Source organism: Mustelus asterias, chromosome 9 (assembly GCF_964213995.1).
Source record: "Mustelus asterias chromosome 9, sMusAst1.hap1.1, whole genome shotgun sequence".
NCBI classification, from domain to species: Eukaryota; Metazoa; Chordata; class Chondrichthyes; order Carcharhiniformes; family Triakidae; genus Mustelus; species Mustelus asterias.
Window position 1 is genome coordinate 24335917 of NC_135809.1, and position 72089 is coordinate 24408005.

The window sequence follows — 72089 nt, forward strand, 5'->3', positions numbered from 1 at the left end:
TGACAAAGGATCATGCTGACTTTAAGGGGAGATGATGGCCTGGTGTTATTATCGCTGGACTATTAATCCAGAAACCCGACTGATGTTCTGGGGACCTGGATTCAAATCCCACCACGGGAGGTGGTGGAATTTGAATTCAGTAAAAAATATCTGGAATTAAGAATCTACCGATGACCAACAAACCATTGTTGGAAAAATCCATCTGGTTCACTAATGTCCTTTAGGGAAAGAAATCTGCCATCCTTACCCAGTCTGGCTTACATATGACTCCAGAGCCATAGTAATGTGGTTGAATCTCAACTACCCTCGGGCAACCAGGAATGGGCAATAAATGCTGGCCAGCCAGTGAAACTCATGCCCCATGAATGAATAAAAAAAAACATTGGCTGTATTCCCTCTCCACAGATGCTGTCAGACCTGGTGAGTTTCTCCAACATTTTCTGTTTCTGTTGTTGTAAAAGGCTTCACCTTCATGATAAATGTATACGTTGGTAGTACAAATATGAAGTTATGAGGATCACCATTTCAATTTATCTACTAGTCCATTTCCATGAATCAGCTTGTTCCTTGACTGCCTTGATGAAGGCTGCTTTTTAAAAATGACGATCCACTGATCAAATTTATAACATCGCCTAATTCAAGGATAAAACAACATATAATTGAAGTCAGGAAGCTTGCTTCCGAGATCTATTCCAAGCCGGTGAAAGTTTTGCCGTCGACCCCTGAGGTGGCAAATGATATTAACAGATGTATTCGCAGACTCTACAATGCATCTCTTTCACAGTCTTTTGTTCTTCGTGATACTCTGTAACGCCCACATAGAGCCGGCTAATTGCTCAGAAGCTGTTCGTCATGGGTGTTAAGAACTTCAAAGACCATGGCATCCAACAGAAAAGCAATTGTGAAGAATTAAGCACCACTCCAGATGCATCCCACCATTATTAGGTGACTCCCTGGCTACAGGGAAGCCTGTTTTGTGGCCACTTAATCATTCATCTGGCACCTAGTTTTGCTTTACAAAGTGTCATCCAATTTTCGAAGGCTATCGTTTACTTAGGAAATCATCTTCACTATGCTATCATTCTAAAAATATCACTATAGGCACCAGTCCAGAAGAATTATGTGGCAGGCTTGTTGTCTGACACTTCCACATATGTTCACTGAGACGCTTTTGGTTGCAAAGCCAAATTGCCACCCATAAAATATGATGAAGAAATGAAACTTCATATAATGCAATAAGAAAGCAACTTAGCTACTCCTATTTGGCTTAAAATATTTGTTCAAAATGATTCTAAACACCAAAATCAGGTTTCCTGGGTTTCAAACCTTTACAGCTGTTGTATTTACCTAATGATAAATGCAGTATGTCAGCATATTCTGATTACAAACAAGCATGGTGGCACAGTGGTTAGCACTGCTGCCTCACAGCACCAGGGACCCGGGTTTGATTCCCAGCTTGGGTTACTGTTTGTGCCAAGTCTGCATGTTCTCCCCGTGTCTGTGTGGGTTCGAAAGACGTGCTGGTTAGGTGCATCGGCCTTGCTAAATTCTCCCTCAGTGTACCTGAACAGGTGCCGGAGTGTGACGACTATGGGATTTACACAGTAACTTCATTGCAGTATTAATGTAAGCCTACTTGAGATAGTAATAAATAAATAAATCCAAGTTAACGCATTGCAAAAGCCAGGCATCGTTCTATAGAAGATGGAAATAAGTTGATTAAAAGTGGGTGATGTGTGAACGACTATGTATGTTGAACTCATCTTTCATTTTTCCATGTATCTTGCTTGGTGGTCCTGTATATCACTTCTCCTGATGTTTTTATTTTGTTGAGACTGCCATGTGTTACTTGCGGTGATGCTGGTAAGAAACCAAAGACTGCAACTTTGCTGTAGACCAAAAGGAGAAAACTTTTCCTGGAAGGCTGCTGTGCTTCAACCCTCTCAAAGTGGGGAGTTCCAGCTGAGATGTGCTAAGTTTAAAATTGTTTCATAAGGTATCTATCGAAGAATTTACTGGAAGTGACATTATATCATCGGATCTACATCTGGAAGTTTATTAGCTTCAAGTTTAGAGTCTCAGAATCACAGAATACTGCGGTACAGAAAAGGCCCTTCAGCCCATCGAGTCTGTACCGACACATGAAATGCCTTGACCTGCCCACCTAATCCCACTTGCCAGCACTTGGCCCATAGCCTTGAATGTTGTGGCGTGCCAAGTACTCATCCAAGTACTGTGTAAAGGATGTGAGACGTCCCGCCTCCACCACCCTGGTTGCCTGAGCTCTCTATATTAACTAGCTGTGAAAATGTGACAGCAATTGTTTTACTTTTTTGCAGAGTTCCTAGTTAAAAACGCTTCCTAAGTTTGAATTGCAATTGTTGTGTTTTTGTTCTCAGACGTTTCTTCTTGTGTTCCTGATAAACTGATTATCCATTGAGTAGGTTTGTTTTGTTATGAGGTAAAGCAGAAAATTGAAGAGCTCAGAAATGTGGGAATCAGAAAATGTTCAGTTCTTTCACATCCACCTTCCACTCCTCCCACTTCCCTTCATCATCCGCAACTCCCAATCCTTTGCAGCTGTAATAAAGGGAAGCATTCTTGGCATGGTGGTCCATTGGAACGACATATGATTATAATAAAAAAGAGTTCCGATTAAGGGCACGCACCCAAAATAGAAATTTGGAAATCCTTGGAGTCAGTGTAAAATGAAAACCAGTTTGAACATGAAACAGGCAGCAGCAGTGAAGTCCAATGGATTCCTCAGTTCCCAACATTTCATGTTGTTCCATTTCCATCTGTCGTAACCTACTTTGAGCAACGGCATCTTGCCTTTTTATCACTTTTTTAACTTAGTGAGACATCCAAAGACATTTCACAGGAGAATTATTAAATAAAATTCTTTAGGCATATTAGCAACATTTAAGAAGCATCTGGATGGGTGCATGAATAGGGAGGGAATAGAGGGATATGGACTGAGTGAGGGCAGAAGATGTGGGTTCAATCCCTGTACCAGGTGTGGTTGTTCATGAATGCTAGCCTCCTTGCCTTTCCCCATGCCATGCAGAGTAATGCCCCTCAAGCTCTAATATCACTTACCTCTCTTTAACAGAGAAGGATGTCTAAGTTCCCTTGTGAACCGTGGCTAATTACCAATGTTGGGTTTGCCCTGCTCAATATAGCTATTGAACAATGTTAAGCTAAGTTTATTATTAGTGTCACAAGTAGGCTTACATTAACACTGCAATGAAGTTACTGTGAAAATCCCCTAGTTGCCACACTCCGGCGCCTGTTTGGGTACACTGACGGAGAATTTAGCATGGCCAATGCACCTAACCAGCACGTCTTTCAGACTATGGGAGGAAACCGGAGCACCCGGAGGAAACCCACGCAGACATGGGGAGAACGTGCAGACTCTGCTCAGACAGTGACCCAAGCTGGGAATTGAACCCAGGTCCCTGGTGCTGTGAAGTAGCAGTGCTAACCATCGTGCCAGCGTGCCGCCCCTGTGCGCTTCATTCCCCAGACAGGGTGGGCAGGATTGTACAACCTCGCTCATCCCAAAACCATAAAATCCCGTCCAAGGTCAATGGATCTTTCCCTGGTCCACCCCTCGCCTGCTCCAATTCCCGTGATGGACGGGGCGGTAAAATTCTGGCTGGTACCTTCTGAAGTGTTGGCAATCAGATAGCATCATACGACTGTAAAATTGAAGTGTTTGACCATGTACCACAGTCCTATTCACATTGTGCAGTAACTATTTTGTTACTGAATGAAGAAGTGTTGTTGAGATTAATAGTGTGAAGTGGTTTATCACTTACAAGATACAAAAAAGGGTAATTGCAACAGAGAAACTAGAAGCAGGAGTAGGCCGTTGGGCCCTTTGAGGCTTCTCTGCCGTTCATTATGATCATGGCTGATCATCAAATTCAGTACCCTGATTTCCCCCCTCTTTCCCTTGATCCCTTTAACCCCAAGAGTTGTAGAAACATAGTTTGAATATATCTGCTATGTTATTATTTTGGCTTAACATTGTTCAATAGCTATATTGAGCAGGGCAAACCCAACATTGGTAATTAGCCATGGTTCACAAGGGAACTTAGACATCCTTCTCTGTTAAAGGGAGGCAAGTGATATTAGAGCTTGAGGGGCACTGGACAGGGCTGGTACTACAAGCAGACCCGGAGTCCAGGATGAGGTAAGTTTTAGGAGCCTCCGGAGAGGGGTGGGGGTGTTAGTGAAGGCTGGGAAATTAGGCAGGAATTTGTGGGGTTGTTGATGGAGAGGCCAGGGTGGCAGGAGCATCGACAGGGGCAAATCATTTTGGAAGGTTGTGCTCAATGTTGATAGGAAGCTGCTAAGGGGGACGCCTCACTCCCTTCTCACCCAAAACATGGGCAAGGTGATAATTTTAGCTTCCACTCTGTCCCTGACTTCCTCCAGTCAACCTGATATTGAGGCTGGGTAGGAAATGGCATTTAAGTGGTCATTAATTGGTCACTTCAGGGCCTCAAGTGGGGCAAGAGGTTGGGGGAGGGGAAACAGTGAGGGGGTTGTGGGCCTAAGCCTCGTCCATATAACTGTAAAATTGCAGACAGGGCAGGGTGGGTGGCAACCTGATGAAAAAGCCACATGAGGAAGTTTGTGGCTCCCCTGCTGGTGAGGAACATAAAATTCTGCCAAGGAGATAGTAAGGCAGATGACCAAAGGCTCGCTTAAAAATGGTGTTTTCATAAGGAAGAAAAGAGAAGTAGGGAGGCAGTGAAGTGGGAGGGAGCTTCAGAGCCTAGAGTCTGGCAGCTGAAGACACAGCCGCTAACTGGGGGTGCTCAAGAGGCCGGACTCAGAGAAACACAAATACCTTGGAGGGTTGTGGGAGCTGAAGGAGATTACAGAGTTAAGGAGAGGTGAGGGATTTGAAAACGAGGATGAGAATTTTAAATGTGTCACTTAATCAGAAGACAGTAGGTTATTAGACACAGCTATGATAGGTGAACAGGGTCTGGTGTAAGTGAGACACTGGGAACAGAGTTTTGGATGACCTCAAGTTACAGGCGAGGCACACATATATTCCACAGTTGCTTTGTAGTAGTGTAACGGATTGGCTATCATGCAGTGCACATCTCTCCATGCAGAGTGTAAATTTTCTCCACACAGGGAGGTGGTAGCATGGTGGTATTGTCACTGGACTAGTAATCCAGAAACCCAGCATCTGTTCTGGGGACCCAGGTTTGATTCTCACCATGGCAAATGTTGAAATTTGAATTCAATAAAAAAAGTCTGGCATTAAAAGTTTAATGATGACCATGAAACCATTGTCGATTGTTATAAAAACCCATCTGGTCCATTAGGAAAGGAAATCTGCCGTCCTTACCTGGTCTGGCCTACATGATAGGGCTGGGTGGGATTGTTGTCAGTGCAGGCAGGATGGGCCAAATGGCCTCATTCTGCACTGTAGGGATTCTATGATTCTATGTGACTCCAGATCCACAGCAATGTAGTTGACTCTTAAAATGCCACTCAGTTCGAGGGCAATAAGGGATTGGTAACAACTGTTGGCCTTGCCAGCAACACCCACATCCCATGAAATAATTAAAAACAATACACCAAGACTGTTTGAGTTCTGGTATTTGGTGTGACCTTTTAAAAAAAAATTCTTTGTTTTTCTTTAGTAGATAGCCCATCCCTATTGGTTGGATTATGAAAGGTTATTTGTAAAGATTAAGATCACCTTAATCTCTTTTGACATCCTGAGGCACTATAATCAGTGTTAAAGACAGAACAGATTGATTCACTAGGTGTCCAAATACTCTGAGCGTTGGGAGCGTATGGCACTATTTAAAAGTTGAGCAAGACCCAAGCCTTTCCCAGTGAATCAGAATGCGCTCTAAATGTATTGCCAGTACAGTAGAAGCAGATAGGCATGTGTATGCAGCTCCCTGCTGTGTATTAATTGAACGTGAAGGAGGTCTGTCCCAAACAACAGCTTAACGATTAGTGCCATCAAAAATGGATTTGCTCAGCCTGTGAGATAGGTATTTTCACGTAGTTTAATACTCTGGGTAGAATACTGGAGGCAGGAGATTAATTATGAATGCATGTTATGTTTCTGATGTATAAAAGACATGGAACTCTTCTTTCAATCATCCTGCTCTGCATTATGGAAAGGTGCATGAGGAACACTGCAGCTTTTGTTTCTGGCATTTGCTAAAGTAAAGTTGTGTTTCACTGGATTAAACTCCTGGTACTCCCTCCCCAGTGGCCCTGTGGAAAAGTCTTCACGACACTGCAATCTTTCAAGAAGATGGCTCGCCATCACCTTTTTAGATGGTCAAGAAATGCTGGCATTGCCAGCAAAACGCAAAGAACAAAACAAAGAAACAGCTACCAGATCGGAAGAACTACCAACGACATTGGCTGCTCTGACTAAAATTGCTTTATTTTGATTTGATTTTGATTTATTGTCACACGTATTAGTATACAGTGAAAAGTATTGCTTCTTACATGTTATACAAAGCATACCGTTCATGGAGAAGGAAAGGAGAGAGTGCAGAATGTAATGTTCCAGTCATAGCTACGGTGTAAAGAAAGATCAACTTAGTGCGAGGTAGGTCCATTCAAAAGTCTGGCAGCAGCAGGAAAGAAGCTGTTCTTGAGTCGGTTGGTACGTGACTTCAGACTTTTGTATCTTTTTCCTGATGGAAGAAGTGGAAGAGAGTATGTCCGGAGTGCGCAGGGTCCTTAATTATGCTTTTCCGAGGCAGCAGGAAGTGTAGGCGAAGTCAATGGATGGGAGGCTGGGCAGCTGGGCAATGCAATAGCAATTGGAGTGTGGCATGTCCAAAGATGTGCAGGTTAGGCGATTGGTCATGCTTAGTGTCGGGGGACTCGCAGAGTAAATTTGTGGGTTTACGGGGATAGGGTTTATGTGGGATAGTTGTCGGTACAGGCTTGATGGGCCAAATGGCCTTCTGCCACTGTAGGGATTCCATGATTCTATGTTATATCCGGAATATTTCTTCAGGGCTATACAGCGTGGCAGTTAGTCAGACCATTGCATAAATCTATGTTCAGATGCTAACTGTTACAGACAGGAGGGAGTTTAATCTAAACCACGGCTCTACGATTGCCCGACTCCCAGGGCATTTCCTACCCTCCGCTCTCGTGGGCCCATGATACTTAGCTGAAATGCTGTCTTGGGACCTAACCTCAAGCATGGCACTGTTGTACCTCTTCCAGCCACTGCGGTGCTGTACCTGGAGGGGCTAGAGAACTGTCAGCCAATCTGATTGGCCAACAGCTCTCCTACGCGGGACTTCCAACCACTACAGAGGGAAATCCTGTCTGCCGCATTTCCCACCGACTCTCAGGATGATGGGCACCCAGCATTCACCATGTTGAAAATTCAGGCCATAGTGTGAGGCCTTAGCTCTGGGACATACCTGACATAACCTAGTTAAAGAGTTGGAGCTCCTGCATACATGATTTACTCACCTCAGTAAGGTCTGGTCACATCTCCCTTGAGGTTTAGGTTTGCAGTTGACCACGGTTGGCCACATGTCATGTTAGATATCCAACCCACCCAGTATCCTTTCTGTGGACCATAGTTTCCTCCAAGTTCTCCACAAAGGGAGAATTCTCCATCAGGAAACTCCGATAACAGGAAATAATGGCCACATAAGAGTCAAAGTGCCAGGAGGTGTTATGATCCTAGTTGTTGTTATGGATGGCTGGGAGGATCCCAGAATGGAACCCTGGACCATGGCCGCGATTTTACCAGCTCGCCCTATCCACCAATGGTAAAATTGCCGGTAAAATCAATCCCAATTTCCCTCACCCCCAGCCTCGAGCTGCACCTGTATGCATCCCTATCATTCTCCCTGGTGCTCTTTGTGTATTGGACTGCCCGAGAATAATGGCTGCCTGAGTGCTGACCTCCAATATCTCCCTCAGAGGTGACAGCGCCAGTTCACGCTTGTGTAAACTCGGGCGCCAGCTGAATATTCGGTCCGGTCTCAATGTTCCGCGCGAGTGCTCGCTCATGATATGTGCTGATGCATTCAAATTAGGTTCGCTTCCTTTCCCGCGCCAATCCACCGGCGAGTTCAATTCAAAATTGGAAAACATGCTCTGCCGGCGGGAATCATGCTTTTCCGAACTCTCTGCATTTTGAGCCCGCCGGCATCTCCCCACAATCAACCCTGACATCTCATTTAGCATTTTGATCAAAAAATGCCTAGCTTGGTCTTATTTTCATCTTGTGTTTTTAGGTAAATATTCACACATTTTTCAGGATCTCCACAACCATTGATCTAAATGATGTAGCTGGCTGTGATTGGATGGTACAAAATTAACTTGAAATTAACTTGGGTGCTGCAAATTTAATCACAACTACAAAATGTGAGTGCATTAAATGAAAATATACCTGGCACAGTTTTAATCTCATCATTAATCATTTATGTGCAAATATTTTGTTAGGAATATTAAATTGCAGTGAATGTGTGCTTACTTGAATTGTGCACGATTGTAGTAATATACAACGCAGTTGCTTTGTTTACTGACTTAGCAATATTAAGAAATGAAGGAATTTCCAGAACATTAGTGATTTTTGCTGGTGTGCATTTCGACAATGCTATGCTAAAATGGTACGTTACATGCCTGAGAATATCAAGAGTGAAATTCTAGTCTAGTCTTTGGGTCCAACGATAAAATGTTGACATTTATTTCGAATAGAAGCTCTTTGCCTCGTCATCCTAATTTTCCAGGAACGGTGGAAATTATTTTAGTGCTTTTTTTTAGTTTACTTATTAGTGTCACAAGTAAGCTTACATTGACGCTGCAATGAAGTTACTGTGAAAATTCCCCAGTTGCCACACTTGCTTGGATACACTGAGGGAGAATGGCCAATGCATCTAACCAGCACGCCTTTCGAACTGTGGGAGGAAACTAGATCACCTGGTGGAAAATCACACAGACACGGGGAGAAGGTGCAGACTCTGCACAGACACTGAACAAGCAGGAATTGAACCTGGGTCCCTGGCGTTGTGAGGCAGCAGTGCTAACCACTGTGCCACTGTTGTTTGTTAATATGTCTGATTTTTCTGTTTTCCTAACAGTTGATAGTGCTAACCACTATGCCACCATGCCACCCACATTATTTCCCCTATATTAGAAGCCCTTCATTCTTTAGTATTCTTCATGTACATAGTTGAATGTTTGACCCTAGTGGGATGATACTGCCATATTCAAGCTGGAGCAAAAGTCAGGCAGGGGATGCATCCTTGATCAAGTCTGTCACCATTTCAGCTGACCTTTTTACTGGTGTAATGAATTCCCTTCTAACGAGGAATATTTGTTTCAAACAGTAATGCCGTGCCAAAGCATCTGCAATTGAGTTCATAATCAGCACTTGACACATTCTATTATCTTTAGTGTCTGAATATATAATGGCAATTTCGTTTGCAAAGAGATAGATAACTGAACTCAGCATAACCTTTACCTGCTACTGACAATATCTTGAAGCTGCAATAAAGGAAATCAGTTCATCTGAATAATCACAAATGAGAATTCTTAGTTCAAATGCAATTTTTGCTTCGAGTTATCTCGGTTGCCTCCAGGTCGCTCTGCCTACTGTTAGTTTATCAAAAATTTCCAACTGTGTTTATTGCTGCTCTAAGCAATGGAAACTGGCATAATGAGGCATTGGAAGGTGGAAAAGACAATTGGGATTGTCTCTCTCTCCCTGTGATGCAATTTATTAGCCTATTGTGGAAAATATGATCCTATCTGATTCTCAGAACTGGTCGTACTTTTGTTTACTTCTCTGAAAACTGAACAGACATTTCAGCACCAAAGTTAAAAATATAAGCACTCAGAACGAGTTCAGTTCAAAATACAGACATTTAGATTTATTCTAGAAAATTATCATTTCCCTCCACTTAAAGTTATTGAGATTTGAGGTGACTTGTCCCTTTAAGAGGATGATTTACATTTTAAGTTTTATTTTCTCATTTTGCATTTTGGACCTGATAATTAAAAAATAAAATGTATGCATTTTAATTTTTAGAATTACAGAACCATAGAATTTCTACAGTACAGAAGGAGGCCATTCAGCCCACCGAGCCTGCACCAATAGCTGTCCCATCAGGCCCCATCCCTGTAATCCCACCTGCTAATCCCCCTGATACCAAGGGGCAATTTAATGTAGCCAATTAACCAAACCCGCACATCTTTGGAGCGTGGGAGGAATCTGGAGCACCCAGAAGAAACCCACGCAGACACGGGGAGAACGTGCAAACTTCAGAAGACAGTGACCCAAGGCTGGAATTGAACCCAGGTCCCTGGCGCTGTCAGGCAGCAGTGCTAACCACTGTGCCACCATTGTTTGTTAATGTCCGTCCAATTATTTTGCTTTCCTGATAGCTGATTGATTATCTCCCATGCATCCGGTTCTGATACACCAGGAGGTTATCTCACAATTGTGGCCATTTGCTGTAATTGTCCACTGCGCCCACCCCACCTTTGACAAAAATGATATGTTTTTATTTAAATTTAACATACAATTGGCTTTATTAATTCCAACCAGATTTGCCACTGTTTATTTGTAATATCGTAATTTAAAGTTTATTTATTAGTGTCACAAACAGGTTTACATTAACACTGCAATGAAGTTACTGCGAAAACCCCCTAGTCACCACACTCCAGCACCTATTCGGGTACACTGAGGGAGAATTTAGCATGGCCAATGCACCTAACCAGCACGTCTTTCGGACTGTGGGAGGAAACCGGAGCATCCAGAGGAAACCCACGCAGACACGGGGAGAATGTGCAAACTCTGCACAGACAGTGACCTAAGCCAGGAATCGAACCCATGTCCCTGGCGCTGTGAAGCACTAGTACTAACCACTATGCCACCATGCCGTAGTTACAAAGTGTAGCTATTATGTCATAGCCAGGTGTTGAATACTTCATTTCATACAAAGCTATCTTGTACTATTGACTTAAATTATGTTTAAATGGCAGTTCCTTACTAAGCTCCGCAGACAAAAGCTGCATCTTCTGCTGCTCCGATATGATTTTTCTTTTCCATTTTCAGCATTCTGTGAGCGAGATAGCCAATTTAGTATCCAGTAGTGCCAATCGCATAGTTATGATTATGAAACTCTTCTCACAGCAAGGATTCTGCCTTTGTACAGTAACCTGTTTTGCAGCAGTGCTTAGTACGACAGCAAATGAGGACAGCATGAACATTTTCCATCCATTTTCATAATTGTGGGATCAAATAATTGCCGTATCAATTCCTTTTCTTGGGAAAATTACATTTGATTTTAAGTGGCGTTCCTATAAATTTGATGCAGGGCAGCATGGCCAATTGACATTCCGAGGGTTGAAATTTTGTCGAGTTGAGGAAGTGCCCTCTGGAGGCGGGCATGCCAGCAAGTTCATGCCACTGGTTGGCGTGTCTCTGCCAGCATATTCTACTCTCTGACATATTCTGGAAACCTGGGTACAACTCCTGCCATGGCAGATGGTGGAATTTGAATTCAATAAACGTATCTGGAGTTGAGAATCATGAAAGCATTGTCGATGGTCAAAAAAAACCCATCCAGTTGACTAATGTCCTTTCGGGAAGGAAATCTGCCTTACCTGGACTGGCCTGCATGTGACTCCAGAGCCACAGCAATGTGGTTGACTCTCAACTGCCCTCAGGCAACTAGGGATGGGCAATAAATGTTGGCAAGCCAGCAACACCCATGTTCCACAAATGAATAAAAGAATATGTATTTTCATGGGTGATTGGGTAAGAATGGTGGATGGTGCTACCTGCCTGCCAGAGGTGGGTGACCATTTAAAGTGCCTAATGACGACAGTCATCAAATGCCACTTAGAATTTTCTAGAAGGCAGATGGCCTCCCCATGTTGAGGGTGAAGCCCAACTGATGGATGGGGGAAGGTTCCTGTCAGCAGATCAGGCGGGCTAGCAGTCATGATTAGTAGAGGGCCGTAGGTGTGGCCACAGGATCCTCCCCGCCACAGTGTTGGCTTACGAGCTGTGACCGCCATTTATTTTTAAATGTTGACAAAGCTTCAGAGGGCCCTTCCATCTGGAGGCACCCTCACACGCCCACCTACTTAAGCAGCACCTACCTATGATAGTGGGCTTGCTGATTTCCCATTAATGAAAGGTCTCCTTATGGCCCTGCAGACCTAAGAACCCCTTCCCTTAATCGGATGGGGCTCCTAGCAAGAGCCACTCAATCCACCGGCGCTTCCAAAGTCTCCCTCTGGATCCTGCTGGTGGCATTTGCTGCTTACATTAAAGTTTATTTATTAGTCACAAGTAGGCTTACATTAACACTGCAATGAAGTTACTGTGAAAATCCTCTAGTTGCCACACTCCGGCGCCTATTCGGGTACACTGAGGGAGAAATTAGCATGGCCAATGCACCTAACCAGCATGTCTTTCATATTGTGGGAGGAAACTGGAGCACCCAGAGGAAACCCGCGCAGACACGGGGAGAACGTGCAAACTCCGCACAGACAGTGACCCAAGCCGGGAATCGAACCCGGGCACTGTGAAGCAGCAGTGCTAACCACCGTGCCATCCTGACATCCCACTGGCGCAATCAGGCCGCGGGAATGAAAATCCTGTCATGTCTGAAGCACTGCCGTCATCCACGTTTAAACATATACAACTTCTACAATAATCATCCATTTGCTGTAATCCAGTTGTGCTTATGTCCTGATGCTGGTGTAATTTCCATTCTCCTCAACAGCAATCAACAAATAATTTTACTGAATCTCTTTTAATGTGGGTGCTTCATTAAAAATGCTGCTGCGCGCTAAAAGAAAATGTTGAATACATTCATCGATCAAAAAAGAATGAGGGAGCAATTACCACAAGTGGTGTGCAGCTTGCATTGTAGTACCTAAGTGAAGAAGCAAATTTTAAAACGACATTAGTTTTTAGCTGTGTGCTAGTGAATTGGCATGTTTGAGAGGACAGCAAAGGTTCAATGCAAATCGTGACTCGGGGAAGCTGCAGTAATTCATTACCTGACTTCAACAGAAATTGAAGCCACTTTTACAATGAGCTTTGACCATATCTCTCAGGCCTGCCACACTTGACTGTCTAATGAAAGTAAAGCTGTCACATTTGTAAGACTGGCTTCTAGAATTGTATATTTTTCAATGAATCTTAAGGAATGTCACACGTTACCTATATGCCTCATACAGGTCTAGCACCCACTCACTATATAATAATACCATTTGATAGTGTCACATATCTTGCTAATATTGAAATAGTCAATGTCATCGATTCGATTTGATTTGATTTATTATTGTCACATGTATTGGGATACAGTGAAAAATATTGTTTCTTCCACGCTTATAAAGACAAAATATACTGTTCACCGAGTACATAGGGGAGAAGGAAAGGAGAGGGTGCAGAATATAATACAGTCATAGCTAGGGTGTAGAGAAAGAACAACTTAATATATGGTAGATCCATTCAAAAGTCTGATGGCAGCAGGGATGAAGCTGTTCTTGAGTCAGTTGGTCCGTGATCTCAGTCTATTGTATCTTTTTCCTGACGGAAGAAAGAAATCATAGAAAGATGGTGGAAGAGAGAGAATGTCCGGGGCGCGTGGGGTCCTTGATTATGCCTTCGGCTTTCCCGAGGCAGCGGGAAGTGTAGACGGAGTCAATGGATGATTATATGGGATGGGCAATAAATGCTGGCATGAACAGCGAAGCCAACATCCCTTGAACTATTTTTTTTTTTTTAATTGCGCTGCTAATCTACAGTAATCAACTTTTGCCACAACCACAGTGCGCATGTTCATCCACTTTGCCAGCTGGTAATTTAGACTGCTCTCTTAGACCAATCTATCTTGGCAGCCTTCCATCTTGTAAGACAATGGCTTGTGCTGTGATGGTCACGCCTATGTTAAATATGCCTGCTGTGGCTCAGGAGCCTCATTCTGGCACAGCAGTCTCGCCCATTTGCTGCAAAGGAAAACAGTGGGTAGAGAAGACATACTACTGGTCTCTGCTTTCTCTGGGCCCTCTTCTCGGCCCGCTGAGCTTTTCATTTCTGCTCACTTGTTCCAATTCCCTTCCAAATGGGCAGCCTCCAGAGGTCACGACCTTCAGCGTTTGTCTCCCAGTTGTTGCCGTCTGCCATATTCATATCTCGCAATTGCAAGTGAACTTGTCGTGGAGTTGTGGACGCCCAGCTGGTCATGGCCCCAGAAACCCAGGCTTATGAAATAAAAAGGCCTGTTAAAACTTTTATGGCTCATACTAATCACTTCACTGAACTCTGTCTTTTAAATAATCATCAATAATTCAATGTCAGCTCATTAGAAAAATTCTTCCGACTTTCTGCTGTCTATTTGTGAGCTGGTTTGAATGTGAATGAGAAAATCAGTTACAATTGTTTTTGACTTTCTGGCCAGATTTTCCTATTGGATGCGGGAAATCCGACGGCACGGTGGCACAGTGGTTAGCAATGCTGCCTCACAGCGCCGGGGACCCGGGTTCAATTCTGACCTCGGGTCTCCATCTGTGTGGTGTTTGCACACTCTCTTCGTGGGTTTCCTCCAGGTGCTCCGGTTTCCTCCCACACTCCAAAAATGTGAAAGGAAGTCGATTGGCCATGCTAAATTGCCCCTGAGGGCAGGGGGATTAGCAGAGTAAATACATGGGGTTATGGAGATAGGATCTGGGTGGGATTGTGGTCAGTGCAGACTTGATGGGCCGAATGGCCTCCTTCACTGTAGGGATTCTATGATTCTCGTCTATGAAGTAGCTCTGAAAGTGATCAGAGGAGAAATTGATACCTAGTAATTTAACCCAAGTAAATTATAACTCGTGAAAAGCTGTGGGAATTTAAGAACTGTCGGAAAATTAGATTTTAATGTTAGAATTGAAGTTAAAAAAAGCTCTGACGCTTAAAATTCATCGTGCAATGGTGTGTTTAAAATCTCTTTGCTGGCATGCTGGTTTCAAAAGATCATTTTTGTCATGTATATATTTGCCTCCATGAAAATTCTGTTTGCAACTATAGGACAAACAATACCACAAATATAATCCCTATGAATTAAAATTAAAACATACTGGAATGGATCGAAGGAAGTCCCTCATAACTTGACTAATTAGATGTGATTGGTCTGTTTATGATTACAAACATTCCACAGAGATGGAAGCCACATAATTTTATTTTCAGTTATGCGGAGCAGCTCAGCCCCCTACTATGTTCCTTATACACCTATGACTGTGTGGCCAAATTCCCCGCCAATTCGATTTTCAAGTTTGCTGATGACACCACCGTAGTGGGTCGGATTTCAAACAATGACGAGACAAAATACAGGAATGAGATAGAGAATCTGATGAACTGGTGCGGCAATAATAATCTCTCCCTCAACGTCAACAAAACGAAGGAGATTGCCATCGACTTCAGGAAGTGTAAAGGAGAACATGCCCCTGTCTACATCAATGGAGACGAAGTAGAAAGGGTCGACAGCTTCAGGTTTTTAAGTGTCCAGATCACCAACAACCTGTCCTGGCCCCCCCATGCCGATACTATAGTTAAGAAAGCCCACCAATGCCTCTACTTTTTCAGAAGACTAAGGAAATTTGGCATGTCAGCTACGACTCTCCCCAACTTTTACAGATGCACCATAGAAAGCATTCTTTCTGGTTGTATCACAGCTTGGTATGGCTTCTACTTTGCCCAAGACCGCAAGAAACTACAACAGGTCATGAATGTAGCCCAATCCATCACGCAAACTAGCCTCCCATCCATTGACTCTGTTTACACTTCCCGCTGCCTCGTCAAAGCAGCCAGCATAATAAAGGACCCCACGCACCCCGGAAATTCTCTCTCCTACCTTCTTCCGTTGGGAAAAAGATACAAAAGTCTGAGGTCACGTACCAACCAACTCAAGAACAGCTTCTTCCCTGCTGCTGTCAGACTTTTGAATGGACTTACCTTGCATTAAGTTGATCTTTCTCTACACCCTAGCTATGACTGTAACACTACATTCTGCACTCTCTCGTTTCCTTCTCTATGAACGGTATGATTTGTCTGTATAGTGTGCAAGAAACAATACTTTTCACTGTATGCTAATACATGTGACAATAATAAATCAAATCAAATATCAAAGTCTGCTGCAATGGAATCCTTTTGTTTTGCTTCACTTTTCTCCATTTGGCTTGAACTTATTGATCCAGAGGGAAGCTCTGCAAGTTTAAAGGGAATATTAGGGGGGGCTTCTTCACACAGAGAGTGGTGGGAGTGTGGAATGAGCTGCCGGATAAAGTGGTAAATGCGGGGTCACTTTTAACATTTAAGAAAAACTTGGACGGGTTCATGGATGAGAGGGGTGTGGAGGGATATGGTCCAAGTGCAGGACAGTGGGACTAGACAAAAAATGGTTCGGCACAGACAAGAAGGGCCAAAAGGCCTGTTTCTGAGCTGTAATTTTCTATGGTTCTATGGTTCTAATTGGAAATCATTAAGTGGAAAAGAATGGCTGGCATTGGAAGCGATGGTCTAGAGGTATTATCGCTCGACTATTAATCCAGAAACTCAGCTGATGTTCTGGGGACTCGGGTTCAAATCCCACCATGGTAGATGATGGAATTTGAATTTAATAACAGATATCTGGAATTAAGATGTGAGGGTGTGTAAGTGTGCGTGGTGATGTCCCTTGATGTGATAGTGAATGAGATTATTGTGGATGTGTGCTGGCTGTAAATACTGTTATGTAGGAGTAATTCTTTGAAATATTTTACATGGTACAGTATTGTATTTCCTAGGTATTTAACAATATATTTTAATCTGCAAGTTACTTTAGCTAGGAATGCACAGTGCTGTACGTGTATGGTATAGTATTTCAACCAGCACATTTCAGGCGAGAGATGTCTGATTGAGCCAAACACTAGTTTTAACATTGATTCCTATGGGCATGGTTTCATATAGGAATCAGTGATCACTTAAAGTCATGACTTTGAATCGCACTGTGGGCGGGGCTCATCGCGCCCGGAACGTTGCAGCTCCGATTGGAGCTTTGAACTGCGCATGCGCAGTGAAAAACAAATTTGAAAAACGCGCCCCTGTTACGTTGCTCCCAGGCTGCAAAAAGTGGATAAAGCGGCCCGGGAGCGATGGCCCCCACAGACATCGCCCCATCCCCACAACAGAACTGTCCCCCTTGTTAGCATGTGGGTTGAGAGTGATGAGGTGATTGACTTACCCTGGTGGAAAGGTAGGAGATCATTCATCCTCTTCCTGCTCTGGGTGGCCGGCATCTTCTGCAGGCCATTGGCACTGGCCAGCACTGCGAACCCCTCCCAAGCCCGACTGGTCACCTTGTTGGAATTCCTCCGGCTAGAGCTGGGGTAGAGGACATCGTAGCTGGCGTCAACTACGACCAAGAGGTGTTCCAGCATGGCATCACTAACTTGGGCATAACATGCTTTCTTCCATTGATGCCATATTGTGTGGAGCTGCCCTGAGCGGCAGAGAGTGTGAAGGCTGTGCAGGGGCACCGTTTAAAGATGCCACCCGGAGTTAAGGAGAGTTTGGTTGAGAGGACGAAGCAGAGGCCGCACACCTGCAATACAGCGTGTTCCCCTTGCATGAATATTTATTGCACTCTGAAGTGACAAAGATGATTGATGAGGGTAGGGGAGTGAATGTTGTCTACATAGACTTCACTAAGGCCTTTGACAAGGTCCCTCATGGCAGACTGGTGCGGGAGGTGAAGTCACATGGGATCAGAGGTGAGCTGGCAAGATGGATACAGAACTGGCTCGGTCATAGAAGACAGAGGTAGCAATGGAAGGGTGCATTTCTGAATGGAGGGCTGTGACTAACAGCATTCCTCAGGGATCAGTGCTGGGACCTTTGCTGTTTGTAATATGTATGAATGATTTGGAGGAAAATGTAACTGGTTTGATTAGTAAGTTTGCGGATGACACAAAACTTGGTGGATTTGCGGATAGTGAGAAGGACCATCGGAGGATACAGCAGGATATAGATCAGTTGGAGACTTGTGCGGAGAGATGGCAGATGGAAAATATGAGGTAATGCATTTTGGAAGGTCTAATATAGATAGGCAATGTACAGTAAATGGCAGAACCCATAAGAGCATTGATAGGCAGAGGGATCTGGGTGTACCGGTACACAGGTCACTAAAAGTGGCAACGCAAGTGGAGAAGGTAGTTAAAAAGGCATATGGCATGCTTTCCTTCATTGGCTGGGGCATTGAGTTTAAAAATTGGCACGTCATGTTGCACCTTATAGTACTTTAGTTAGGCCGCACTTGGAATATAGTGTTCAATTCTGGTCGCCACACTACCAGAAGGATGTGGAGGCTTTGGAGAGGGTACAGAAAAGATTTACCAGGATGTCGCCTGGTATGGAGGGTATTAGCTATGAGGAGAGGCTGGAGAAACTTGGTTTGTTCTCACTGGAACGACAGAAGTTGAGGGGTGACCTGATAGAAGTCTACAAGATTATGAGAGGCATGGACAGAATGCATAGCCAGAAGCTTTTTCCCAGGTGGAAGAGTCAATTACTAGGGGGCATAGGTTTAAGGTACGAGGGGCAAGGTTTAAAGGAGACGTACGAGGCAGGCCTTTTACACAGAGGGTGGTGGGTGCCTGGAACTCGCTGTCGGGGGAGGTAGTGGAAGCAGATACGATAATGATTTTAAGGGGCATCTGGACAAATACATGAATAGGATGGGAATAGAGGGGTTTGGTCCCCAGAAGTGTAGGGGGTTTTAGTTCACACGGGTAGCATGGTCGGTGCAGGCTTGGACGGCCGAAGGGCCTGTTCCTGGGCTGTAATTTTCTTTGTTATGGCACAGAAACAGGCCATTACAGCCAGTAGAACCCGTTTACACCCGTTATCACACGTTACATTTTTCTGGAAAATTCTGCTTTGGTACAATGAAAAGAGTGTGAGAAATAAACTAGGAGAATAAACAACAGGTGTTGATGTAACAGATTGAATCTTAAATGCCCTCTGAAATAGCCTAGCAAGCCACTCAGTTCAAGGGCAGTTAGGGATGGGTAATAAATGCTGATGTGGAGATGCTGGCGTTGGACTGGGGTAAACACAGTAAGAAGTTTAACAACACCAGGTTAAAGTCCAACAGGTTTATTTGGTAGCAAAAGCCACACAAGCTTTCGGACCCTTAAGCCGCTTCTTCGGGTGAGTCACCTGAAGAAGGGGCTTAAGGCTCCGAAAGCTTGTGTGGCTTTTGCTACCAAATAAACCTGTTGGACTTTAACCTGGTGTTGTTAAACTTCTTACTGTAATAAATGCTGGCCAGCCAGCTGCGCCCCAATCCCTGAAATGAATTAAAGAAATTAAAAACAAATTCAGAATTACTTAAATTCTCAACTTTCTTTTATTCTACCACCTCATTGTATATCTATGGACATTAAGCATCTTCTTTGGAAGTGGATAACAAAGTTGATTTTAAGAAACATAGGGCTCAATTTTACCATTTTAATTCTAAGTGCTGAATCTGGGTGCAATTCAGATCCGACTTGGAAATCTGCTTTCAGGCGCCCCCCATACGCACTCAGACTGAAAAAAAAATCGTGAGTCTGAATCACACTGTGGGCGGGGCTCATCGCGCCCGGAACGTTGCAGCTCCGATCGGAGCTTTGAACAGCGCATGTGCAGTGAAAAACAAATTTGAAAAACGCGCCCCTGTCACGTTGCTCCCAGGCTGCAAAAAGCGGATAAAGCGGCCCGGGAGCAATGGCCCCCACAGACATCGCCCCACCCCCACAACAGAACTGTCCCCCTTATCCACCCATCCTCCCCCGCTACCCAGACCGATTGCGAACCTCTGCCCCACTTCCCCCCACCGATTGCCCACAAAGTGGCAGTGGTCCCTCCTGCCCCTGCCCCCCATCCCACCACCAGAGATCCATCTGGCCTCCCTTCCCCCCCACCCTCCCACCAGAAAATGATTGGGCCTACATGCCCCCCCCCCCCCCCACCAGAGATACATCTAACCTGCCTCCCTCCTCCCTCCCTTCTCCACCCCCCACCAGAGAATGATCTGGCCTGCCTCTACCCCCACCACTGATCTGAGTTAGAGAATCGGAAGCTCTGAACTTACCTCTTCAGAAGCTGGAGCGCTCGAAATAGACTTTTGCCGAGCATGTCTGTTTCGCACTGAATCTGGACGGGCGAACGTGATGATAAAGGGGGAAGTGCTGTTAAAGTTGGGAGGGCAGCCCATTAATTCAATTTAAATGCATGCAAATACATTTAAATCACTGTTGCGCCCGTTTTGGGCGCGGTTTGGATCATGGCCATTTTTAGGTCTTGGTAAAGTGGGCATCTGCGCGGACGTGGGCACGGATCGCGCTAATTGCCTCATGTCCGACTTTACCAAGTTTCAGACATGATGCAATGGTAAAATCGGGCTCATAAAGTAGTTTTTTGATGACTCGTTCCAAGTGTAGAATATTGAGGGTATTTTCCAGTGGCTAATTTTTGCTTTCACATCTCTCATAGTTGTGCCTCATCTCATGAGGTGACCTATTGCATTTGTGTTACTAGGAACAGGGCGGCACGGTGGTACAGTGGTTAGCACTGCTGCCTCACAGTGCCAGGGACCTGGGTTCAATTCTGGCCTTGGGTCACTGTCTGTGTGGAGTTTGTACATTCTCCCCATGTCAGCGTAGGTTTTCTCCGGGTGCTCCAGTTTCTTCCCACAGTCTGAAAGATGTGCGGATTAGGTGAATTGGCCATGCTAAATTATCCTTAGTGTCAGGGGGACTAGCTAGAGTAAATACATGGGGTTATGGGGATAGGGTCTGGGTGGGATTATGGTGGATGTAGACTCGATGGGCGTAATAGCCTCCTTCTGCGCTGTATGATTCTATATTGTGATCTATCACTACACATGCCATATATATGCCCTTACCCATGAGGAAATGTGAATCAAAGGGCTGGCAGCTTTCTACTGTACACCTGCTTGACGTAACAACTCCTGAGAATACCAGTAATGGCTCCACAATGTACTTGTTCCATTAATTAAACCTGGTGTCCAAAATAAACTTTAGATGTTTGTTTATTTGTTAAAAGCTTCTACTGGGAGTCCTCACTTAAAGTGGTAGTTGTGTTCCTGAAAGTCATGACTTTAAGTGGTCAATGATTCCCATATGAAACCATGCCCATAGGAATCAATGTTAAAACTAGGCTCTTTCAGCCATCTCTCGCCTGAAAAAGACAATGTGCTGGTTGAAATACTATACCATACACATACAGCACTGCATTCCTAGCTAAAATAACTTGCAGATTAAAATATATTGTTAAATACCTAGGAAATACAATACTGTACCATGTAAAATATTTCAAAGAATTATTCCACACTCACCTACATAACAGTATTTACAGATTGACCAGGCTCCATCTAGTAGCAGAAAGTGTTCAGTCCAGGTAGCATCTGAAGTCCTGACTGCTTGCACGGAGCAATCTCTGCCTCTAGATGGAGCCCAGGACATCAGCATGAGTTCAGCAGCGGGAGCCAGAAGCAAAGCAGGAAACGGAAGTGGACCAGCAAGAACAGGCCCTACGGACTAAAGAATAATGGCTGGGAGGCAATGCTGGGAAGTGAGGCAGGGAGACAAGGCTGGCAGTGGGGGGAAGAGGGACTGACAACGAGAGCGAAAATGTTGAGGGAAAGGTCATTTGAGCAGGCTGGCCACATCAGAAGTTTGTGGCAAATGTCATTAAAATGAAACTAGCAATGTTAAATGGAAATACTGACACTACTTCATGGACAATGTTAAAGTGAAACAATGTTAAGTGAATCAACATTAAGCGAGGACTTACTGAACTTTACACTGTCTTAATGAAACTGCATACCAGTGCACTTTTTCAGGACTGGGTGAGTTATCTTAAACGACAATGATTTGAAATTCTGTGTTGATTATATTCCCAACAACTCTTGTGTTACATAGAATCATAGAAGATAGGAGCAGGAGGAGGCCATTTGGCCCTTCAAGCCTGTTCTGTCATTCATTACAATCATGGCTGATCATCCAACTCAATAGCCTAATCCTGTTTTTTCCCCATAACCTTTGATCCCACTCGCCCCAAGTGCTATATCCAGCCGCCTCTTGAATACATTCAATGTTTTGACATTGACTACTTCCTGTGGTAATGAATTCCACAGGCTCACCACTCTTTGGGTGAAGAAATGTCTCCTCACCTCCATCCTAAATGGTCCACCCTGAATCCTCAGACTGTGTCTTCTGGTTTTGGATTCAGCCACCATTGGGAACATCCTTCCTGCATCTATCCTGTCTAGACCTGTTAGAATTTTATAAGTCTCTATGAGATCCTCCTCATTCATTTGAACTCCAGCGGAAACAATCCTAACCTAGTCAATCTCTCCTCAGACATCAGTCCCGCCATCCCTGGAATCAGTCTGGCAAACCTTTTCTGCACTCCCACGAGAGCAAGAACATCCTTCCTCAGAAAAGGAGACCAAAACTGCACACAATACTCTAGGTGCGGCCTCACCAAGGCCGTGTATAATTGCCACAACACATCCCTGCTCCTGTACTCGAAATCTCTCGCAATGAAGGCCAACATGCCATTTGCCTTCTTTACCGCCTGCTGCACCTGCATGCTTATCTTCAGTGACTGGTGCACAAGGACACCCAGGTCCCACTGCACACTCCCCTCTCCCAATTTACAGCCATTCAGGTAGTAATCTGCCTCCTTGTTTTTGTTTCCAAAGTGAATAACCTCACACTTATCCAAATTATACTGCATCTGCCATTGATTAGCCCACTCACCCAACCTGTCCAGATCATTCTGAAGGATCTCTGCATCCTTGTCACAGTTCACCCTCCCACCCAACTTGGCATCATCTGCAAACTTTGAGATGTTACATTTTGTTCCCTCATCCAAATCGTTAATATATATTGTGAATAACTGGGGTCCCAGCACTGATCCCTGTGGCATCCCACTAGTTACTGCTTGTCAATTTGAAAAGCACTCATTAATTCCTATTCTTTGTTTCCTCTCTGCCAACCAGTTTTCTATCCATCTCAATACACTTCCTCCAATCTTGCACGATAATCTCTTGTGCGGGACTTTGTCACATACCACATCAACTGGTTCCCCCTTGTCAACTCTACTAGTTACATCTTCAAAGAATTCCAACAGATTTGTCAAGCATGATTTTCCCTTCATAAATCCATACTGACTCTGTCTGATCCTGCCACTGCTTTCTAAATGCTCTGCTATAAATTCCTTGGTAATGGATTCGAGAATTTTCCCCACTACTGATGTTAAGCTTACTGGTCTACAATTCCCTGTTTTCTCTCTACCTCCCTTTTTGAATTTTGGAGTGGCATTCGCTACCCTCCAATCTGCAGAGACTGTTAGAGTCTATAGAATCCTGGAAGATGACCACCAATGCATCCACTATTTCTAGAGCCACTTCCTTAAGTATTCTGGGATGTAGATTATCAGGCCCTGGGGATTTATCCACCTTCAATCCCATCAATTTTCCCAGCACCATTTCTCTACTAATATTGATCTCCCTTAGTTCTTCCCTCTCACTAAATCTTGCATTCTCCAACATTTCTGGCATTTGATTTGTGTCCTCTTTTGTGAAGATAGAACCAAAGTATGTGTTCAGTTGCTCGGCCGTTTCTTTGTCCCCAATTATACATTTTTGTCTGTAGGGGACTTACATTTGTCTTCACCAACCTCTTTCCCTTCACGTATCTATAGAAATTCTTAGTGTCAGTCTTTATGTTCCCTGCAAGCTTACTTTCGTACTGTATTTTCTTCTTCTTAATCAAGCCCCTCGTCCTTCTTTGCTGAAATCTAAACTGCTCCCAATCTTCAGACCTATTATTTTTCTTGGTCAAATCTGTGTGCATCTTCCTTGGATCTTCCTTACTCTCTCTAATTTCCTTTCTAAGCCATGGATTGGCCCTCTTACCCATTTTGCTTTTGTGCCAGACAGGAATAAACAGTTGCTGCAGTTCCCCCACGCGTTCCTTGAATGTTTGCCATTGCCTATCCACTGTCATCCCTTTAAGTAACTCTCCCCAATCTATCAAGGCCAACTCATGCCTCATATCCTCATAGTTTCCTTTATTAAGATTCAGCACCCTAGTCTCCACTACTTCACTCTCCATCTTGATAAAACATTCTATCATGTTATGGTCGCTCATCGCCAAAAGGTCTCGTGCAGTGAGATTGGCAATGATTCCCTTCTCATTACACAGTACCCAGTCTAAGGTGGCCTGCTCTCTAGTTGGTTTCTCCACATATTGATCAAGAAAACCATCCCATATACACTCCAGGAATTCCCCCTCTACGGCATTGTGACTAATTTGTGTTGCAGACTTGCTTCAAGTAAATTAAACGTTCGGAACATTAGCATTGGTGCTTGCTTCATTTTATTTACGGCATTCAGTAGAGAATAATAGTTCGAGCCCGACATGTTAAAAGACGAAACAGCACCAAAATAGGGAGTCAGGTCGAGCTGGGATCCTGATATAACTCTGTTAGGAGCCTGGAAGATCCCATCCAAAGATTTCAAGCACCCAGTTGACCAATCTCAGCTGTCACTGAGATTTCCTGGTCAGTTTCATCACGGATGTGACTTCTTATCATCCCTTACAAAGACAAGGACACCAAGCTGGGGGGGGGGGGGGGGGGGGGGGGGGGGGTGGTGGGGGGGGGGGGGGGTGGAATCTCATTGTGCCAACTCAGCAGGAACCTGGAGTGTTATTGTCTGCTGATAAACTGAGAATGGGGAAGCATCCCAGCCTCTGGAATTTCCTAGGATCAATGAAGAATAGGTTGATTATTTCTTTTAAATTCATCAAGATCCCCATGGGGAAATCATAAACCAAAATAATCAAATTTACTGATGATCCCAAGGAAGAAATTATCAACAAGATTTCATTTTTTCCAACTTTTACTTTAAAACAAATCTGGTTCAATGCAAATTAAACAGAATTAATAGGAAAAATGTTACTTCAAATAAGAAGATAAATTTTACTTTATATATTTAGTGGGCGGCACGGTGGCACAGTGGTTAGCACTGCTGCCTCACAGCGCCAGGGACTTGGGTTCGATTCCCGGCTTTGGTCACGGTCTGTGTGGAGTTTGCCTATTCTCCCTGTGTCTGGGTGGGTTTCCTCCAGGTGCTCCGGTTTCCTCCCACAGTCCAAAGATCATAGAATCATAGAAACCCTACAGTGCAGGTTAGTTGGATTAGCCATGCTAAATTCTCCTTCAGTGTACCCGAACAGGTGCTGGAGTGTGGCAACTAGGGAATCTTCGCAGTAATTTCATTGCACTGTGAATGTAAGTCTACTTGTGATTAATAAATAAACTTTTACTTTTTTAAATTTCTACCTTACAGAACAACAGTCATGCCCCTTCAACACATATGCCATACATTTCCACAATATGCTGTTCTTTATTCATGCAGTGTAGCTTAAGAGTCCTATCCGACATGGGCTCTAAGTGTCACGGGTGCAATTATCATCAGCAAGACATACTTCTACAAACCTCCTCTCCTTCAGATCACAACAGCTGTGATGTAGCTTTCCAATGTTCCTTTTCAAATGATAACACCCCAGTTCATGGTTTGGCCACTTCTGGTATAACTCCCAATTCTTTCACATTGTCAAGTTTTTCACACATCTTTCCAGGTTTTAGATCATTTTATCCAGCTCAGACATTACCTCTAAGAATTTGATTCTGTCCCCGTTTCTGCCAAACACAGAAAAAAATCACCTCTTCCTGAAAGTGATTCACTTCTCCTCCTCACATGAATTTGATGCATTTCTTTTTCTGTCTCTGTCTATTTTTCCCTTTGTGCCTACATCTGGGCCTTCACCCTCCAGATCCTCTGCTTGTAGCTCTTCTTTGTGTCTGCAGCTTTCCTCTGTTTTTGTCTACACAGTGTGCACATCTTAACTTCCTTTTGGTACTGCTTCCAGATCAGAGGTCGCCAGGTCACACGGACAACTATTTCTTGTGGAGTGCCTTCAATGTTACTATATCTTTTTTTAGGCCAGGGGGCCAAAACTGTACTCAGTATTCCAGATAAGGCCTCACCAACACCCTCCACAATTGCAACAAAACCTCCTATTTTTAACCTCCAACCCTTTTGTAATAAAGGCCAAAATGTTGTTTGCCTTCTTAACTACTTGTTGGGCCTGCCTACTGGCTTTTTGTGATTCATGCACTAGAACACCTAGATCCCTCTGTACTTCACTCACTTGCAGTCTCTGTCCATTTAGATAATAATCTGCCTTTTTATGCCTTCGACTGATGTGCATGACTTCACACTTGCCCACATTAAACTCCATTTGCCAGGTGTTCGCCCAGCCACAGGTCCCCCCCTCCCCCACACCATTCAAGCCACCTTGGGGCTCGAAGGATTTGGGCAGGTCAGGAAGAGGCCAGAGGTGTTGGGTTGAAGGTTGTAGGAGGGTAGAATGGTGGGGTGGCTCTACCTTAGGTGTCCACCAATTAGCAAAAAGGCAGCCCCCAAAGATAGAACCTCCACTTCATTCCCAGCCTCTGAAGAGATTATTTAAAAAAAGGGCTGCCCAATCTTGCTGGACTGCCCACATCAAACATTTTATGATGTGGGCAGCATATTATCATGGTCAGCTGATTTAGTAACAAGCCTAATTGACTGTTGATCATCCAGTTCAATATGGTGAGCGGACTACCGATTTCAGTAGCCAGCTACCCCTCGTCCCTCGTGTTAAGGGGATGAGCTTTGGGTGGGTGGGAAGGTGGTTGGCTGTTCACCCATCCTATTTTACATGCCACCCCCACCAAAAACGGGCTGGTGGGGTGTGTAACACTCAGTCTGCTGTCTCCATTTCAACGTAGAAGGTACTTTCTACACTCCAAAAACCAATGTTGCAAATGTACAGCCATCTTTGACTTTGATCCCAAGTCAGTGGCACAGTGGTTAACACTGCTACCTCACAGTGCCAGGGATCCAGGTTCGATTCCCAGCTTGTGTCACTATCTGTGTGGCGTTTGCATGCTCTCCTCGTGTCTGCGTGGGTTTCCTCCAGGTGCTCCGGTTCCTTCCCACAGTCCGAAGGACATGCTGGTTAGGTGCATTCGCCAGGCTAAATTCTCCCTCAGTGTACCCGGACAGGCACCGGAATGTGGCGACTAGAGGATTTTCACAGTAACTTCATTGAAGTGTTAATGTAAGCTTACTTGTGACACTAATAAATAGAAATGTGGCATTAGAATTTTAAAAATTTCAATTTGGGCTGTACTGCCAATGGGTGGCATGGTGGCACAGTGGTTAGCACTGCTGCCTCACAGCGCCAGGGACCCGGGTTCGATTCCCGGCTTGAGTCACTGTCTGAGTGGAGTTTGCACGTTCTCCGTGTGTCTGCGCGTGGGTTTCCTCCCACAGTCCAAAGATGTGCAGGTTAGGTGGATTGGCCATGTTAAATTGCCCCTTAGTGTCCCAGGATGCGTAGGTTAGAGGGATTAGCGGGGTAAATTTGTGGCGTTATGGGGATAGGGCCTGGGTGGGATTGTTGTCGGTGCAGACTTGATGTGCCGAATGGCCTTCTTCTGTACTGTAGGGATTCTATGATTCTATGAAATGCAAAATACATGTTTTGATGTAATGCATGGCTTCACAACATTTGAATAAATGATCTGTTACAGATTATTCAAGCAGGACAAAAACCAACGGACATGTTCTTATTGTGTTAGAATACTTTCTCAACCATGCTGATATAATGTCAAGGAAATTTATGTTTCTAAGATGCCATTGTGGAAATGGGTTTTTGCTTCATGCAATGCACTTGTTCGACTGGAATATCAAATGAAAATATCATTGTATAACTGCTGATTGCTGCACTACTTTCCAAACAGTTACATCAGTTTTAAACATAGTTCAATTTTCTGGTCAAACTCTTAGTTGAAGCATATTTGTTGGAAAAAAAAAGCCACTGCTTTAATAGAAGTCATGTGTGGACCAGTCAGAAGGGATAGGGCTGTGAGGCAGTAAATAAAGTTTAAAGTTTATTTATTAGTGTCACGAGTAGGCTTACATTAACACTGCAATGAAGTTACTGTGAAAATCCCCTAGTCGCCACACTCTGGCACCTATTTGGATACACTGAGGGAGAATTTAGCATGGCCAATGCACCTGACCAGCACATCTTTCAACACGTAATAAGGAACAGTCAGAGAGAGTATTGGGAAGGAGAAACAAGATGCATGAACAATTGGAAGAAATAGAAATTTTGCCAGATGTAATATTAACCAAGGGGAAAAAGCATGGCTGGAGATGCAACTGACTCGAAAGTCTGCACTATGCCAACAAAAGGGAATTTTGCTGAACAACACAGGAACAAGGATTGTACAAGCACACGTAATTGCATTTTGCCAGTATGGGGAATGAACCCACATGCTTGGTGTTATTAACACCATTCTATAACCATCTGAGCTGACAGGCCAACTGCAATTTGGAAGAGATACATGGCACTAGAGTAAGAAGTTGCAATATATTAGCTGGGGTCAGACTAAGAGGGAATGCAATAAGGACGAAATTAAGTTTATATTGCATATGTGTAAATGCAGCAAACCTGGTAAATAAGATTGGTGAATTGCAGCTGCAGATTGCCATATGGGAATAAGATGATATTGGAGACCTGACTCAACAAGAAAAGTGGGACTTGGGTGTTACGAAACAATAGAGATGCCAGTACTGGGTGTTTTTAAAGGTTGTTTCGATAAACATTAATAGACTCTTCGTAGATGTACTTAGGTTAACAATGTGTACTTATTAACTACAAGAATTACATACATAAATACACAGGGTTCAAGCCAGGAAGTGTCTCTATGCTGGCTTATCACATGGCTTTGTCCAACACAACACTGATCTCTCAGTGTAAGTCACGTGTTCCCAAATACACTGGGTGGGCGGTACTATATTCAGTCCCACATTAACCTCATATGAGCCAGACCCTGATACTGCAGGTGGATTCTATAGTTCGTCCACTAGTGGGAAAGATATAAGAGGAACAAATTTGCCAAGAGAAATGCAAAAACTACAGAGTTGTGATAATGGAGTCTTCAATTATTTTAATATAGGCTAGGATAGTAAAAGGCAGAAAGGGGGAAAGAGTGTTCAGGTGAACCTTTTTGATCACTATGCATCCTGTGTGGGGATAGGGTGGGAGAGAGGGCCTGGGTAATATATGGGGTGGGATTTTCTGGCCGCACTCGCCCCAAGGCCGAAAAATCCTTCCTGAGGTCAATAGGTCAATGGACCTTTGCATGGTCCATGTCCTGCCCGCCACGACTCCCATGGCGGGCGGGATGGGAAAATTCCGCCCATTTTGTTGGAGGGTCAGTGCAGACATGATGGGCTGAATCATTTCCTTCTGAAAATAGGGATTCTATGATTCTGCTCAATGAGAAGGGAGACATTGTTAGATCTGGTTTTGGAGAAAGAGGTGGGCCCTGTGCTTCAAATATCAATCCACAACATTTAAGATCCTAATATAATGAAGTTTAAGTTAGCTATGCAAAAGTACAAAGAGCAATTTAGTGTAAAATACTTAATTGGAGGAGACCCAATTCCTATGGGAGGAGAACAGATCTGCCTCGGGTAAAGTGGAATCAAAGATTGGCCAACAAAACTGTAACAGAACTGTGAGATGTCTTTAAATAGGTAACGGTTCAGTTACAGTCAAGGTACATTCCCATGGAGGTGAAAAGGTCGAGCAACCAAAGCCAGGACTCCCCGGATGATGAAAGGGATAAAGCATAAGATGAAGCAGAAAAAAAGTGAGGGCATGAGAGATGTCAGGTTGATAATACAAGAGAGAGCCAAGCTAACTGTAGGAAGTTCAGAGGAGAAAAAGTGAAAGAGGAAATAAGAGAGGAGAGCATGAAAAGAGACTGGTAGCTAATTTAACATACAATACAAACGTCTTCTTTTGGCATATGCATAGCAAGAAGATAGCAAGACAAGGGCTGGAAGGAGAGCAAAAATGGCTTCTATTCATGGAGGCAGAGGGAATGGTTGAGATACAAAATGAGGGCTTTGCCTCTGAAGAGACAGTTGAGGTATTTGATGGGCTAAAGAAGAAATATTAAAAAGGCTGACTGTACTTAAATTTGGGATGCATCCAAGAGTGCTGAAGATGGCAAGAGTGGCTATAATCTTCCAAACCTTCTTTAAATATGGGGTAGTGCTGTAGAATACGAGGTGGTACTGTAGAATTGCAAATGTTATACATCTTTAAAACAAGACTGTAAGATTGAACACAGTAACTACAGGCCGGTCAGTTTCACCTTATTGGTGAAACGCTCAGAGATGATAAAATGGAGGACAGAATTAACAGTCATTAGGTGAAGTGTGGATTAATTAAGGGAAATCAGCCTGGATTTGTTAAAGGCAAATCACGTTTAACAACTTGATTGGGTTTTATTGATGGGATAGCAAAGATTAATGAGGATTATGTGGTCATGTCCTGTACAGGCACATCAAAAAGGTGTTTGATAATGTGCCACACTGCCAGTCAAGTAGAAGCCCTTGGGATAAAAGGGATAGTGGCAGCGGAGATACAGGCCAGAATTCTCCGGTCTGCTACCGCTACCAGCAAGAACTGAGAATTTGGTGCTCAGTCAAATCTCCATTCACAGCCGTGGGACTGGATAATCCCGGCCGTGGGTGAGGTCAGAGAATTCTGACCATGATGTTGGCTGAAAAGCAGAGTCCTAAATGATTGTTTATTCAGACTGGAGGAAGGTATGTAGTGGGATTCCCCATGTGTCTGCATTAGGACCATTTAATATATATGATGACATAGATTTGAATGTACAATGCACACTTTCAAAATTTGCAGATAACTTGGAACTGTGAGGAAGGGCAGTAATAAATTTCAACAGAACAAAACCAGGCTGATGGAATGGGCTAGCACGTGGCAAATGAGTTTTAATGCAGAAAAAAGCGTGAACTGATACATTTTGATAAGAAGATGAAGGGAAGCATTATAAAATAAAGAGCACAATTCTAAAGCAGTGCAGGCATATTGAAACCTGGGTCTAGACTTTTGCAGAGTCATAACAACTCCAGAGTCATTTAAGAATGAGGGGTGGGACCCGATTCCTGCCCCCATTCCTGGTGTCCCTTGTCCCCAATTTCCATTGGCATGGGATAAAGTTGCGGGTAGCAAGCCCGCAACCTGGACAGCTCCTCTTCCAGGTGAGGATTGATGCAGAGGGGGGAACGTCTGTGGAGACATCTTCTGGCCCTCTGCTGTTTCTGGCCAGGTTCTCCATGACTCAAGGTTCACAGACCTCAAAAGTTTCTAAAACCCTAGTTTGGATTCGGGAACCTTTTGCAAGGTTAGGGCAAAAGGTCTTATCCACACCCATTTCATGCCCCCATGCATGCCCCATTCCAAATCGATGCCACCTCATGAAACCCACCCAGCCCTCTGGCCCCTCAAAGCCTCCATGCCAATGCATAGCCCTTCTATAGCCTTTCACCCAGTAAACACTATACAGAACCAATGAGCCACAGTGAAAATGGCATGTGTACAGCTGCTCAGAAATATTAAAAACAGTTATTCACAAATCCTGACAAAAGCTACTGTTCCTGCAGCCCTCTAACAGGATCAGACCAATGACTAAAGTATCAAGAACTTCACACATCTTAGGGTTGTGCAAATAAACATTGAGACATTTGCAAAAGAGATCACAGAAAGAACAACTTAAATATGTCAATCAGACAAACTCAACAATGTTTTCCAGCTACCAAAATATAACCCCACTGAGATAGTCCTTCTGAGTCTGAGCTCTCTGGCAAGCATGTACAATGATGCTTCAGAAATGAATGCCAGACCAATTCAAAAATGGCCACTTTCTCACTATACGCTATGAATGCCTGGAAATAATTGGACGTGAGGTTTGGCCGTATGTGTGGAGGGTGTCTTTGTCCCATGTGTTGGCATTAGCAATGTTTCCTATAAGCTGTGTGGCTGCAGAGCAACTCTAAAGTTAACATGCAGGCCATGCACAATTTGCTCCTTAATTTGCTGCACTCGTGCAGCTGTGCAAAAAGAATTGAACACAAAACTTAAATAAATTGTCTGTGCACAACAACGACAAAATTAGAGGGAATGTCCAGCACTGTTTATTCATAAAAATAAAGCGGCAAACTGATTAACATTATCTAAATTCGAAATCTAAAATATTTCAAATTTCAAATACTTTAGATAGACTTCTGAAATGGGTGACACGGTGGTTAGCATTGCTGCCTCACAGCTGCCAAGGACCCAGGTTCAATTCCAGTCTCGGGTAACTGTCTGCGTGGAGTATGCATGTTCTTCCTGTGCTGTTGTGGGTTTCCTCCCATACTGCAAAGATGTGCGAGTTAGGTTAATCGGCTATGCTAAATCATCTCATCGTGTCGTGGGGATTAGTAGGGTAAATATCTGGGGTTTCAGGGATAGGGCCTGGGTGAAACTGCTGTTGGTGCAGGATCGATGGGCCGAATGGTCCACTCCCGCATTGTAGGGATTCCATTCAATGATTCCATGAAATCATTTCCATAAGCTTCATTATCACAACAAGTAGCATATTGCATCCCAGCTGGAATATAATTAATTTGATGCATCTACGAGCTTCCCTTAACTGAATCTGGAATAATACAATTTATTCCAATATTTCCAAATTTCATGTGAAGAGCACATATGCCTGCGTCACTGAGACGTCCAAGGCTCATTTTCTTAAACTCCTGATTGGAGGTGGTAATGTCTGTGAAGGAAAAATATAGAAAAACCTATCTGCACTGCATTAAAAATGTATCATCAGTGACATTGAGCATTCTTACAGCACTGAACTTTGGATGTATATTTCATGACTAAAATGTACATGCTTGTTAAATAGTGTACAGCAAAGCATCACTTCTTCATTCAAACTGAAATAATGATTTCCAAACACAATTGCAGGATACAAAATATTTTATATATGCTCATTTATCAAACCATTGAAGGTTGTGTTGTCTTCTGTCTGTCAATAAACAAGGAAAAAAGAGAAATTGTTTCTTGAATAACAAAATGCACCACAGAAAATTGGAGACATTCATCCAGTGTACTCATTAATCTCTGCACACATTGCAGCATAGTTTGATAAACACCTTTGGGTTTACGAATCAACATTAAGAAATCACATACCACATTTACACATGTCAGTTGAAAATATTGATTCATGCAAAGCAATTATTAGTTAACGTGTAGCCATTATGTGTTGGCAATGCCAAGTACTATTTAGGTAATGAAAGGGAGTACAAGGAAGTATTCAATGGAAATTGAATACGAGACAAAGACTTGTAAAATGTTCATGAATTCCATGTGAATTGTTTTATGGTAATTTATTCAGTGTCACTTTTATGAATGTTCTTCCTGACTGCGAGTTATAGAAGATAAAGCAAATGTTCAGGGAAATATATTTCATATGCTGAGTTATGATTTATAAAGCCCTCAGAGCCAAAGGCATTGCTAGCTTGTCTCTTTGTAGATCTATAGACAGATTAGATTGGGTGATGTAGATATCTAGGAACCACCATGACTAAAGGAACAAGTGCTCTGGAGCATTGTGGTATCCCGTGTATTTTTGTACGCATTATGTATGCAATTTTGCAAAAGTCACTAAAGGAGTGAAAAATGTTGATTTCTGTGCAGATGTGGGAAACAACAAATCATTTGCCTCAATAAGTCATTTTTCACCCAATGGCCTTAAAACAATATATGCAGGCAGGTACATTTGATTTATTCCCTTGAATTTCTTAGCTCCATCATTTTCACACAGGCTAACTAACAAACACGTATCTAGTCCCAGTGCTGTCAGAGTCTGTGGTGTGAGATCGTAGAATCATCATAGAGACTCTACAGTGCAGAAGGAGGCCATTCGACCCATCGAGTCTGCACCAACCACAATCCCACACATTTACCCCGCTAATCCCTCTAAGCTATACATCCCAGGACACTATGGGCAGTTTAACATGGCCAATCAGCCTAAACCGCACATCCATGGAGTGTGGGAGGAAACCGGAGCACCCGGAGGAAACCCATGCAGACACAGGGAGAACGTGCAGACTCCACACAGACAGTGACTCAAGCCAAGAATTGAACACAGGTCCCTGGAGCTGTGAGGCAGTAGTGCTAACCACCAAGTCGCCCAATGATGAGAAGAACTGAGTGGAGTTGAAATTATTTACTTTAGTTGGCGATCAGCCAGATTACTGTTGGAACAGGGATAAACCATTCAGCCTCTTTGAACTTATTCTGTCATTTTAATTAGATAATGACAGAGCTGCACATCAACTCATTTACTCACCTTAGCTCCATATTTCTTGATATCCTTACTTAACAAAAATATATCAATCCCAGTCTTAAAAGATCCAATTGACATCTCGAGTCTTTTGGAAGAGAACATGTTAGATTTCTACCACTCTTGTGTGAAGAAGTGCTTCTTGAATGTCCTGGTTCAAATGTTAAGATAATTAACCAAAATCCAGGGCCCCAGGTTTGATTCCCGGCTTGGGTCACTGTCTGTGTGAAGTCTGCACGTACTCCCCTGTGTGGGTTTCCTCCGGGTGCTCCGGTTTCCTCCCACAGTCCGAAAGACGCGCTGGTTAGGTACATTGGCCACGCTAAGTTCTTCCTCAGTGTACCCGGAGTGTGTGGCGACTTGGGTATTTTCACTGTAACTTCACCACTGTTAATGTAAGCCTACTTGTGACACGAATAAAAAAAGGAAACAGCTACCCTCCATATACACTATCCAATCTCATTATTTGAATAACCCCAATTATCACCCATTCTTTTATATTCATAGGAATACAAGCCAAAATTGTAAAGTGAGTCTTCATCAAACCCTTTTAGCCCTGGTGTCATTCTCATGAATCAGCAGAGATCAATATCTCTTTCTGGAAATTCTAGATGGGATTGGAGTACGGTTCTGTACAGCTAAAGCATAACTTCCTTCCCTTTGTCTTCCAGCCCCCTTGAATAGAAGGTAATGTTCTGCTTTTAGTGGTTTGCATACATGAACTCCCCCATCTTGTTGCTTTTCCAAGTTGCTAATTTTTCTAAATAAAAAATACGATTTGTCTTTCTTGGATCCAAATTGGATGACTTCACATTTGCCCAGATTGAATTGCATAGGCCACAGTTTTTCCCCACTCATTTAATCCACATTCCTTTGTAACATCCTGCTCTCTACTCCGCTTCTTACTGTGCCTTCCAATTCAGGTCCTTCTACAAACTTGGATATACAAATTCCTTCATCCAAGTCACTGATCAATTCAGGAAATGTGATGATTCACTCAAAGTCTCTCTAACAGTAAATCAAATTCCTCCACAGAATCAATCGATGCAAATACTGGGCTCCTTTACAAACATCCAGCAGTATTATTACGGATGTTGGAAGCCAGAATGTTTAAAATGGTTGGACGTTATCAGTACTAAAAAAATTAGGCGGGGCTTTCACAGTTAAAATATATTTATCATTTGGAGGTTGGAGCAGTTCTTAAGCATATGCGTTACTAAAGGAACTTTACTACTGAACTATCAATTTCAGCTACACATTCAACAATGCTTGTATTCCTGTAACAGAAGGACACTAGAGGATGTCACTGTATTTCTGTGATGATACAATCATGGAATCCCTTCTGTGGTGATAGAATCATGGAATCATGGAAGCCATTCAACCCATCGAGTCTGCACCAACCACAATTCCACCCGGGCCTATTCCCGTAACCCCACATCTTTACTCTGCTAATCCCGTGACACTAGGGTCAATTTCCTATGGCCAATCAACCTAACCTGTGCATCTTTGCACTGTGCTACTGAGTCAAGAAATGTAAACTCAGCAAATGCAAAATGAAACCCTTTCACTCTAGTTGGATTCTAAAGATATTGTGCTCCAATGCGTGTACAACATGCAACATCAAGGAAGCTGAGATTTATGTTTCACTCATGAAATAATATAACATAAGATATTGGAGTAGAAGCAAGCTAATCAGGCCTTGATGGTCTCCCGTTCAATACAATCAAGGATGCACTTCCACTTCCTGTGTTATCCCCATAATCCCTTGGATCTTTTAGTATCCAAAAATGTATAGATCCTGGCTTTGAATTTTTTAAAAATTCATTTGTGGGACATGAGAAGAATTGCTGGCTGGCAGCATTTATTATCCATCCCTAATTGCCCTTGGAGGGCAGTTGAGAGTCAACCACATTGCTGTGGCTCTGGAGTCACATTTAGGCCAGACCAGGATGGCAGATTTCCTTCCCTAAAGGACATTAGTGAACCAGATGGGTTTTTCTGACAATTGACAATGGTTTCACTGTCATCAGTAGATTCTCAATTCCAGATTTTTTTTTAAAAAATCGAATTCAAATTCCACAATCTGCCGTGGCAGGATTCGAACCCAGGTCCTCAGAAAATTCGCTGAGTTTTTGGATTAATAGTTTAATAATAATACTATGAGGCCTTCACCTCGATGACTGACCAATCTTATGTTAGATAACACTTTATATAATAAATTTACTACATCCAAAATGATTTTTGATATTTGAGAGCCATGGCAAAACAAATATGTATATCGCATTTAGCCTTTAAAATGTATGAGAGCGGATATTGATGACAGAATATTTAACATTAAGATTAATGAACGGAGGCACAGAAAGAGGATACAATCTGGTCTGATTGAGTTTGAGAAGAAATGCTTTCCACTGAATGTTCCAAGACCAGATTATTCCATCCATTTACTTTGAAGAAGTGAAGAACCTTCTTAATTCACTTCTCAGTTCCCACTTGCTGCAGCAGCATCCACTATTACTTTACGGGAATTTTACTTGAAGCGATTCCTGAGCTAATTTTTGATCAGCTTTGTGGGCTATGTTCACTGAGGTTGAAGAAGACGATGGCATCAACTAGAGTTCATCGAGTTATGTTTCAGGTGAGATGTGTTTGAAGATGGCTAATCAAACCAATCGGAGTACAAAAACAAAAAGTCTTCAAAATTATGAGAGGCATCGATAGGATGGATAGTCAGAGGTTTTTTTTCCCCAGCATAGAAGGGTCGACTACGAGGGGGCACAGGTTTAAGGTGAGAGGGGGGAAAGTTTAGCAGAGATGCGCAGGGAAAGTTTTTCCACAGAGGGTGGTGGGTGCCTGGAACGCACTGCTAGTGGAGGTGGTGGAAAGGCATGTCAGCAACATTCAAAGTGTATCTTAATAGACTCGTGAATGGGAGGCAAACAGCGGGATAGAAACCTTGTATTGTGCAGGCTTGGTGGGCCAAAGGGCCTGTTCCTGTGCTGCATTGTTCTTTGTCTTTGTATATGTTGGACACACGTACTATTGGTATGGAAAAGGCATGTGCTGTTCTGGATTTGTAAAGCTCACATTACCTATTGGCCAATGTGACTCTGTTGTGTTCATAGGAGGTGGTGCTTTTGGTGATCAGACTGTATTCAACAGAACAATCCTGTGTGGTGTTCTCTCATTCCTCAGGGATAATGTTGAAACTCTTTAATCAAGATCTTCATCTCTCAGGGGTAATGTTGAAACTCTTCTCGAAATCTCCAGAGTGTCTTTGAAGAACTTTTCCTGGCCTCCATGGGGAAAAGTTCCATCAATAAACTCACCATGGAAGAGCATTTTTGGCAAGCGCTCATCAAGCATTCTGGCAACATGTCTTGTCCATCTTATCTGAGCTCCCTTCAGCAGAGTCTGGATGCTGGCATATCTGTCAGGAAGAAAATCTCAGTATTTGGAACTTTGTCTTGTCACCTGATCTCGAGTTGTCTTTGCTTGCAGGTCATGAGAAAAGTAGCATAGCTTGTTTGTGCACCTGGAGTAAATTATCTGGGTCTCACAAGCATCCAATTGAGTGGGAAAGACAATTGCTCTGTGTTTGAATTCAGTGACCTTTTTTTATTTGTTGGACATGGGTGTCATTGGCTGGTCAGAATTTATTATCCATCCTTAGTTGCCCTTGGAGGGCAGTTGAGAGTCAACCACACTGCTGTGGTCACATGTAGGCTAGACCAGGTAAGGAGGGCAGATTTCCTTCCCTAAAGAACATTAGTGAACCAGATGGGCTTTTCAGCCAATCGACAATGGTTTCATGGTCATCAGCAGATTCTTAATTCCAAATATTTTTTATTGAATTCAAATTCTACCATCTGCTGTGGTGGGGATTCGAACCTGGGTCCCCAGTTGCTGAGTTTCTGGGTTAATAGTCGAGGTGATAATACCATTAAGCCATCACCTCCCCAATGCAAAGAGCTGCATTCAATTTCATGTTAAACGGAAATTAACCAATTAAAATTAACAGACTAGTCATTATCTGGTGGACAGCGAAACTACAATAAAAAGGTAACTCCCCCCACCTTTCCTTAACTCAATGGAAAACTCTGCATCTTGTTTACACATTACCCTGCACTCTGTGAACACGTAATATTAACTTTAAAGTCCAACTCCTCCCAGCATTCACAGGATCCTTTCTCTCTCTTTTCACCCACAGGAGTCTTCCAATGTCTTTTTAAACCAACTCCTCTTCACTCAACCCTTTTGCATATTATTGAATGGACTCCCCATTGTAAGGTTCTGTCTGGTGATTCTGTGGTTTAACTTTTCACAATTCTTGTTTCCTCAAACATTGAGTTCCATCCTCACCAGCCCTTTGCTGGTTGTTAACCCAAAATGCAGTCCTTTCCTTCTGCCTGCCGAGCAGTGCCTGTTGTGGAGTCTCTCGTCCCACTTCCTTTGGTGTGACTGTCAAACCGCAAGCTTCAGGAACAGTTGCTTCTTCCTTTGTCCAGGTTTGAAAGCTGACATTTCCCCGAGGCCCCCTTTCCCCTGGCAGCCAAATCACATGGGCCTGTGACCAGGCAGACCCAGCAGGCAGTCACATGACCTGTTCCATTACTCCATTTTATCTTGAATTAAAGAGGACAGTTTAAATATAAATCATCATATAAAGTAACTATGGAGAGACAATTTTGCTTTTCTCCCAGTTATTTGTAGCTGGCTAAAGGCAACATTGGCCTTAGCTATTCTGGCATTTATTTAAAAAGAACAAAGAACACTACAGCACAGGAACAGGCCCTTCGGCCTCCAAGCCTGTGCCAATCATGATGCCCTAACTAAACAAAAAAAAATCTTATGCCCTCACTCGGTCCATATCCCTCTATTCCCTCCCTATCCATGTCTTCAATATTAACAACTGCCTAGGTAGACGAACTTGCCAAGTGCTTAAAGCCTCTGTAAAAGTTGGTTTCATGTTAAAAGGCATTTGGGACTCAGTCATCAGCAAAAAGAAAGTCACTTTAGTTTTCACCCTCAAATTGAAGACTAAGATGTATTGTCAAATTGAAGACTTAAAATTCCACTTTGACTAACATTGAATAATCAGAAACATGGCAGTGAATATCCAGGTAGTAGCCAACTTCGGTTGTGACTGGGAATGTATCATCCTCCACCACCTAGTACACAAAAAAGCATGCTGTACTGGAATTGGGGTACCATAATGATGAACTTATCTGGACAGACAAATTTTGCCACGATCCTCCATAGGCCCTCATGACTAATGTCTTAGGCTTTAATCAGATTAATAAATCTTGAGTACCAGTTGCAGTTCTGCTCTTCGTACTACTCCAAGTGACGTGCAGTAAAAGCCATGCTGACTGTACCATGACCGACTGTATTCTGAAGCCGCATTGACTCTCTGGAGAAAGATCCTGTTTGAGATGCAATCCGGCACGATGACGCAGTGGTGAGCACTGCTAACTCAGAGCCAGGGACCTCGGTTCAATTCTTGGCTTGGGTCACTGTCTGTGTGGAGTCTGCACATTGTCTGCGTGGGTTTCCTCTGGGTGCCTTGGTTTCCTCCCACAATTCAAAAATTGTGCTGGTTAGGTGCATTGGCCATGCTCAATTCTCCCTCAGTGTACCCGAACAGGTGCCGGAGTGTGGCAACTAGGGGATGTTCATAGTAACTTCATTGCAGTGTTAATGTAAGCCGACTTGTGACACTAATAAATAAACTTGAACTATTTAGTGGGATACTTGCAAATATTTTCCCAGCCACGCACAGTAGGCAGATTCTTCAATGGTTGGTGTAAGTTTGACGGTTTCCCTACCTTTTGTAAAGGTGGACAATTGGTGCATCTTTGGATTCCTGCAGAATGGCTTCCTAGTTCTGCATTATGTGATAAACTCACCAGACCACTGCAGTGAGCATTGACCCTCCTGTGCTGTGTATTTCACCTGGTATTGCATCTGACACTCCTGCCTTACTCCCGTGGTAGGAGATTGATTTCCTTCATGATTGCAGCTTTGTTGGGAGTGGCAGCAAATGACCAGCGGACTTCAATTTGGGGCATCAGTAATTTTTGAGAGCTAATTCAGAACATTGTTAATATGATCTGACAATCGCTCCTGGACTTTGGTTATGCCTGTAATCAGTGTGGTTCCATCAGCCCCCCAGAGAGAGGATTATTCCTGGAAGCCCATGGACTGTAGGTCATCTTCAGAACATCATCGAGGTGATTAGTATCATTTATGTCTGAGTATTTACAAATGGAAATTAGGACAGCGCAGTGGCACAGTGGTTAGCACTGCTGCCTCTCAGTTCTAGGGACCCAGGTTCAATTCCTGGCCTCGGGTCACTGTCAGTGTGGAGTTTATACATTCTCCCCGTGTCTGCGTGGGTTTCCACCGGGTGCTCTGTTTTCCTCCCACAGTCCAAAGATGTGCGGGTTGGGTGGATTGACTATGCTGAACTGCCCCTAACTGTCAGGGAGACTAGCTAGAGTAAATGTCTGGGGTTATGGGGATAGGGCCTGGGTGGGATTGTGGTCGGTGCAGACTTGATGGGCCGAATGGCCTCCTTCTGCACTGTATGATTCTATGTATTTTATATGGGTATTGCTGAAAAAGATGGTCAGATCAGATTAACAATGTTCTGAATTGGTTCTCAAATACTGTATGACTAAATGACAATTTGCATTTTGTATGCTAGAATTAGTATTTTGTATTTGATAGGATTTCTTTGACCTTTTCACTTAGCCACCAATGCTAAACTATTTAATACAACAGCATGATACCTTCCATGGTGAAATTTAAGATTACATGATCACTCTGGAATATTCGATTAACCATTTTAAAATTTGATATTTCATTTTCCAGATGGATACTGACACAGCCAGAGCGTGTTCAGTTTTTATGACTCTTTATATCCCAGCAATTAGCATCCCGCAACTCAAAGCATGGGAACCAAGAAAGAGGACTTTTATTATGAATTTGTCATTGCCTTCATTCAGCTGAATATTACCCCTGTGGTTTTCAATGGGTGAAGCTCTCATCAGACAGGGTGAAAGATAAATGTTTACCAAGCCAAGCGGTCCTCTTTTATTACTCAAGACGGTGAAAAGGTATTATATTCAAATATTGAATTTCCATAATACAAAACACAACTTAGCATTTCTGGTTATAAAGCTATTTTGATAATAGCATCCTGCTATAACATTTGTGGCATGTTTTTGGCAGACAGGTGACTTCCTGTATGTTAGAGTTAGGCTCAGTCATGCTGAAAGCACACACTGTGACTACATTGCCCCCTGCAGGACATTCCGAGTGCAATTCTGTGCAATCCGCAAATGGAAATTGAGCAGTTAGTCAATACAATTACTCTTTCAGCCTTCTTGTCTATCCACCCATCATATGACCATTTTACGTTAAAATTCTTTTCAAATGAAAAAATGGCTTGTAACTTAATTTATTGAACTGTGCCATGACTTACATTCATGTTGTTTTCATGTCGGGTACCATGTATTTAGAGAATCTAACCAGCAATAAATGACAATGGAATAATGAGATTTTTTAATGCTTGAAAACATCTTACATACACAAAGAACTGCCAAATTCTCCATGGGATTTGCTCTGTCAGAGATTGTTGTTGAAGTGGGGGAAGAGGTAACACATTCTTTGATACAGAGTATTTTTCCATACCAAGAACAGGTTAATGAGTTCCGTGGGGAATCTCTAATTGATCTCCCTGTGGGGCTTGTTGAATACAAGTCCCCTTGGTAACAGGCAATGGCCTGCTCAGGTGGAACGTGTCACCTGAGCCCTTTATAAGGCAGAAACTGGGATGGGTCCATAGAACTGTTGCCCCGGTTGGGACTCGTGCGAGAACTGTTGCCCCGGTTGGGGGCCTCGTGTCCTAGAAGGCAAAACCCCGGAAGGTGTAATTCTGGACTGCATAACCCCCGATGGCAAAACCCTGGAAGGTGATACGCCCGAAGATGGCAGATAACAACTTACAATGGACTCCATTTTTGTTGGAAGGGAGGTTGTTTGCAACTGTATTGGGAAAGGTATATTTGCTGTTGACATTGTAATTATATCAGCTTGATGTTTTAATGGATTATCATTGTGAAATTATAATTTATTTGGCTGTTTAAAAAGTTTGGACTTGTGTATGTATGCCATATTTAGTCTTTAACAATAAATACCGTTCCTTTCCAGTTGGGTTTCGAGTTATTACATTATCATACAGCACTCATATCAATGAATATATCTTTGTGTGTACAACAACAACTTGCATTTATATAGCACCTTTAACATAGTAGACATTTAGACAAAATTTGACACTAAGCCACATAAGATGATCAAAAGCTCAGTCAAAGATGTAGGTTTTAATAGAATCATACAGTGCAGAAGGCAGCCATTTGGCCCATTGAGCCTGCACCAATAACAATCTCACCAAACCACTGTCCCCGTAACCCCCAGTATTTACCCTGCTAATCCACCTGACACTAAGGGGCAATTTAGCATGGCCAATCCACTTAACCCGCACATCTTTGGAATGTGGGAGGAAACCCATGCAGACATGGGGAAAATGTGTAAAATCCACACAGACAGTTACCCGAGGCTGGGAATCGAACCCGGGTCCCTGGTTCTGTGAGGCAGCAGTGCTAACCAATTGAACAAAGTGAAGAAATGAGGTGGAGGGATTTAGGGAAAGAATTCCAGAGCATGGAGCTTGGCAGCTGAAGTCAATATTGAAAAAATTAAAACCTGGGATGCTCAAAAGGCCCGAGGTCATGTAGGGTTGAAGGAGATGACTGAAATAGGGAGAAAACTGGGAAAACTGCAGCAGAGGGTGCACCACCGATGGGACCAGAGAATCCCACCAACATGAACTGCCAGAGAATTCCAGCCAAAAACCTTTAATAAAACATAAAATTCAAAACTTGGGCTTTGAAATTCGATTACACTATCACCCGTTTATCTGAGAATTGAGGAGTCCAAAATGGCATGAGTATGTTCATAGAATCTGTACAGAGTGTCTTATCCAGAACCTTCCCCCTGTCCTATCCACGTAATCCCACATATTTACCATGTTTAATCCATCTAACCCACACATCTTTGGACACTGAGGGGCAATTTAGCATGACAAATCCACCTAACCTGCACATCTTTGGACTCACATTGAGCGTGTGACCAGAGGCCACTTTGGTTAGGACGCCCTAGTTCAGGAATCACACCTGAACAGGTTGTAGCCCATTGCCTATATACATTGAGTGCGTGATACTTATTTCTGAAATTCGTTCCTGCCTGGCCACAGCATGTGCCATGAATGCTGCACGTGGCTTTCATTAGCAGACAAACTAATGGCCATTAAAGTGACTGCTGGAAGTTGCTAGTAAACCAAAAACTAAGTGGCAAATGTTTCATTTCATTGCATATGGAGCCAGAAAGTGGAATGTTGACAGCCACTGCCCAGGCTCAATATTCTGTGTACCCAGTGCACTGCCACTGGTAACCCCAGAATGCTGATTGTGTCCTCATGATACAAGAACGCCAGCCTGGGATTCAGAAACAAGCCTATTTCTAACTCTTCTATTCAAGACTTCATGATAAATGTGAATAATGGATTTGTTCCTAATGAAAAAGAAGTGTTTTGGAACACTGGGTCCAGTAAAGAATCTGTTAGCATTTAGAGTAGGTTGGCAAAATATTGGGCCATAACTTTCAATGTAGTGACAATTGTGTTGGATTGCCACTCTACTCAAAATTACTGACTTTGAAATCATGATGAGTATCTTGGCCAATCTTCTGACTCAGGCCAGGTGAGATTTGGACAGTGCAACCTGTCCCTGGGATTTAGTGCCAAAGAGTGTAGAGTGGAAGGCAAATAAGGCATGTACCTTTTTTAACAGCACTAGCTGAAAATGTAAAACTCCAGCAAGGCTTAAATGTCTTTGACAAGACAAGTATATAAGGTTGGAGGCAGTTTGGGTGGGTCCAGCCTTGTGCAGGTGGTGGGTGCGTCAGTCCTTGGAAGGATGGAGGTTTTGGTCAGGCCTTGGGATGGGAGGAGGGTGTCAGGGGGTGGGGAGGGAGTCCTGTAAAGGGAGGTGTTGGGAGTCATGGGGGAGGGGAGGGATGTTTGGAGGAAGAGCAGGTGAGGCTGCAGGAGGGGGGAAAGAGCAGGTGGGACAGTGGGGGGTTGAGGCGTGCAAGGAGAGTCTTGTGGGGGTGTGTGTCCATGTGGGTCTATACAATAATTACCCAGAAGTCTTCCCAGAAGGCAATTGCCATGCAAACATTATCTGGGAATGTCTCGGGGGTGGTTCCCAGTGAAACTTTGTAATACCTCCCAAATATCACGCCCAGGAGCTCGGAAGTTACGGCTTATTCAGACTTTTCTTTCTCAAAGTTCTGGTTGTCACAATACAGCCTCAGAGAAAATTGAAGAATGAACTCTTAGCTTTGATCTGATTACTCCCCTTTAACAGAATGATGCCAGCAGCAAAGGTTCCGTCCCTGTGACGGCTGTGATTTTTCATAGAATGTTGCCTGCTCACTTTGTCCCATACTTAGAGTGGACTCTCTCAAGCTTCATAACCTCTCTAATGGAGGGAGATGCCTATGATCCTTTATAGATTTTGATTAATTACTTACTAATAGGGATTTTATTCTCAGAATGAAAGAAAGACCTGGTTCATGAAGCAAACCCTAAAATGACAGACAGATACAATTATTACACCATATGGATTATAGATTATCATTGAATCGTAGGATCCCGACAGCGCAGAAGCAGGCCATTCAGCCCATTGAGTCTGCATCGACTTGTCAAAATATCATCCCACCCAGACCCTATCCCCATAACCCTACATACTTACCCCACTAATTCCCTCTAACTCAGCACCCCCCTATTCCTGTAACCACGCAAATTCACCATTGGTAATCCACCTAGCCTACACATTTTGTATACTAAGGAGCAATTTAGCATGGCTAATCAACCTAACCCACACATATTTGGACTGTGGGAGGAAACTGGAGGAAACCCATGCAGACATGGGAAGAACATGCAAACTCAGCACAGACAGTCACCCAAGGCTGGAATTGAACCCGGCGGGACCCTGGCGCTGTGAGACAGCAGTGCTAACCACTGCTATAATTATAGCTGCTATTGTTACCAGCAGTAGCTGGCATTAACAAATGGTCAATGAATACAGAATAAGAATGTCTTGCTATAGGTGATGCCTTTCTTAGGATTCTTGACATGAGCAGGAAATTATGGCAAAATACAAACCAGGTCCATCTCTATGGAGTTAAACTAAATGAGACAAACTGAGGGGTAAAATAAAAGGGACAGTCCCTTAAAAGAATACTGCCCTCAGCAAAACCAAATCACAAGTGAAAGTTAAAACATCAAACCAATATATGATTAAAGGGGTTGATAAAGCACACCAGTCCCTGTGGTGACCCAAAGGGCACGGAATGGTGCCCATGGACGCTGTATGCACCCTCTCCAGGGACACCCGGCCGCAAATATGCGGCAGTAGAGGGACAGACAGTCAGGTTGGATGGCCCCCTCGATCACCCGCTACCTGGGCCTGTTTATGGAAAGTTCAGCCAGGCCCAAGAGCAAATTCACGATCAGATCCTCCTCCTTCCCTTCCCCACATTGGGTGTCCATAAATCAGGAGCACGGGGCTAAAGTGCAAACAAAAGTGTAACAAAAGATTTTTTTTTAAAAAACCAGGTCCAGCTGTTAAGAATCCAGAATTACTTCAATGCGCTGCTTTCTTGCAACCTGATTATTTCAACCCTTGCCTCGTTAAAGTTGAGCAAATCATTGCTAAACTGTGCTGAACGTGCCTTTCCTGTGCTGTTGTGAAAATCAATTGTCAACATTTCATTAGATCACCTTCTGACTATGAAACATGCACTCCTGTAGTCAAAGGCTGCAAACTTGCTTGTGATGAATGAGCTGCTCTCTCTTACTTGAGAGTGTTCACTTTATTTTCAAAAACTAAAACAATGCGTTTCATTGCACACAATATTGCTTCTAAATTTCTTGCTAACAATATTTTCATTCATTGTTTTTAATTCGTGCTGCATTGTTTCAAAAGAATTAGCCCTTGAATATTATCTGTGTATAATCTAGATTTGTTTTAGACGGTTGAGTGTGTTTCCTGTTTTGTTTTTAATCTGATTGTGAGAATGTTTGGGTTTTGCAGACCATGATGTCAAATCGGAAGCTTGGTGCAAGGCAGCTGGTTCAAAGTCGTTTTAGAGTGTAAAGTTTTTTCTGTAGTGTTACTTAGTGTTTTTTTTAAATAAAATATATGTACACTAAGGTGAAGAGGAACAAGAGCAAGTTGTGCATCTCACTGGGAATGATAAATGTGAAGATCATTATAATATTCGTTCTAAATAATTTGAGGAATATTATTGCTTTGTAAGATTAGGAGACGTGCAAAAAAAACAACTCGTGTCTGCAATACAGTGAAAATATTCAACACATTTGTCAAAAGGTGCTAAAAATGAAGACTAATACTCAGGTTAGTAAATGTTTTTTGCAGTGATTAACTATGGACAAATTATGTGAAGATGACAATTACGGCATGCATCATTGCACAGTGCAGATTGTAGTGACCAGAGTTTAAAGATGCTATCTGGATTATTGCATTGTCCTGATTGTCTCAGGGACACTTGTAAACAAATTATTTTTGATTCATCTATTCGATTTACTTCTACAAAATAAAAATATAATCTACATAATCAACACTATAAAAACATTGCATAATTTTGTTTTTAAGATGAAGAAATTTGCATCTGAATTTTCTCCCATTTAAAATAAGGATCCTACAACTATACGTGAGAATACCAGCCTGCATTGAGCAAGACGTCTAATTTTCTGACCTGGATTGTTAGTGCAATTGTTTTGATGGATTGTGTGAGAAAGTCGAAGAGATATAATCTTGAGAAATGATACAGAGTGCACAGTAAGATTTAGAAGAACAGATCATTTGAAACGGGTGAAAATACTTTGTCACGTAATTGCAACAATGTGGTTTTAATTGCCCGCATTTTCTGATGAAGAAATACCAAAGAACAATATTAAAAGAAGGTGAAATTTCTGATCATTTTAGCAGCTAAAGATAATTTTGAGAGTCAGGACTTCATCAGTAAAAGGTGTTCTTGGAATAAGTTAACCCCAACGTGTTAAATGCCCATTAGGCAGAGGTATGACATTCAGAATGGGACAAAGAAGACAATTAAAGATCTGTCACAAGGGGTTCCATGATGCGTGAAAACTGTACGCTGGTTTGGTCCTTCCACTCTGTTACTATGGCAATGGTCTTCAGGAGTAGCCAATGAAGAAAACTAATTCTGACAGGGTTTCCATGGCAAAATAAAGTACAGATTGATGAGATAAAGCCAGATATCATGGTAAATCCAGAATTTGGGTCTAACTCTCACCATCTCCATGACAAGTTACCCAAATTATGTAAATTTGGGGATTGAGGCCTGAATAGTGAGCTAAGTTGAGCCCACTACCCTTGATTAAAGCTGGAGAAAGGAAGAGCGGTCAGAAATTCAGTACAGGGTGGACGTGCATTGTTTATCAGCTGCTGGCTCCAACTAATAGCATTGACTGGGACTCAGCTGGCAATGTAGATTTGTAAGGTTGCATAGGCTACACAGAACATTCGGTAGCTTATGAACTTCCAATGAATATTAAAGCTTTGAACTGAGACCTAATGCCACTATTTGTTAGAGATTACATAATAGTTAATAGTAATAACCTGGAGGGATTTTCCACAGAAGCAAATAGAATTTAACTCAGAGAAACAGGTAGTTTGGCTGGCTTTATACACAACACAAACATCTTTACACTCCACATCATCCAACCCTATTAGCATAACTTTTCTCTCTCATGTGTTTATCTAAACTTCCCTTAAAGGCCTCTATGCGACTAATTTCAACAATTCCATGTGATACATTCTCGGCAAAGGATATTTCATATCTTTGTTAGAATATAATATTTCAATGATAAAAGCAAAGTAATGACTTGCTGTCGAGGTGTCATTGTATCATTTAATTGTTAGCGGGTGCTGTCCTTTTTGCCATTATGAAATATCGAGGGCGATGGGCAGAAGATCTGAGCAGTCATTAAATCACTGAGACGGTTAGTAGTTGACAATAATTGGATGATGAAAAAATATTGTGCAGGAAAGTTATTCATTAAATGAGGTAAATGGATAACTGTGACAATTGAAACTGTTTCTTTGCTTTTTTCAGCATGTTAGCTCCCTAACATGTATTTATTGTACAATGCCACTTGGCAGATTGTTTGAGGATCAGAAATTTAAACAGATAAATAAATATGAAGGAATCTCTCTCTGTAATATGTACACAGGTGGCACAGTGGCTTGCACTGCTGCCTCACAGCAGTTTGATTCCTGGCTTGGGTCACTATCTGTGCGGATTCTGCACATTCTCCCCGTGTCTGTGTAGCTTTCCTCCCACAGTCTGAAAGACTTGCTGGTTAATTGCATCGGCCATGTTAAATTTTCCCTCAGTGTATCTGAAGAGTGCCGGAGTGTGGCAACTAGGTGATCTTCACAGTAACTTCATTGCAGTTATTAATGTAAGCCTATTTGTGATGCTAATGAATAAATTTGAACTTAATGTACCAGAAAATAATTTGCAACTCAGTCATTGGCAGTGAATTTTAGTTTGTATCACTCACGAGACCCTTAAAGTGTGGGCTAAAAACCATATTTCCACAATGGTGAGAGCACAATTCACCCAATAAATTCCCAGACACTTTAATCCAGTTTGACACCCCCACCTCCACCAGGAACATGCAGCATCTAAAAGAATTTGGAGAGAGTCTATTTTCCCTCAACTCACCAAAGAAGGTCAAAGGTAAGAATTCTTCTGATCTCCATGTGCAATGGCATTTTCACCCCTTTCTTACTTTTGTTGATATGTAATAATGGAGGTCATTGTAACCTGCAGTGATCCAGTAACAAGGACATTATCAAATTGACAACCCATAATACATCCCTTTCCTTTACATTGAAGTCAACAGATAGATCAGGTGGAGTGTATCATGAGCGACAAATTCATAGGGGCCCTTCCATATCCGTAGGTGTCCAGATTACTAATAACCTGTCCTGGTCCCCCCATGCCGACACTATAGTTAAGAAAGCCCACCAATGCCTCTACTTTCTCAGAAGACTAAGGAAATTTGGCATGTCATTTATGACTCTCACCAACTTTTACAGATGCACCATAGAAAGCGTTCTTTCTGGTTGCATCACATCTTGGTATGGCTCCTGCTCTGCCCAAGACTGCAAGGAACTACAAAAGATCGCGAATGTAGCCCAATCCATAATGCAAACAACCTCCCATCCATTGAATCTGTATCTACACTTCCCGCTGCCTCGGCAAAGCAGCCAGCATAATCAAGGACCCCACGCACCCCAGACATTCTCTCTTCCATCTTGAAAAAGATGGAAAAGTCTGAGGTCACGTACCAACCAACTCACATACCAGAAGGACGTGGAGGCTTTAGAAAGAGTGCAGAGGAGGTTTACCAGGATGTTGCCTGGTATGGAGGGGCTTAGTTATGAGGAGAGATTGGGTAAACTGGGGTTGTTCTCACTGGAAAGACGAAGGATGAGGGGTGACCTAATAGAGGTGTATAAAATTATGAAAGGCATAGATAGGGTGAACGGTGGGAAGCTTTTTCCCAGGTCGGTGGTGACGTTCACGAGGGGTCATAGGTTCAAGGTGAGGGGGGGCGGAGGTTTAACACGGATATCAGAAGGACATATTTTACACAGAGGGTGGTGGGGGCCTGGAATGCGCTGCCGGGCAAGGTGGTGGAGGCGGGCACACTGGGAACATTTAAGACTTATCTAGATAGCCACATGAACGGAGTGGAAATGGAGGGATACAAAAGAATGGTCTAGTTTGGACCAGGGAGCAGCACAGGCTTGGAGGGCCGAAGAGCCTGTTCCTGTGCTGTATTGTTCTTCCCTGCTGCTGTCAGATTTTTGAATGAACTTACCTTGCATTAAGTTGATCTATCTCTACACCCTAGCTATGACTGTAACACTACATTCTGCACTCTCATTTCCTTCTCTATGAACGGTATGTTTTGTCTGTATAGCACGCAAGAAACAATGCTTCTCACTGTATGTTAATACATGTGACAATAATAAATCAAATCAGCCCTTCACCACAGTCAGAAGTTAAAATTATTCACGATATGCTTATGATTTTTGCATAAATACTGAGCAGGAGAAATCTTCACTCGAGATTCTGACCCTGTGCTAACTGTTGCATCTAGAACATTGGTCACAGTTGTTTTGAGGCTTTTTTTGAAATTGGCATGGTTTTGCCACTCATGAGTTAGAATTAATTTTCAGCACACAAATATGGAAAAATGTTACCTCGCGAAGTAGTTACTATCCATTGTGTCAACATCCATCACTGAATCAGTTAAAATAAGCTGATTGGTATCAGCTTGCAATGAGGCTTGTTTTTCCAGATTGCGTGCAACACTTGCAAAGAATCCTCCAAACCAATAAGTTTTATTGGAAGTTGCCTGGTTCCTTTTGTTCTCCTTTACCTCTTAAAGGAAGTTAATTGTGTGAATGGATGAAGCTTGCGGGCGATAGGACATGCCCCCTTCTGTGTCAGATGATTTCAGCGGGAGTTGCAAGGACAGCACTGAAGTACATGGTTGTAGTAAGGTAGCTATTGACCTTATCATTGGTGTCTCCAGCAGGCATCAGGAGGAGATTTGTAATATGCTCCAGGTTATGTGTCTTGCATAGTTGTGGTCTTCTGTGTCCTGCACTGCTTTCTAATTCAAAGATGTTTAGGCAGGGAAGCTGGCATGACCTGCTTTGGAGCCAGATCTATATGAAAGGCAACATCAGAATAACCACCACCCCACGGTTCCACAGAGTGCTACCCAGGGGACCAGAAGACAGCCTACTGATGAAATTTTCTAGTCTGTTTAACAAAATTAACCTATGTTCACAACTCCTTTTCCTCCCAACCCACCTACAAATGAGCTAACAGTGGTCTACCACAGGGACGACATTCTGAAAAGTGGTTAGCTGCTCCTATGCTGCAAAATTTATATATTTTTTATACTTTTCCAATTCAATCAAATCAAATCCAATTCAGAGTCTCAACAAGGTGAGACATTTCAGATCCAGGCTGACAAGACAGGGCGAGCGACCAAACCACCCTGTCCTGGGCCTGATCTACATGAGCCAAGCTGATTGGAGAAGGGGGAGGTTCCTCCTCCAAGACTTGAGCTCATTTGCATCTTAGCCAAAAGGCCGAGATGCCGCTTTAAAAAATTGCTTCATATGAAACATATGAAGCTTCAATGTAACCTAATGACCTCAACCAAGTGCAGCATCCAATCCATACTACACTTGATCTTAGCCAAAAGGCCGAGAATGCTGCAAAATGCTCAAGAGACTGGAGTGACCCTCCTCTCAGGTCAGCTTACTCCTGAAAGTATTTTGGCAGGCAATGCCTTCCACGTGCCACTTATATAGTGCCCTGCATGGTGGGATGGCCTGATGCCCAGCATGGCTGTACCCAAATTAGCAACCACCAAACATCAACATTACTAATGATGTTCTAATGTTTCCAATCAATTTAGGGCGGTACAGTGGCACAGCGGTTAGCACTACTGCCTCACAGTGACAGGGACCTGGGTTCGATTCCGGCCTTGGGTGACTGTCTCTGCAGAGTCTGCACGTTCTCCCCGTGTCTGCGTGGGTTTCCTCCGGGTGCTCTGGTTTCCTCCCACAGTCCAAAGATGTGTGGGTTAGGTTGATTGGCTGTGCTAAATTGTCCCTTAGTGTCAGGGGGATTAGCAAGGTAAATAAGTTGGGTCATGGGGATAGAGCCTGGGTGGGACTGTGGTCGGTGCAGGTTCAATGGGCCAGGTGGCCTTTTTCTGCTCTGTAGGGATTCTATGATACCCTACATTCTGAGATTTAGTGGAAATCACTTTACTTGGGAGTCAACATTTTCATTACAAAATCCTTTTAAATAGTAGAATTCTTACCAGATTTTTTTTTAAAAAATGGGACAATTGGCTGCTAAATGTATTTCCAGTTCCGTGATGGTTAGTGAAGTCAATAACACCAATTAAACTACAACATCTCTCATCACCAAGTGTTAGAGATGTGAAATAGATACTCAGCAGGTTTGACAGCATCTGTGGAGCGAGAAACAAAGTTAACGTTTCAAGTACAGTATGACTCCTCTTCTCACCACTTATGTTATTGTCTGAGATCAATTTTCAACATTGTATTCTTCTAATTGTAACTACAAGCCAGAAATGCCATTCTTTGACCATAATTTATTTACACCAGAGTGGCTAATCACAGAAAATTCAAATTGCAAAACGCTAAAATTATAAAACAGGTACAAAAACTTACTTTAGAAACCAGGAAACTGTTATCAGTCCTCAACTGCCAGCCACCGACTTCTCACCTGTGGAATGAGGCACTGGAGGGAAATCTAGTGGCACTTGTCTAATATAGGTAGGCCTTTAAATAATGTCAGCCAGTGCTCGGGTTCAAAACAGCTTGAAGGCTCTCTTGTGATAACCTCACTGTAATGACTTCAATCAGGCCACTGAGGTTGGCCTATTGGAGTCTGAACTCTCTGATTAAGGATCCAATTGATGGGCCAATCAGGGAGTCTTTGCCTTGTACTTAACCGGGGAGTGTCAGTTCCTCTGACACCCCCGGAGGTAGACTGCTAACTGCTAGCATTCTGTGTACTGCTGTTAGAGTTGTAAATAAAGAGATTTTGGTGAAGGGACGTCTACCTCCACAGACTTGTTACACTCACCAAGGCCAGTCGTCAGGTACAATGGTACTTTATTGAGATAAAGAACAGAGCCATATCCGTGGCTTACAATAACTCAAACCTGATTTCCGGGCCTACTATACTCCAGTCCAGGAGCTTTTAACTCCCGCTGTTTGTTTCTCATTGGGTGAGCTCCTGCTCGCTCCATGGAGGAACTGGTAGTCCATGAAGCTCAAGAGAAGATCTATTAATGACACCCCGTGTCATTCACGGCCACAATAACGTGCTTCACCCCCCCACCCCCCACCCCCCCACAGGTCCACAGCTCCAGTACCCCTGCAGGGAAGGAGTTATTTTTGCCTCTTGGCGGCTTGTTTAAAAATAGCTGGAGAAGGCACCGGATCTGGTGGCATGTATCTAACTTGGTAAGTATAGATGACGTAGGCTGTTTCTACATGCCAGTTTCAAAGGTTTGTACCACCCATTCCACCAACAGGAGGATGGGTGGTAAGGTGCCATCTTAATTTGTTTGATGCCACTTGAAAGCATAACGTTTTGGAACTCACTGCTGGTGAAGGCGGCTCCATCGTCAGACATTAATACCTCTGGCAGGCCAGGTGTACAGAAGTTCTGTCTCAACTTCTCAATTGTGGACTGCGAGATAGCGGAGTTCATGCTGCATACCTCTAACCATTTAGAGTGTGTATTCACAAAGGAGAGGGGCATGTTGACTGGTAGTGTCTCAGAGAGATGTGTTGGCCCGTTAGAAAAAATCTCAATTACAAGGGAGGAAGTGTTAGGTTTTTTAGGAAACATTAAGACAGACAAACCCCCAGGGCCGGATGGCATCTATCCTAGACTCCTCAGGGAGGCGAGAGATGCAATTTCTGGGCCTCTAACAGAAATCTTTGTCTCTTCACTGGACACAGGTGAGGTCCAAGAGGATTGGAGGATAGCAAATGTGGTCCCGTTATTTAAGAAGGGTAGCAAGGATAACCCGGGTAATTATAGGCCGGTGAGCTTGACGTCCGTGGTAGGGAAGATGTTGGAAAAGATTCTTAGAGATAGGATATATGCACATTTAGAACTGAATAATCTCATTAGTGATAGACAGCATGGTTTTGTTGGAGGGAGGTCATGCCTCACAAATTTGGTTGAGTTTTTTGAGGAGGTGACAAAAACAATTGACGAAGGAAGGACTGTGGATGTAGTCTACATGGATTTTAGTAAAGCGTTTGACAAGGTCCCTCATGGCAGGCTGGTGCAAAAGGTTAAATCTCACGGGATAAAAGGTGAGCTAGCTAGATGGGTGGAGAACTGGCTTAGCCATAGAAGACAGAGGGTAGCAGTGGAGGGGTCTTTTTCCGGTTGGAGGTCTGTGACTAGCGGTGTTCTGCAGGACTCTGTACTGGGACCTCTGCTGTTTGTGATATATATAAATGATTTGGAGGAAGATGTAGCTGGTGTGATCAGTAAGTTTGCGGACGACACGAAGATTGCTGGACTTGCGGATAGTGATGAACATTGTCAGAGAATACAGCAGGATATAGATAGGCTGGAACATTGGGCGGAGAAATGGCAGATGGAATTTAGTCCAGATAAATGCAAAGTGATGCATTTCAGTAGATCTAATGTAAGGGGGAGCTATACAATAAATGGCAGAACTATCAGGAGTATAGACACACAGAGGGACCTGGGTGTACAAATCCACAGATCCTTAAAGGTGGCAGCACAGGTGGAGAGGGTGGTGAAGAAGGCATATAGCATGCTTGCCTTTATTGGACGGGGCATAGAATATAAAAGGGGGCATAGAATATAAAAGTTGGCATATGATGTTGCAGCTGTATAGAACGATGCTTAGGCCACATTTGGAATACTGCGTCCAGTTCTGGTCGCCACACTACCAGAAGGACGTGGAGGCTTTGGAGAGAGTACAGAGAAGGTTTACCAGGATGTTGCCGGGTATGGAGGGTCTTAGCTATGAGGAGAGATTAGGTAAACTGGGGTTCTTCTCCCTGGAAAGACGGAGGATGAGGGGCGACCTAATAGAGGTGTATAAAATTATGAAGGGCATAGATAGAGTGAACAGTGGGAAGCTTTTTCCCAGGTCGGAGGTGACGAACACAAGGGGTCATGGGTTCAAGGTGAGGGGGGCAAGGTTCAACACAGATGTCAGGGGGACGTATTTTACACAGAGGGTGGTGGGGGCCTGGAATGCATTGCCAAGCAAGGTGATTGAGGCGGACACGCTGGGATCGTTTAAGACTTATCTAGATAACCACATGAACAGACTGGGAATAGAGCGATACAAAAGAATGGGCTAGTTGGGCACATGAGCGGCGCAGGCTTGGAGGGCCGAAGGGCCTGTTCCTGTGCTGTATTGTTCTTTGTTATTTGAAGCCCATAATAGGCCCTGCAAAGTCCACATGCATTCTCACCTTATCTTCTTTGAATAGCCCAAGTCGAGGTTTGTGGTTTGTCACTATTGTCACTATTATGAAGCACCGACCATAAACGTACTGATGAAATCTTTTTACGCCAAAAATGACCGCCAACCCCTCCTTCTCGATTTGTGAGTACCCGCGCTCAGCATCTGAGAGAGTCCATAAGCTATGGGTCTTTCCGATCCATCTTTCCAACAATGCGAAAGAACAGCTCCGATCCTGTAAGGGGATGCGTCGCAGGTCAGGAAGAATTCCTTCTTGGAGTCAAGATGGGTTAACAGGTTTGACGACAAGAATAGAAAATGCTGGAAAATCTCAGCAGGTCTGACAGAGCTCTGATGAAGGGTCATCTGGACTCGAAACATTGGCTCTATCCTCTCCCCACAGATGCTGTCAGACCTGCTGAGATTTCCCAGAATTTTCTGTCTTTGTTTCAGATTCCAGCATCTGCAGTATTTTGCTTTTATTTTATTATATTGATGACAAGACTTGTTATTTTACCATGTTGAAGGCTTCAGCTGGCGTTCCTTTAGAACCATCTTTAGTGCTCCCGCAGCAGGATGTGTAAGAGGATCAGTAATGTAGCCAAGTCCGGAATAAATTTCCTGTAATAGTCTACTAAGAAAGATTTTAACTCTGGTATTTTTCAGGGATGGTGCCCCCTCGATGACCCTTGCTTTCGCTTCCACAGGGTGTATTTTGCATCCACCCGATAGCCCAGATAGGGTCACTCCCTTCACCTGAAAGACACATTTTTCTCTTTATAGGCGTACCCTAGCTTTCGAAAATCTTTTTAACACCTCTTCCAGGTTCACTAGATGTTCTTGTCCTGAGGTGCCCGTGACCAGAATGCCGTCCAAGCACTCCGCCACTTTAAGCAACCCGTAGAATCATAGAATCCCTACAGTTCAGAAGAGGGCCATTCAGTCCATTGTCTGCACCGACCACACTCCCACCCAGGCCCTATTCCCGTAACCCCTCATATTTAGTCTATTATTCCCCTGACACTAGGGTCAATTTAGCATGGCCAATCAACCTAACCCGCACATCTTTGGACTTTGGGAGGAAACCGGAGCACCTGGAGGATACCCATGTAGGCATGGGGAAAATGTGCAAACTCCACACCGCCAGTGACCCAAGGCCGGAATTGAATCCGGGTCCCTGGTGTTGTGAGGCAGCAGTGCTAACCACTGTGCCACCATGCCACCCAATTCCTGAAATATTTCTCCATCATCCAAAGAACAAAGAACAGTACAGCACAGGAAACAGGCCCTTCGGCCCTCCAAGCCTGTGCCACTCCTTGGTCCAACTAGACCAATCGTTTGTATCCCTCCGTTCCCAGGCTGCTCATGTGACTATCCAGGTAAGTCTTAAACGATGTCAGCGTGCCTGCCTCCACCACCCTACTTGGCAGCGCATTCCAGGCCCCCACCACCCTCTGTGTAAAAAACATCCCTCTGATATCTGAGTTATACTTCGCCCCTCTCAGCTTGAGCCCGTGACCCCTCGGGATCGTCACCTCCGACCTGGGAAAAAGCTTCCCACTGTTCACCCTATCTATCCCCTTCATAATCTTGTATACCTCTATTAGATCTCCCCTCATTCTCCGTCTTTCCAGGGAGAACAACCCCAGTTTACCCAATCTCTCCTCATAGCTAACTCCCTCCATACCAGGCAACATCCTGGTAAACCTTCTCTGCACTCTCTCTAACGCCTCCACGTCCTTCTGGTAGTGCAGCGACCAGAACTGGACGCAGTACTCCAAATGTGGCCTAACCAGCGTTCTATACAGCTGCATCATCAGACTCCAGCTTTTATACTCTATACCCCATCCTATAAAGGCAAGCATACCATATGCCTTCTTCACCACCTTCTCCACCTGTGTTGCCACCTTCAAGGATTTGTGGACTTGCACACCTAGGTCCCTCTGTGTTTCGATACTCCTGATGACTCTGCCATTTATTGTATAACTCCTCCCTACATTATTTCTTCCAAAATGCATCACTTCGCATTTATCCGGATTAAACTCCATCTGCCACCTCTCCGCCCAATTTTCCAGCCTATCTATATCCTGCTGTATTGCCCGACAATGCTCTTCGCTATCCGCAAGTCCAGCCATCTTCGTGTCATCCGCAAACTTGCTGATTACACCAGTTACACCTTCTTCCAAATCATTTATATATATCACAAATAGCAGAGGCCCCAGTACAGAGCCCTGCGGAACACCACTGGTCACAGACCTCCAACCGGAAAAAGACCCTTCGACCACTACCCTCTGTCTCCTATGGCCAAGCCAGTTCTCTACCCATCTAGCCACTTCCCCTTGTATCCCATGAGCCTTAACCTTTTTAACCAACCTGCCATGTGGGACTTTGTCAAATGCCTTACTGAAATCCATATAGACGACATCCACGGCCCTTCCTTCATCAACCGTTTTTGTCACTTCCTCAAAAAACTCCACCAAATTTGTAAGGCACGACCTCCCTCTTACAAAACCATGCTGTCTGTCACTAATGAGATTGTTCCGTTGGAATATAGCGCACGATTATTCCGCTGGAATATAGCGCACGTCAATGAGACCGCGAAGGCAAGCGGGTATATTATTATAAGCCCTTGTACGCATTGATTGTGCGCATTTCCGAGATTCCTCATCCAGTTCAAATTGAAGATAAGCATGACTCATATCCAGCTGGTGAATGCCTGCCTGCCAGCTAGTTTGGCGTACAAGTCCTCAATTCTGGGCATAGGGTATCAATCAAATTTGAAGACCTGGTAGACGTTGAGTGATAGTCTTCCCAAATGCAGCCTGATTCTTCTGGCTTGAGGACAGGGACAATAGGCACGGCCCACTCTGAAAATTATAATGCTCAGATCTTCAAGGCATCTGAGTTCAGTCTTCACTTTCTCCAATAAGGAGCAAGGCACATGTCTTGCTCTGTAATATTTCAGTGTGGCAGAGGGGTCGACATAAATTTTGGCTTGATCCGTCCTCATCTTCCAGAGTCCTTCCTGAAAAACCTCAGGCTATCCGATAATGACTGCATTCAGCTCTCCCTCGCTTAGTTGGAAGACCTCCAACGAATTTAATCGAATTTACCTGAGCCAATTTCTCCTATTAGCCTTGGTCCTTGTCCACACACAACGACGAGTGGGAGTCAGGCTAATCGCTGTCTGTAGATCACTGGGGCCATTGTAGTGCCCTCTATCCTGAATGGTGGACCTTTGTGGGTGGCTAGCCCAGCCCTTGTGTTCTCCAATTTCAAAAGTTGAATACCTGTTTGGAGGTAGTTCTATGCCTGCTCCCCAATAATGTGGCTCTTGTGTCCACCTCCATTTTCAACAGGCATCCATTCACCAGCAGTTCTATCTTTATTGGAGTGACCTTTGTCCTGACAGTAGGGTTTAGTTGCATTGTTTCTTGCTCTGGCAGTGGATGTATCTCCATGGTATGGGCCGGTACTATCTTGGCCCCCTTTTGGAGCTACACGTTTTTTGTCTACTCCTGCAACCATGCCTTGGCTGAATTGCCTGGCTGTGCCTACAACAACCTGACCATTGCCACTTGCAAACTTCCAGAGTATGATCTTCTCCACATGAGGGTGGAGTGGGGGGGGGGGGGCGGGCGGAGGTTTCATTGAGTTTACTTGCCTATCAAGTGAAGCGAGCTGGGTCTCATTTTTTTGAAGCGGGAACCCTGATGTGTTAGTTGAGTAGGCACACCCAGTGGAGGGATGGTTACTATCACTCATGGTTCCTCTCCCTACCTGGAGAATATTGTTTTTGGGCATGTCTGTAGCTCTGAAGCATTTTTACAGTGACAAGGCTATTTCAATAGCCCGCTTTAAGTCCCGGTCAGGTTCTGCCAATAATTAGAACCATAGAACCATAAAACTATTGAAAATTACAGCTCAGAAACAGGCCTTTTGGCCCTTCTTGTCTGTGCCGAACCATTTTTTGCCTAGTCCCACTGACCTGCACTTGGACCATATCCCTCCACACCCCTCTCATCCACGAACCCGTCCAAGTTTTTCTTAAATGTTAAAAGTGATCCCACATTTACCACTTTATCTGGCAGCTCATTCCACACTCCCGCCACTCTCTGCGTGAAGAAGCCCCCCCTAATATTCCCTTTAAACTTTTCTCCTTTCACCCTTAACCCATGCCCTCTGGTTTTTTTCTCCCCTAGCCTCAGTGCAAAAAGCCTGCTTGCATTCATTCTATCTATACCCATCAAAATCTTACACACCTCTATCAAATCTCCCCTCAATCTTCTACGCTCCAGGGAATAAAGTCCCAACCTATTCAATCTCTCTCTGTAACTCAGCTTCTCAAGTCCCGGCAACATTCTTGTGAACCTTCTCTGCACTCTTTCAACCTTATTTACATCCTTCCTGTAACTAGGTGACCAAAACTGTACACAATACTCTAAATTCGGCCTCACCGATGCCTTATATAACCTTACCATAACACTCCAACTTTTATACTCGATACTCCGATTTATAAAGGCCAATGTGCCAAAGGCACTCTTTACGACCCTATCCACCTGTGACGTCACTTTGAGGGAATTCTGTACCTGTATTCCCGGATCCCTCTGTTCAACTTCACTCTTCAGAGTCCTACCATTTACCCTGTATGTTCTACTTTGGTTTGTCCTTCCAAAGTGCAATATCTCACATTTGTCTGCGTTAAATTCCATTTGCCATTTTTCAGCCCATTTTTCTATTTGGTCCAAATCCCTCTGCAAGTATTGAAAACCTTCCTCACTGTCCACTCCACCTCCAATCTTTGTATCATCAGCAAATTTGCTGATCCAATTTACCACATTATCATCCAGATCATTGATATAGATGACAAACAACAATGGACCCAACACCGATCCCTGCAGCACACCACTAGTCACAGGCCTCCACTCAGAGAAGCAATCCTCCACAACCACTCTCTGGCTTCTTCCATTGAGCCAGTGTATTTTAGGATTATCTGGTTGTTCATTCCACACACCAATCTGTCTCTCAACATTTCATTCAGAGTTGACCCAAAATTCACAGTATTCGGCCAGCTTCCACAATCTGGCTAAAGATTCTGTAATGGGTTCCCCAGGGGTTCTCCCCGTTGTACTTAAGTGATATCTCTCAAGTATGACAGAAGGCTTTGGTTCGTAGTGGTTTTTAACTAAATCTGAAAGTTAATTAAAAGTCTTCGAATCAGGGGTACCTAGATGAGTCAAGCTTGTGATTAGGCTGATTGAAGGGGCCCAACATGCTGTGAGTAAGATTATTGTCTGTCTTTTATTTCCCTCAGTATTGTTTGCCCAGAAGAAGTAGAGCATATGCTCTATTGGGCCTAATCTTCTCTGTTCGTGTCATAGGGTCGAATTTACCAAAGAAAAGTATTTGTCTTGCCAGGAGGAAACACTGCTTTCTGTTCAATGATAGGTTACCAGGGGTGGGAAAAGATATGTTCACCTTCGTCGCCAATGTAATAAGTTCCCCAAGACTAGTCCTCCAGTACAACCATTCTTTATTGAAATAAAGAAAATAACTCAAACTTGAGGTCCAGCCTACAATATAGTGCTTTCCTCCCACAATCCGAAAGACATGCTGGTTAGGTTGATTGGACATGCTAAATTATCCCGTAGTGTCCAAGGATGTGTAGGTTAGAGGGATTAGCAGCATAAATATGTGGGGTTTTGGATAACCTTGAGTGGGATTGTGGTCAGTGCAGACTAGATGGACCAAATGGCCTCCTTCTGCACTGTAAGGTTTCTATGAGCTATGATTCTATGATCTATGATTCTATGAATACAATTGCAGGTAAAAGTTGGTAGTTAAGAAGACAAATACAATGTTAGCATTCATTTCGAGAGGACTAGAATACAAAAGCAGGGATCTACTGCTGAGGCTTTATAAAGCACTGATCAGACCACATTTGGAATATTGTGAGCAATTTTGTTTAAAGTTTATTTATTAGTATCACAAGTAGGCTTACATTAACACTGCAATGAAGTCACGGTGAAAATCCCCTCGTCGCCACACTCCAGTGCTTGTTCAGGTACACTGAGGGAGGATTTAGCATGGCCAATGCACCTAACCAGCGCGTCTTTCGAATTGTGGGAGAAACCGGAGCACCCGGAGGAAACTCACACAGATACGGGGAGAACGTGCAGACTCCGCACAGACAGTGACCCAAGCCGGAAATCGAACCAGGGTCCCTGGTGCTGTGAGGCAGCAATGCTAACCACTGTACCACAGTGCCACCCTATCTTGTGCCCCGTATCTAAGAATGCACGTGCTGGCCTGGGAGAGGGTCCAGAGCAGGTTCACGAGAATGATCCCGGGAATGAAAAGCTAGATGTATGAGGAACATCTGAGGACTCTGGGTCTGTACTCGATGGGGTTTAGAAGGATGAGGGAGTATCTCATTGTAACTTAGAGAATACTGAAAGGCCTGGATAGTGTGAACATGGGGAAGATGTTTCTGTTAGTAGGGGAGACTAACATCCAAGGAGCACAGCCGAGATGAGGAGGAAATTCTTCAGCCAGAGGGTAGTGATGCTGTGGAATTCATTGCCACAGAAGGCTGTGGAAGCCAAGTCATTGAGTGTATTTAAGACAGAGATAGATAGGTTCTTGATTGGTGAGAGGATCAAAGGTTTCAGGGAAAAGACGGGGGAATGGGTTTGAGATACTTATCAGCCATGACTGAATAGCGGAGCAGACTCGATGGGCCGAATGGCCTAATTCTGCTCCTGTATCTTATGGCCTAATACTCCAGTCCAGACCATGAATGTGGGTTTTAAACTCCCATCGCTCATCTCTCATTGGGCAAATTCCCACTTGCTCAATAGGGAAACTTGTATTCCACAAAGCCCTCGGGAGATCCGTTAATGATGCCCTGTGTCCTTCATGGCCACTATGGCACTGTCCAAGTATATAAACCAGGGACTGGTGTCGATTGTAGGATCCTGATTACAATTTTTATGCAAAATAGACAGTACATGAGCTGTACTCATTAGGTCCAGTTGCACTGATTCAGCAACTTATCTGGATGCTCCTCAGGTAAAGGTAAGTTTTTGTTTGAAGAATTGGTGGGGCCATGAGTGAGCATTCATGATCACACAAAGATCTGGGCCACCTTGCTTCACTCGCCTCCAACATGTCTTCCCTATCTCTTAGCCGCCAACACAAAGCAAATGACTTACAGAAAGGCACTAATTTGGCCCGTACAATTTGCCAGTGCGGCCCAAACACGAAGAAAGGCTTCTGTCCTCAGAACTGTGGTCTTGTGCGGTTATCAGGGAAACGCCAAGGACTTTGCAGCAGTTTTGAGCCTAAGATTAAAATTCCCACCGCTGCGGTGGCACAGTGGTTAGCATTGCTGCCTCACAGCGCCCAGGGACCTGGGTTCGATTCCTGGCTTGGGTCACTGTCTGTGCGGAGTCTGCACATTCTCCCTGTGTCTGCGTGGGTTTCCTCCGGCTGCTCTGGTTTCCACCCACAGTCTGAAAGATGTGCTAGTTAGGTGCATTGGCCATGCTAAATTCTCCCTCAGTGTACCCGAACAGGTGCCGGAGTGTGGCGAATGGGGGATTTTCACAGTAATTTCATTACACTGTTAATTAAGTCTGCTTGTGCCTAATAAATAAACTTTAAACTTGGTGTGAGTTGCAGTTGCAACATTGAAAAAAAAATTGTTGACTAATGAGTTGGTCTTGTTCCGGGGGAAAAGTAGCTTAATTGTTGTTGCATCATATCTTCCTCCCCCAAACTTTCGCTTCCACACTTCTTGCTGTTGCTTTGGCTTCCTGTGCACACAAAACTCAAAACATGTATTTTGCTTATTCAGTTGATTCGCTTGTGCTTTGTTCCATTCTTCTCTGTCACCCCTGAATATCACAGAAATATAGTCAGTGATAAAACTGGCATTCGCTGCAAAATATCTGATAGTATTCTCAAGTACTGTGAAATTCATAACATGCGGAGTAGGCCACTCGGCCCCTTGAGTCCATTCCTGTACTGCCATTCAATAAGCCCCTGGCTTCGACCCCACGGTTCCTGCCCACCCTGATAACCTTTTACACTTTTGTTAGGCCAGAATTTTACCGTCCCACCCCACCTCCCCCACCCACATCGCCCCTGCCCACCCCCTCCCCCCCCCCCCCGCTTCACCTTGACCGTAGTCTGTCTCTAAAACATGAAGAAGCATGGACAGAATTCCCCCTCAGAACATTCCCGCCTGACTCAGACACAATTTTATAGTGGGGTGGACATGGTCTCAGACGGGAAGCTCACCCAGCTGCCATTTTTAGGCTGACACCCGACGACTGAGGGTGAGAAATGGAAAAAGGTCTTGATTTAGGGTAGGGCACTTCCATCAGACTGGGTTGGCCCTCCCCCCACCAACAGGAGACCTTCAGCCATCCCACCTCTCTCCCCACGTCCCGCAGCAAGATTGTCTCCCTTGTGACCCTTACCAGGGCATCCCCTACCCTCCCCTCCCTGGGACTCCAGGTACTTACCATCGCTGTGGTTCCCAGGGCTTTCTCTCAGGCACGGCACTGCAGTACCTCTTCCAGCCACTGCAGCGCTGCGCCTGGATGGGCTGGAGAGCTCCAAGGCAGGACATCCGAGTGCATGTAATACAGTCAGTTGATGGGGATGTGTTCACCGTCCAGATGATAAGCGATGAGTATCCTGAAAATTCATGTCATGGTGTACATGGTCATCAACAGAGATCGATTGGAGAGAATAGCAAAGACAAACATCAGTATTCCTGTATACACACCATTTATATTTCATAATTTTAAAATTAATTATCTCAAGGGATTTGGGCATTTTAAATTGGGTGTATCAAATTGAAAGAAAATGCATACAAAGTGGCAAAGATTAGTGGGAACCTAGAGGATTGGGAAATCTTTAAAGGTCAGCAGAAAGCCACGAAAAAAGCTATAAAGAAAAGTAAGATGGATTATGAGAGTAAACTAGCTCAGAATATAAAAACAGCTGGCAAATGTTTCTACAAATATATAAAACGAAAAAGAGTGGCTAAAGTAAACATTGGTCCTTTAGAGAATGAGAAGTAGGATGTAATAACTGGAAATAAGAAAATGGCTGAGGCATTGAACAGGTATTTTGTGTTGGTCTTCATAGTGAAAGACACAAATAACATGCCAAAAATTGATGACAGGAAGGCTATGGCAGGTGAGAACCTAGAAACTATCATCACGAAAGAGGTAGTGTTGGGCAGGTTAATGGGGCTAAGGGTAGACAAGTCTCCTGGTCCTGATGGAATGCATCCCAGGGTATTAAAAGAGATGGCAGGAGAAATAGCAAATACACGAGTGGTAATTTACCAAAATTCGCTGGACAAAAGGCAGGTAACAATTGGCCGGTTAGCTTAACTTCTGTAGTAGGGAAAATGCTTGAATCTATCATCAAGGAAGAAATAGTGAGACATCTGGAGATAAATTGTCCCATTGGTAAGACGCAGCATGGGTTCATGAAGGACAGGTCATGTTTGGTGGAATTCTTTGAGAACATTATATGTGCAGTGTAAAATGGGGAACCTGTGGATGTGGTGTATCTGGATTTCCAGAAGGCATTTGACAAGGTGCCGCACCAAAGACTGCTACATCAGATAAAGGTGCATGGTGTTACAGGTAATGTATTAGCATGGATAGAGGATTGGTTAACTAACAGAAAGCAAAGAGTGGGGGTAAATGGGTGTTTTTCTGGTTGGCGATCAGTGACTAGTGGTGTGCCTCAGGGATCAGTGTTGGGACCGCAATTGTTTACGATTTACATAGATGATTTGGAGTTGGGGACCAAGTGTAGTGTGTCAAAATTTGCAGATGACATGAAGAAGAGTGGCAAAGCAAAGTGTGCAGAGGACACTGAAAGTCTGCAAAGGGATATAGATAGTCTATTGAGTGGGCGAGGGTCTGGCAGATGGAGTACAATGTTGGTAAATGTGAGGTCATCCATTTTGGTAGGAATAACAGCAAAATGGACTATTATTTAAATGGTAAAAAATTGCAGCATGCTGCTGTGCAGAGGGACCTGGGTGTTCTTGTGCAGGAGTCTCAAGGAGTTGGTTTGCAGGTGCAGCAGATAATTAAGAAAGCAAATGGAATTTTGTCCTTTATTGCTAGAGGGATGGAGTTTAAAAACAGCGAGGTTATGTTGCAGCTGTATAAGGTGCTGGTGGGGCCACACCTGGAGTACTGTGTACAGTTTTGGTCTCCTTACTTGAGAAAGGATATACTGGCACTGGAGGGGGTGCAGAGGAGATTCACTAGGTTGATTCTGGAGTTGAGAGGGTTGGCTTATGAGGAGAGACTGAGTAGACTGGGGCTATACTCATTGGAATTCAGAAGAATGAGGGGAGATCTTATAGAAACATATAAGATTATGAAGGGAGTAGACAAGATAGAAGCAGGGAAGTTGTTTCCACTGGGGGGTGAAACCAGAACTAGGGGGCATAGCCTCAAAATAAGGGAAAGCAGATTTAGGACTGAGTTGAGGAGGAACCTCTTCTCACAAAGGGTTGTGAATCTGTGGAATTCCCTGCCCAGTGAAGCAGTTGAGGCTACCTCATTGAATGTTTTTAAGGCAAGGATAGGTAAATATTTGAACAGTAAAGGAATTAAGGGTTATGGTGAGCGGGCGGGTAAGTGGAGCTGAGTCCAGGAAAAGATCAGCCATGATCTTATTGAATGGTGGAGCAGGCTCGAGGGTCAGATGGCCTACTCCTGCTCCTAGTTCTTATGTTCTTATGTTCTGGTTAGGCCAGCGTTTGTTGCCCATCCCTAATTGCCCTTGAGAAGGTGGTGATGAGCCGCCTTCTTGAACTGTTGAAGTCCATGTGATGGAGGTACACCCATGGCGCTGTTAGGGAGGGAGTTCCAAGATTATAACCCAACGGCAGCAAAGGAACAGTGATGTATTTCCAAATCAGGATGGTGTGTGGCTCAAGGGGAACCTGCAGCTGGTGGTGTTCCCATGTCTTTGCTGCCTTTCTCCTTTAAGATGGTGACGGTTGTGGATTTGGAAGGTGCTGCTGAAGGAGGCTTGACAAATTGATTGGGAGTTATTTTAGGGGAAGAGGAGTTTGCAACTCTGTAGCTGGCTCCAAGAAAGAACGACCTTCTCCTATAATTAAAAAATGTGTATCATCTTCATTGGCATCCATCAGGACAATAATGTTTAAACATTGATGTAGAATGAAGCGTTTGTAAGGGGTACATGTAGATATATATAGATGGTGTTAGTGATTTATGTAAGGAGTCTAACAACACCAGGTTAAAGTCCAACAGGTTTATTTGGTAGCAAACGCCACTAGCTTTCGGAGCGCTGCTCCTTCGTCAGGTGAGTGGGAGTTCTGTTCACAAACAGGGCATATAAAGACACAAACTCAATTTACAGAATAATGAATAATGATTGGAATGTGAGTCTTTACAGCTAATCAAGTCTTAAAGGTACAGACAATGTGAGTGGAGAGAGCATTAGCGCAGGTTAAAGAGATGTGTATTGTCTCCAGACAGGACAGCCAGTGAGACTTTGCAAGTCAGGGCAAGTCGTGGGGGTTACAGATAGTGTGACATGAACCCAAGATCCTGGTTGAGGCCGTCCTCATGTGTGCGGAACCTGGCTATCAGTCTCTGCTCAGCGACTCTGCGCTGTCGTGTGTTGTGAAGGCCGCCTTGGAGAATGCTTACCCGAATATCAGAGGCCGAATGCCCGTGACCGCTGAAGTGCTCCCCAACAGGAAGAGAACAGTCTTATAGAACATAGAACATAGAAAGCCACAGCACAAACAGGCCCTTCGGCCCACAAGTTGCGCCGATCACATCCCCACCTCTAGGCCTATCTATAGCCCTCAATCCCATTAAATCCCATGTACTCATCCAGAAGTCTCTTAAAAGACCCCAACGAGTTTGCCTCCACCACCACCGACGTCAGCCGATTCCACTCACCCACCACCCTCTGAGTGAAAAACTTACCCCTGACATCCCCCCTGTACCTACCCCCCAGCACCTTAAACCTGTGTCCTCTCGTAGCAACCATTTCAGCCCTTGGAAATAGCCTCTGAGAGTCCACCCTATCCAGACCCCTCAACATCTTGTAAACCTCTATCAGGTCACCTCTCATCCTTCGTCTCTCCAGGGAGAAGAGACCAAGCTCCCTCAACCTATCCTCATAAGGCATGCCCCCCAATCCAGGCAACATCCTTGTAAATCTCCTCTGCACCCTTTCAATGGCTTCAACATCTTTCCTGTAATGAGGTGACCAGAACTGCGCGCAGTACTCCAAGTGGGGTCTAACCAGGGTCCTATAAAGCTGCAGCATTATCTCCCGACTCCTAAACTCAATCCCTCGATTAATGAAGGCTAGTACGCCATACGCCTTCTTGACCGCATCCTCCACCTGCGAGGCCGATTTAAGAGTCCTATGGACCCGGACCCCAAGGTCCTTCTGATCCTCTACACTGCTAAGAATGGTACCCTTCATTTTATACTGCTGCTTCATCCCATTGGATCTGCCAAAATGGATCACTACACACTTATCCGGGTTGAAGTCCATCTGCCACTTCTCCGCCCAGTCTTGCATTCTATCTATGTCTCGCTGCAACTTCTGACATCCCTCCAAACTATCCACAACACCACCTACCTTGGTGTCGTCAGCAAACTTACCAACCCATCCCTCCACTTCCTCATCCAGGTCATTTATGAAAATGACAAACAGCAAGGGTCCCAGAACAGATCCCTGGGGCACTCCACTGGTCACTGACCTCCATGCAGAGAAAGACCCCTCCACAGCCACTCTCTGCCTTCTGCAGGCAAGCCAGTTCTGGATCCACAAGGCAACAGCCCCTTGGATCCCATGCCCTCTCACTTTCTCAAGAAGTCTTGCATGGGGGACCTTATCGAACGCTTTGCTGAAGTCCATATAGACCACATCCACCGCTCTTCCTTCGTCAATGTGCTTGGTCACATTTTCAAAGAACTCAACCAGGCTCGTAAGGCACGACCTGCCCCTGACAAAGCCGTGCTGACTACTTTTGATCATACTAAACTTCTCTAGATGATCATAAATCCTGTCTCTCAGGATCCTCTCCATCAACTTACCAACCACTGAGGTTAGACTCACCGGTCGGTAATTTCCCGGGCTGTCCCTGTTCCCTTTCTTGAATATAGGGACCACATCCGCAATCCTCCAATCCTCCGGAACCTCTCCCGTCTCCATCGACGATGCAAAGATCATCGCCAAAGGCTCCGCAATCTCCTCCCTCGCCTCCCACAGTAACCTGGGGTACATCCCATCCGGTCCCGGCGACTTACCAACCTTGATGCCATTCAATAGTTCCAACACATCCTCTTTCTTTATGTCCACATGCTCGATCCTTTCTGTCCTCCGCAATCCAGCAGTACAACCACCCAGATCCCTTTCCACCGTGAATACCGAGGTAAAGTATTCATTAAGCACCTCCGCCATTTCTAACGGTTCCGCACAAACTTTTCCCCCTTCACCTTTTAAGGGTCCTATGCCTTCACATCTCATCCTTTTACTCTTGACATATTTGTAGAAAGCCTTGGGATTCTCCTTAATCTTACCCGCCAAGGTCTTCTCATGACCCCTTCTCGCTCTCCTAATTTCCTTCTTAAGCTCCTTCCTACATCGCGTATACTCCTCTAAATCCTTAACACATCCTAGCTCTCTGAACCTTCTGTACGCCTCTCTTTTCTTATTTACCAGGTTCATCACAACCTTCGTGCACCACGGTTCCCGTACCCTACCAACACCCCCCTGTCTCATCGGAACGTTGTCATGCAGAGCTCCAGACAAACATTCCTTGAAAATCCTCCACTTTCCTTCGGTACTTTTCCCCAAGAATGCCTCCTTCCAATTTACCCGTCTAATTTCCTCCCTGATGACACTGTATTTCCCTTTACTCCAGAGAAACACTTTCCTAGCCTGCCTGACCCTATCTCTTTCCAATGCTATCGTGAAGGAGATAGAATTATGATCGCTATCCCCAAGATGCTCACCCACCGAGAGATCCTCCACCTGTCCAGGTTCATTAGCCAGCACCAGATCAAGAACAGCCTCTCCTCTAGTAGGCTTATCCACATACTGTGTCAGGAAACTCTCCTGGACACACCTAACAAACTCCTCTCCATCCAAACCCCTAGCCCTAGGGATATTCCAATCTATGTTTGGGAAATTAAAATCTCCCATCACGACAACTCTGTTATTCCTCCATCTCTCCAGGATCTGTTTCCCCATCTGCTCCTCAACATCTCTGTTACTATTGGGCGGCCTATAGAAAACACCCAGCAAAGTTACCGACCCCTTCCTGTTCCTAACCTCCACCCACAGAGATTCCGTAGTCAGTCCCTCCACGGCGTCCACCTTCTCTACAGCCGTGACACTATCCCTGATCAACAGTGCCACTCCCCCCCCTCTCTTGCCTCCCTCCCTGTCCTTCCTGAAACATCTAAAACCCGGCACCTGAAGCACCCAGTCCTGTCCCTGAGACATCCAAGTCTCCGTAATGGCCACCACATCACAATTCGAAGCAGCAATCCACGCTCCAAGCTCATCCACTTTATTCACTACACTCCTGGCATTAAAATAGACACATCTCAGACCTTCAGCCTGAGCACTTCCCTTCTCCCTCACTCGTCTAACCTCCCTCTTACCCTGTCTACATTCCTTATCTATTTGCGAGCTAACCTCCTCGCTCTCAGTCCCCTCATTTCGATTCCCTCCCCCCAACCTTTCTAGTTTAAAGTCTCACCAGTAGCCTTAGCCAACCTTCCCGCCAGGATATTGGTCCCCCTGGGATTCAAGTGCCACCCGTCTTTTTTAAACAGGTCACACCTGCCCCTAAAGAGGTCCCAATGATCCAAGTACCCAAATCCTTGTCCCTTGCTCCAGTCCCTCAGCCACGCATTAATTCTCCACCGATTCCTGTTCTCACTCTCCCGCGGCACAGGCAGCAATCCCGAGATTACTACCTTTGCATTCCTCTTTCTCAGCTGTCTACCCAACTCCCTATATTCTCTTTTCATGACCCCTTCCCTCTTCCTACCTATGTCAGCAGTACCTATATGCATCACGACCTTGGGCTCCTCTCCCTCCCCCTTCAGGATTTCTGGGACTCGACCAGAGACATCCTGGACCCCTGCACCAGGGAGGCAAACCACCATCCGAGAGTCCCGTCTGTGTCCGCAAAAACGCCTATCTGACCCTCTCACCGTAGAGTCCCCAATTAGCACTACCCTCCTTTCCTTACCCCTTTGCACTACTGGGCCAGGCTCAGCTCCAGAGACACTGCCACCGCTGCTTCCCCCAGGTGGGCTGTCCACCCCAGTAGTACTCAGACAGGAGTACTTATTATTAAGGGGCACATCCACCGGGGTGCTCACCATCACCCGAGCTTTCTCCTTCCTCACTGTTACCCAGTTACCCTCCTCCCGTGGTCCCGGTGTGACCACCTGCCGATAGCTCCTGTCAATGACCTCCTCACTATCCCTAACCCGGCGAAGGTCCTCGAGCTGCAATTCCAGTTCCCTAACATGGTCCCTTAGGAACCGCAGCTCAACACACCCAGCACAGATATGGTCGTCTGGGAGGCTAGGAGCCTCCAGGACCTCCCACATCCTACATTGGGAACAACATACTGGCCTGACAGTCATAATTGCCCTTTTAAACACAGGGAAAAAAGTGAATGAAGATTATTCCTCTCTGTTCCAAATTATTTCTACCAAGGTACCCGGAGAAAAGTAACTTATAAATAAAATTTTTTAAAAATAAGAAACTCACCCCTGCACGCCCTTTCTGCCTAAGCCCGATGAGCCAAAGCCCCTCAGTTCTCACTCAGCTCCGTCTCACTCCGCTGCCCGCTCCCAACGCTGCCCGCTAGATAGTGGGACCTGCCTTTTAAACCTCCTGTGCACTAAAAAAAAAACTCAAGAGACCCTTCCCAGTAAACCCCGCGGCCACTGCCGGTTGCGCGCCAAAATTTAAAACTAAATTAAATAAATAAATAACACCCGCGGAAAAGTACTTAAAACTAATTCTTACCCCAAAAATCCTGTCACCAGTCACAGCTCTGCCTTTCTCCACAGCAACAAGAGGACTAACCTCCCAACTAACTGACTTATATAGAACTTTTGACCCTTCCCAGTAAACCCCGCGGCCACTGCCGGTTGCGCGCCAAAATTTAAAACTAAATTAAATAAATAAATAACACCCGCGGAAAAGTACTTAAAACTAATTCTTACCCCAAAAATCCTGGTGATTGTCGAGCGGTGTTCATTCATCCGTTGTCGTAGCGCCTGCATGGTTTCCCCAATGTACCAT